The 72,089-nt window shown below is 35.4% G+C and overlaps 3 protein-coding genes and 1 non-coding gene across 4 annotated transcripts; 2 read left to right on the top strand and 2 right to left on the bottom strand.

The window, feature by feature from the left end:
- Positions 1-27,516: 27,516 nt before the first annotated feature.
- On the top strand, positions 27,517-28,542 carry LOC145075921 (uncharacterized). Its single transcript, XM_079021987.1, has 2 exons — positions 27,517-27,757; positions 27,854-28,542. Exons 1-2 carry the CDS (start codon positions 27,517-27,519, stop codon positions 28,540-28,542), a joined length of 930 nt encoding a protein of 309 aa, XP_078878113.1.
- A 2,166-nt stretch (positions 28,543-30,708) lies between these two features.
- TRNAR-CCU (transfer RNA arginine (anticodon CCU)) lies at positions 30,709-30,781 on the bottom strand. The gene has a single exon. It is a non-coding gene; the product is annotated as a tRNA-Arg (tRNA).
- A 484-nt stretch (positions 30,782-31,265) lies between these two features.
- Positions 31,266-33,224, top strand: LOC145073016 (transcription factor DIVARICATA-like). Its single transcript, XM_079019563.1, has 4 exons — positions 31,266-31,473; positions 31,609-31,670; positions 31,764-32,148; positions 32,239-33,224. Exons 3-4 carry the CDS (start codon positions 31,793-31,795, stop codon positions 32,621-32,623), a joined length of 741 nt encoding a protein of 246 aa, XP_078875689.1. The 5' UTR covers positions 31,266-31,473; positions 31,609-31,670; positions 31,764-31,792; the 3' UTR covers positions 32,624-33,224.
- Positions 33,225-46,813: 13,589 nt separating this feature from the next.
- COI1 (RNI-like superfamily protein) lies at positions 46,814-50,388 on the bottom strand. The gene is made up of 3 exons (XM_079018631.1): positions 49,768-50,388; positions 48,562-49,033; positions 46,814-47,855 (listed from the first exon to the last, which is right to left on the bottom strand). Exons 1-3 carry the CDS (start codon positions 50,247-50,249, stop codon positions 47,028-47,030), a joined length of 1,782 nt encoding a protein of 593 aa, XP_078874757.1. The 5' UTR covers positions 50,250-50,388; the 3' UTR covers positions 46,814-47,027.
- Positions 50,389-72,089: the final 21,701 nt, after the last annotated feature.

Consider the following 72,089-nt stretch of genomic DNA (forward strand, 5'->3'; position numbering starts at 1 on the left):
AAAATTAGCCTTAAATTTAACCCAATTATGCCCCAAGGAAATAGCAAATCAACAATTTTTTGCGGGGCGTAACACTGTGGTTGAACACTTTATAGTTTCTCTTTAACGCTTATGTCTAGATTGGTGAAACTTAATTGTAGCAAGGACCTAAGGTAGAGTTTTGAATGAAACTTTGTGTCATGGTGTGGCCAAGGAAAGTCACGACGTGACAATGGTTAAATGGTTCGCATGATATTTTTGGACCGCCACGGCGTGGCAGTTGACCAGGCTCATGCCCATGGCTCTTTTAGGGTTCCATTCATATTTAAGTCTCCCTAACTTGGTTCTAGGGTTCCTTTTCGGCCTCTATTCCCCTTAACCTCAGAAAAACCCTAATACTTTCCCTCTTGGTGGTTTTGGCTAATTTTGGGTGGTTTTGGTGCTTTGTAAGAAACTAAGGAAGAATTGGTGCAAGGATCAAGCAAGCAACACCTTATCATCTTAGTTATCATATTCTGGACCATTTGTAAGGATTCAAGTCTCTATCTTTTGAGTTATTCTCTTAGATCTAGGTTGTTTGGTCCCTTTTTGGTTCATTAAGTTGATTTGAGTGAATGGATGGAATAAAGTTGGCAACTTTACTGCTCCCTAGTGTCCCTTGAGCATTATATCTTATGGATCTGGAGTTTGGTTGTGATTTGTGAATCTTACATCAGTTTTAGTTCATTTTTGCCATTTGACCTAAGTTGAACTAAGGATATGCATGGGTCATGAATGTCCATCAAGTAATCATTTTTATGGATCTTTGGTACCCCCTTTAGCTTTTGGAAGAGTTGGGGTTAAGGAATTTTTCGGATTAAAGGCTTAATGATTAAGACATTATGGATTTTGGCTTTATTTGGACTGGGGTTTGAGATCTTGATCTCTTCGGGTGTATTAATGGATAAAGTTGGAAATCTATTCATTTAGACCATATTTTGGACCAGATCTAAGATTTGGAGCTCTTGGAATCGATGAAGGCAGCTTAATCTATTAAGATGTTGGAAACCCAGTGCTCACAGCGTGGCCATAAGTCGCCACGGCGTGGCGACTGAGAATTTCTCGTAAGTTGGCTGGGTAAAGGCCAAGACGTGGTTGTCAACTAAAGTCAACTATGACCGTTGACTTTGAATGTTGACTTTTGGCATGGGTTGACTTTTTGGTCAATCTCTATTTTTTAGAAGGTAGATTTAGGGTTTGCCTTGTGCGGATTGACAGAAGGTGTTAAACACCCATCATTTGACAGTAGAGCAGTTAGATGCGGTCAAGATGGTTTTGAGCTAAGTGTTGGTCGGCTTTATGATTCAAGTGAGTCTCCTCACAGTACTTGCGGGTCGTAGGCACCAATGTCGGCCACTTGGATTATGTCGTAATATGTGCTTGTAGTCTATGTGACTCGGTATAGCCTTGTGTTGACATGTGACATCCCCATTTTCACGGCCAGAAAAGACCGATTTTGTTTATGCTTTATAAAAATCAGAGTACTTCTTTTCATAAAAATGTTGTGGAATTTGTTCCCAGTAAAACATCGTAAATACGTTATCAAAACATTTTCGAAGAAACGTATTTTATTCATTTTAAAACGTTTGGGATGTCATCGTCAATACAGAAACATAAGCATAAACGGAAATTACATTTATTTACACTAGTGATCTACATCTCTTTAATCTCTCAGTGTAATGTGACTTCATATCAACACCTGTGATGTAAATAAACTGAGTGGGTCTGGTTGGGAAACCTGGTGAGTACATAGGGTCTTCAACCCATAATAATATAATTATTATGTTTAAACAATCAAACAATCAACCCAATTACCCATCCCCATTATCTTCTTTAGTCTTAAGGATCTACCCAAGAATCAGCTATCCCTCGTGTATTTATTCCTAAGGATCATCCTAAGGAATCGGCACGAAGTCCATCGTTACCAAGGCTTATAGGTTATAACTGGTGAATACGTAGTCCAAACATCTGGTAAACACTTAGTTCAAAAGTAACTAGTGAACACACTTAGTTCAAAATACCTAGTAAACACACTCGGTTCAAAGATACCTAGTGAACACACTCAGTTCAAAGATACCTAGTGAACACACTCAGTTCAAAAATACCTAATGAGCACCTAGTTCAAAAACACCTACAGGTTACGAGCCTGCTAGCGTTCCACCGGACTGTCTAGTATCGCCCATGGTCATCATCTATACTCCACTAGATGACTGGATCACTGACAACATTGATGTCTTCCATCGTGTTATCACAAAACAACTATTTCATCTACCCATGTTTTACCCAACACATTTTGTAGATATAATATACATATACAGTTTAAATCATCTAAAACATGTATAAAAATCTTTCACCCAACATAGACAGCAAGTATTCAGACAATATACACACACAACACGTAATTTATATTAAAATATTTCATATCTATGTGTAAGATGAAATGGACTATGCACTCACCTGAAAGGTGATGACTCAGTACTTGGACAACGCTTCGATACTCTCAAAACAATTTTTCCTTCGATAAAACCTAGTACCAATACCACTAGGGTTTAGTCTAACGATAACCGCGACAAATTAATAGCCTGACTATTATTACTATTATATAAGCGTTAAATAACACTCAATATAACTCATAATAATAGCCCAAATAATTATTTTAAAGACCTAATAACTTTACTATAATTATTTGGAAGCTATATTAAAAATTGCCTAAGCGTAGCTCACTTACAGCGAATTTTATCGAAAACCGGAACTTTATTTGGAGCAGCGTTTCGAAACCGAAAGACCCTTTTTCTCGGGACTCCGGGAGCCTCGGGGCTTCCCTCGGGTGCTAGGGAGGTTCCCTAGGGTTTAGGAGTGTTTAGAACACTTAGAGAGAGAAAGAAGTTAGAGAGAGTGAAGAAAGGTGTGGAAAATGCGGAACCCTCGTCCTCCTTTTATACCTAGCGAGGCCTTCGATTACGCTAGGCGTAGTCTTTGGCTACGCTGGGCGTAGTGCTCGGATAAGCATGCCACCTCAGTTCCAGCTGTCTCGCACACCGGTCGGATAGAAGCAAAGGTACGCTGGGCGTACTAATCTCGGACACGGGGCGTAGAGAAGGGCGACGTGTTGCAAATCCGAAGCAATGCGTGATCAGCAAGCAACGGTCCAGATGCCGCCACGTCATCAACTTCGCACCAGATTCGTGATTTTGTACTCCGACTTCTAAAAATCATAACTCTTGCATACGAGCTCTGTTTTTGACATTCTTTATATCCACGCGAAGGTGGGAACGTACTCTACAACTTTCTTTTAGACTCCGTCGGCTAATTTTGAATCGATTTTAAATTTTATATTATTAACAGGCCGGGACAGGATTGGTCCGTTAAATCCTCATAACTTCTTCATCCGACGTCCGTTTTCGCCCATCTTTTTCTCGTTAGGATACTCTTAATGAGATCTTCGATTCTCGCTTAGGTCGTGTCGGCTAAAAATCACTCGATCTAATATTCGAATTTGGGCTGTACACCGCTAATCCGAAACTTCGAAAAATCATAACTTCTTCATACGAAGTCAGATTTGGGCGTTCTTTTTATCGATGTTCTTAGTTCAACATACTCTACGATTTTCATTTATATTGCTAAGGCTAAAACTTGCTCTAACGTAAATTCACTATTTACGCTTCCCGGTACCGTACCGGTTCCGTCGTGAAACTTCGACGGGTCATAACTTCTTCGTTATAACTCGGATTCCGGCGTTCTTTATATGTACGGAAACCTTGTGACATATACTACAACTTGGTTCAAATTATTTATTCTAAATAATCTTTTTTCGAAAAGTCGTTTTCGACACTTATTGCCTTTAATTTGACTAGCCCGGATCTACGGGCGTTACATGACATATGATTTGAAATAGACTTAGGGGTGAAATAGACCCAGTAGTGAAGCGCTACAGCTTTTAGCTGACATATGAGTTGAAATGGATGTGGTGGTGAAATAGACCTGGCACAGCTTTAAGTTGGCATATATGTATGGTATGCGGTATTTTAGGGAACTCACTAAGCTTTGTGCTTACGGTTTGTGTTATGGTTTCAGGTACTTCCAGTTTGAAAGGGAATGGCTCGACGTGACTGCACAGCATCCCCTAGAGTTTTCTGCATTGGCAATTAATGATATTACTATGATGTTTAAATAATATAATTTCTTTGATTGGTTTTGGAACAATTCATTTGTATGATTTATCGTTTTGAAAATGAAAATTTTACTATGAATTTTTGGGACGTTACAAGTTGGTATCAGAGCCTTGGTTTGAGGGATTCGGCCACACTCTCGGGTATGTCTGAACTCAAACTAAGGAATTGGTAATCTTTTGAAAGAAAATAAGTTTCTAAAAAGATTTTCGTAAAGAAAATAAGTTTCTAAAAAGGTTTTCATAAAGAAAATAAGTTTCTCAATAGATTTTTATAAAGAAAAAAGGGGTGTAATGTGTGCAATTAGCCGAGCTCAAGTAAGTAATTCCCTGATTACCCATACATGTTTGTTATGATATATGTTATGAGAATTGCATGCTAGAATAGGGATAAGGATATGCTCAGGATTTCATGATTACGAGAGATGCCTTTATATTCTTATTGTCTGAGCTTCTGGAATTGCATGCTTGTATGGATTTTCAGATGATTGGATGGATTGGCCACATATGTGATGCCTTGTAGCCTAAGAGGAATCGAATGCTATGCTAGAATTGGAATTTGTATTGGTAGAAATAATTGCTAAACATATGCTTTAAAAATTATATACGATTAGGATCACACAACCCTAGAATGACTGATTTTGCTTATTTCATGTTCTTCGTTTGGTTGTGGTCCTAGGGTAGAGTCTTTTATTCGACAACCTATCTAATCCTATATTGTGTATAATTTTCATGCATAAGGATACCAATAGTGAGAATGGAAGTTCCTAGCATGGGTTGTAGTAAGTGAGATTTGGATGTTCTTTGTTTGTTCTATGGCTTGGAGTGTTATTGCACGAATGATGCTTGCTTTGTGCTTTGTGGGACTCTTAGTGATGTGGGTTAACTATTAAGTGAATATGTTAAGTCACATGTTGGAAAGATTAAATAATCTCAGAGTGACGGATTTGACTCTATTGCGCAGTTCTCGTTTGAGTCTAACCATTATAAGGATGAGTCTTTTACTCGAAAGATTATCTAAGTTGTGTTGTATGAGATGGTATTCATGAAGTAGTTAACTGACATTATTAGGAGTTCTTCAGTAGCTGATGGCAGGGTGAGGTCGGGAACCCAGGAGAGCCTAGGAAGTTTTATAACCGGTTTTTATACGTTGTTCAACGGGATTCTGGGGTACCAATTTGAGAACGTAACTTAGAAGATTTGGGGTGATTCTTGATAAAAGTATGGATTGGTATGGAAAGTAGTATTGGGCTCATACTACTGAAAGCACATGGTCCATACTCGAATCGAGGAAAGTCATGGAGAATCTAGGAAGCCTATGGATTGAGGATTCCTGAGTTTGTTCTGGTCATTTGTATGACTGCTTCTCAGGATGGTGATAAGCATGCGTGGAGGAGGTTCAGATTCTAGTTTGGGCTCAGGTGTAGGTATTGGGCCGATTGATGAGCAGATGTAGGGGTTCATCTCGTCAGAGATCAGTTGTGGTATTTTAGAGCAGACTCCTGTGATCTTCGGATTGGTCAAGGAGGGGATTATGGAGATTTTGGATGAGCGTCTGGGCGTGTTCCGAACTGAGATTATGGCTATTGTGGGAGCTCACTCTCTTTCCTTCCGCGATTTTCATGCTTGTGGAGCTCTCGAGCTCTTTGGGAGTAGGACCCTATTTCTAGTAGGAGGTGGTTAGCGGTTATGGTAAATGCTTTCCGGATGAGTTTCTGCACCGAGGGGTTAAAGGTTAGATTTGCTTCCTGTCTTCTGAAAGACAGAGCTCAAGATTGGTGGAAGGAGGTAGATTTTTCTTTGGGAGGTGAATCTCTTGAGACGATGACTCAGGTTGACTTGTGACCCACTTGAGGATAGAGTTTGCACTAGCTATTGAGTTACAGCAGTTGGCGAGAGAGTTTCAGGACCCTCTCCAAATAGTTGAGACTGTGGCGGAGATCACCGCTAAGTTTAGGGAGAGGGATATTTTGGTTCCAAAGATGAGGAGATGACGAAGACAAGGTCCCATGATATGTTGTGAGACGATCTCAGGAAGTTGTGAGCTCTTCAGTATGTCGAAATTTAGAGGACACGATTCCTAGAGCTAAGAGCGGAATATTGATTTAGAAAACCTAGGGAATAGGAAGCCAGTGAAGGTGCAGATAGTTGGGGCTACTACGAAGAGACCCAAGACTTATGATCAGTAAATGAGGGGCCAGCAGGGCCGAGGTCAATACATCGCATGCGGGAAGCAGCGCGATAGGGTTTTTCGATCTAAGGGTATGTGTTGCTACAAGTATGGAAGGATTGGTCATGTCAGCAGAAATTGTCCCCAAGGGACGAATCCATTATATTTTCACTGCAACCAAGTGGGCCACAAGAAGGCCGACTGTCCGGAGCTGATGAGAGGAGCGTTGTAGGCACCTGCTCCAGCCACTCTGAGGATTACTAATGGTCATGAAGGTATAGTAGAGGTTCCTGTGGTGAGGAGCCAAACATTGAAATCATAAGCTAAGGGGATCCGATTCCCATCAGTTGACATCGTAGGAATGTGTTGTATTCTCTTCCTTCATGCTCTTATTAATAATGCTTATGGTAACATGATTATGTGGGAGAAGCTATATGTAGTTTATCTAGTTCTCCACCTAGAAATTAGAGTTTTCTTCATGATGGCGTAGACATTTTATCTTGAGAATCTTATATGCCATTTTGCATTCCTAGAGTCGTGTTTATGGGATTTTAGGTGAGCCAGTTTTGGATTTTGATGTGGGAGGAATCGGTCATCATAGGAACAAGCTTAAGGTAAGATAAGATCGGCATTTGATTTGATCTTTGGTAGTGTTAACAAGAATTCAAGGAGTCTGCGAGGTGGGTATGCTAGGGTCAACTGCAGGATATGTAGGGGTTCTTCATGGTTTCGAGGCAATGATGAATTCATTTGATCGTGAGTGTAATATCGGTAGTTGTTAACATCATACCTTCGTATTGTGGTCAGTTTCAGGTTTGCATGGGAATTGCTCTAAGTGCAAGTAGGTTGTGGAATCGGTTGGGTACCCATTTCGATAGCTGGGATGTTGTTCTTCATCATCTAATAAGTCACGGAGGACTTGTAGTGAAGTTAATGGAAAGTACATGGGATTATTGAGCTTATTGAGATTTCAAGAAGTATTCTTCTGGTTTTGGAATGTGTGTGATCGCTAAGATTGACTAGTAATAGAATGATAGTTCTTGGAAGCTTAGGTTGTGAGATGGATTGGAAATCTATCAATTTCTATGGATTGGAAGAGCGCAGTTGAATCCAAGTGAGGGAGTATCGTTTGGTTTAAGGGTCGCACAAGAATTGATATTTATGTTTCATTGCGCATCAATAGTGATGCATAGTGGGTATATGATCGGGAATAGGTTAAGGGTTGTGTTAGCGCCTCTCTGCCTGTTCTTGTCTAGTTAAGGTTTTGGGGTTCAAAGCATAGCCCAAACACTTGGTTGGGGTATAGTTGGATATGGGTTCAAATCAGGATGCTCATTGTTGGTATGATAAGTGAGCAGTAAGACCATGGCAGTATAAAAGTGTTGTAAGGCTGTGGGGGTGTCCATAGCATTCACCAGGTTGGCAGGTAGCGTGGTAGCATTGTAACACTGCATGGTGGCCAGTAGCATTCACATGGTTCTTGTGCAGTGGTGAGAGCATGGTAAATATATGATTTGGCTCGTAGTTTCCTCTAGGTGGGATTAAACCATGGCAGGATAATATTGTCAGAGGACTTCTCTTTGTGTTGGTATGAGGACCGTTGGATCCAAGGCAAGGTTAAGCCCATTTGGTTATGATAGAGTGGGTGAGACCCGATGGAATTTGGCTTGAGCAAGGTATTGGAACCGGTTTAGAGTAGGATGACTTTGTGGTCAGTGGTTGGTATCCGTGTGATGCTTAGGCTAGGGTAGCCCTTATCAGTTAGACTTTTCGCCGAAGCCTTGTGGTGGGACCAGACATGAGACTGTTAGTCTCTGCGTTTGATTGGGGAGTTTGCATCTCAATTCAGTGAGAGGCCACCATGGATGCAGAAGATCTCGAATATGTCTAATTTTGCGAATTTTTTTTGTTGGTTATCAGGATGTGAGTTTTTAGATTGGTTTGGCACTTAAGCGTGAGACTCGCATTGGTTGACACCCTTGATCTCAGTTGAAGGATTCATCAGTGATGAATGGTTGGCTATGTTATCCTCGGTTGGATCAGGAGGGTTGTTGGAGCCATTATGGCAGGCGAGCTAGGACAGCTCTTTCCATATAGACCCTTGTTGAGCAGTCGCGCAGTGCAATTGTGTGAGGCTATCAACCTCAGCAACCAGTTGGAAATATGGTATTTCGGTAGATTGGTAGGCGATCGTGAGAACAGGGAGGTACCGGTTGCATCAAATTCGTGACTATAAGACAACCAAATGAGCCTGAGATGGTACCCATGACGGAGACTTGTGTTAGGGGTCGCCTTGCTATCAAGTGAAAGATTTTCGGCGACAATAAAGGATAATGGATTCTTCTTCTCAGTGGAAACAAGAAGATAGTTCAGGGATGTAAGGGTTTACGCTCAGATTAGTTTGTGAAGTGAGTCGAATGGGTAGCGATTCTGAATGGTCTGTTTGTTGGGAAGTCAAACAAGGTTTTGGGATTTTAGTTTTTGGGCAGAGAAGTGATGGTTATTCTTCAGTGGTTAAATCTAGTGGGGCAAGTATTCGTTCGTTGTCCGGGTATGAGAGCCCTGTTTTGGTCGGGTTCGACTATAGTTTTGGAAGGTTGTTGTATGTATGGATCAAATATTCAGTCTGTATCGGGGTTGTGGAAGTATCGTCCAGGTTGTTGGGCCTCTAGAAAGTGGTAAGGAGTGATTTCAAGGATGAAATCTAATTTAAGTGGGGGAGAGTTGTAACACCCATCTCCAAATTGGTTCAACTTAATTGTAGCAAGGACCTAAGATGGAGTTTTAAAGGAAACTCTGTGGCATAGTGTGGCCAACGAAGGCCACGACGTGGCAATCGTAAAATGGGTCACATGATATTTTTGGATCGCCACCTCATGACCAAGGAAAACCATGGTGTGGCAGCTGATCAGGCCCAAGCCCATAACTCTTTTAGGGTTCTCCTCGTATTTAAACCTCCCTAACTTGGTTCTAGGGTTCATTTTCGGCCTCTATTCCCATCAACCTCAGAAAAACCCTAATCCTTTCCCTCTTGGTGGTTTTGGTGATTTGGAAGGAAGTAATGAAGAATTAGTGCAAGGATCAAGCAAGCAACAACTTATCATCTTGGTTATCATCTTTTGGACAATTTGTAAGGATTCAAGTCTCTATCTTTTAAGTTATTCTCTTACATCTAGTTTGTTTTGGTCCCTTTTTAGTTTAATGAGTTGATTTGAGAGAATGGATGGAATAAAGTTGGCAACTTTATTACTCTCCGGTGTCCCTTAAGCATCATATCTTAAGGAACTGGAGTTTGGTTGTGAATTATGAATCTTGCATAAGTTTTAGGTCATTTCTTGCCATTTGACCTAAGTTGAGTTAAGGACATACATGGGTCATGAATGCCATCAAGTAATCATTTTTATGGGTCTTTGGTACCCCTTTAGCTTCTGGAAGAGTTAAGGTTAAGGACTTTTTCGGATTAAAGGCTTAATGGTTAAGACGTTATGAAATTTGGCATTATTTGGACTGGGGTTTGAGATCTTGATCTCTTCGGGTGTCTTAATGGATAAATTTGGAAACTTTATTCATTTAGAACATATTTTTGACTAGATCTGAGCTTTGGAGCTCTTGGAATCGAGGAAGGCAGCTTAATCTATTAAGTTGTTGGAAACCAGTGCCCACGGCGTGGCGACTGAGAATTTCCCGCAAGTTGGCTGGGTGAAGGCCACGACATGGTGGTTAGCTAAATTCAAATCTAGTCGTTGACTTTGACTGTTGAGTTTTGGCATGGATTGATTTTTTGGTCAATCTTTATTTTTTTATAAGGTAGACTTAGGGTTTGCCTTGTTCATATTGACAGGAGGTGTTAAGCACCCATCATTTGACATTAGAGCAGTTAGATGTGGTCATCACAGTTTTGAGTTGAGTGTTGGTCAGCTTTGTGATTCAGGTGAGCCTCCTCACAATACTTGCGGGTCGAAGGCACTAATGCCGACCCATTGGATTATGTTGTAGCATGTGCATGTAATCTTTGTGACTCCTGGTGTATGTGTTGTATGCATGTGTACCTGTTTGCTATATGTGACTGGGGTGAAATAGACATGGGGGTAAAATAGACCCGGTACAGCCTTGTGTTGACATATGATTTGAAATGAACTCACGGGTGAAATAGGCCTAATGGTGAAATAGACCTGGTACATCTTTCAACTGACATATGAGTTGAAATAGACTTGGGGGTGAAATAGACCCGTTACAGCCTTATGCTGACATATGAGTTGAAATAGACCTGGGAGTAAATAGACCCGGCATAGCCTTGAGCTGGCATATATGTATGGAATGCAGTATTTTTGGTAACTCACTAAACTTTGTGCTTAATGTTTATGTTATGGTTTCAGGTACTTCTGGTTCGAAAGGGAAGGGTCTGACATGACTGCACAACATCCCCCAGAGCTTTCGGTATTGGCAATTAATGATATTACTTGTAACGCCCGCATTTCCAGGCTAGACATTAACATTGATGTAATAGTCTAGGTTAACCCTTGTAACTCTTTTTGGAGTATTAATGATGAAATATTTGAGTATTATGTGAATTATGTGAATTATGTGTTTATTTTCTTAATTATTATAATTTAATGAATTAAGAATAAAATAAGCGTCAAAATTAAAGTATGAGATAATTCCTATATCTTTGCATAAAGATGTAGTGGTCGAAACAAGGATTCCGAAGATATAAAGAATGCCGAAATCCGAGTTATAACGAAGAAGTTATGACCTGTCGAAGTTTCGCGACAGAATCGACAACGCTGAATGACGTCAAACGTGAAATTTACGTTAGAGAAATATTTAGCCTTAGTGATCTAAACGATAGTCGTAGATTTCGTTAAACCGAGAGCGTGCATAAAAAGAACGCCCAAATCTGACTTCGTATGAGGAAGTTATGATTTTTCGAAGTTTTGACATAGCAATATGCAGCCCGAATACTCGATTTGAGATCGAGCGGTATTTAGCCGAAACAATCTAAACGACAATTGAAGATCTCGTTAATTGTAGTGAAATGATGAAAAGATAGGCGAAAACGAACGTCGGATTAAGAAGTTATGATTTTATAACTGAGTTTTCCTGTCCCTGCCTACTAAAAATAAATAATAAAAATAAAATCAAAATTAGCCAACGGAGTCTAAACGAAAGTTGTAGAGCATAGTCTCACCTACACGTGGATATAAAGAACGTCGAAAACGGAGTTCGTATGAGGAAGATATGAATTTTTGAAGTTTATTAAATATTTTTTATATTTAATTTAAATATAAATTATCCGAAATTATCCAAGGGGGGGGGGGGGGGAGTCAGCGAGCTGATCCTCATTACGCCAAGCATAATTTCATATTACGCCCAGCATAAATCGAAGTTCCGGCCCCTATAAAAGGATGCCGAGGGCAGCCGATTCTTTTGCTCATTTCTTCCCTTTCGCTTGCGTTTTTGCATCGTTTTTCGTGCAAGAATTATCCCGAAGCCCCGGTATCATTCCTAAGCCCCTAAGCAAGTCCCGAGGCACCGAAGATCCCGAGAAGTGCAATTCCCGAGCCGAAGCTCTGCCTGCGAGGAGTCCGGTTTTTGTGAAGATCTTCCAGATCTGCAGAAGAATACTACTTCTATAAGCCGTAGTGTTGTCCGATCATCTTCTGATCAAGTGAGTGTGTAGTTACTTTCTTCTAATGCATAATTATGAAGTATTTTATATAAAATACGTGTTATGTGTATATTTTGTTGTTATATGTGTGAATGTATATTCACTTTCTTCTATCTCATAGATCTGATTTATTCTCTATGAAATACGTGTTATGTGTATGTGTCTCATCTGTTGTTTGGCATATGTATTAAATGAGAATGCTATACAGGTTTTAAACTATGTATAAAAATATATATTTTTATCTACTAATATGTCGGGTAGAACATGGGTAGATAGTTGTGTGATAAACAGATGAGAGGTCTCGATGTTGTTTTGATTCAGTCATCTAGCGGAGTTTAGATGACGACCACAGACTTTTCTAGACAGTCATGTGGAACGCTAGTAGGTTCGCCACCTGTAGGTGTTAATGAACTTGGGTGTTCATTCATTGTACTTCATCCCCCTCATGGTTGCCTTATTTGACATATATTGTCGGGAAACCCCCGAATGCATGTGTTGTCGCCCCGACGAAATATTCTAAGACTAGGTCCCTTGTGTTGGTTGTTTTAGGGACGTAAAGTGAGAATAATGGGAATGGGTAATTGGGTTATTGTTGGTTGGTGGAATTAAATATAATTATTTATTGTGGGTTGAAAACCCTATATGCTCACCAGGTTCCCAAGCCTGACCGACTCAGTTTTATTTGTATTACAGGAAGTGGCGCAAGGGCATAAGATGGATATATCATCAAGTTGTTTTGTTTACAAGTCTGTATATGTATATATTTGTTGATCGACTTGTAATGTTATCGTTTATGCTTTATGGTCTGTATCGGAACATGACATCCCGAGTTTTGATTATATAATGAAAATACATTTCTTTATGAAATGCTTTGGTAAATATTATTTTATCATACTTTGTTTTTGGGAACAAATTCCGCAACTCTTTCAAATCAAAAGGATTTACTCTGAAATTATTTTAAAAGCATAAATGAAAATCGGTCTTTTCTGGCCGTAATTTTGGGGATGTCACAGTTGGTATCAGAGCATTAGTTTAAGCGAACTAGGAATTTGTAGGATTTCTAGACTTAAACTTAAAATGCTAAGTGAAATTTTGAGATGTGTGTATGTTATGTTTTAGACACGAACACTAGTTTATTTTAGGAAAATTGCCTAAAATGCTTTAATGTGCTAAATGTTATATGTTGCCATATATGATATTATTTGTTCGGATCTATGGTCTGTTGCCGACTAGATCTGGAAACCTTATGTGTGTAGAATTCTAAGCGTATGTCTACGATATTAGAACTAGCATGTAAACGTTTCGGAGTGATAAGGATGATTTGAATATCTATCGTGAATGAGGATCTAATTTCACCTTATTCGGTGTATAGATCAAAAATGGTGAGAACACGAAGTGGAGTTGGAAATGTTGATGAAAACAGGAATCAACCACCAGTGATTGAGCAAATACCTGTCGTAGCAGCGACACCTGAGCCGATAACAATGGCCGGTGTACAAATGATGATTCAAATAATGTTGGATCGTCAAATGGAGGAGACTAGGCGGTTGCTTCAACAGAATCATGAAGAACTGTCAATTCATGTGGAAGAGCCTGAATTAAATGAAGGGCACTCTGAAGGTGGAAACTTCAGTGGGTCTGTTGGTCAAGCCAACCCACCGATAGTTAGGCAAAACAATCAGGAGGGAAGAAATGATGGAATGGGATGCAAGTACACGGACTTTCTGACTTGCAAACCATCGACCTTCACTGGAAAGGAGGACCCGATCGGAGTGATGGATTGGATCTCTGAAATGGAGTTAGCCTTCATGACTTGTGGCTGCAGAGGCAAGTTGCAGACTATCTATGCAGTGTGTCAGTTCCGAGGTGGAGCCATTCATTGGTGGAACACTCTAGGGAAGACTTTAAGCCCTAATGAGCCACTGCAGTTGTCATGGGCGGAGTTCTTGGCGCAGTTCAAGCGCAAGTTCTGCTCGGCTCAAAATCTATTGGAGTTGAAGAATAAGTTTTTGACATTGACGAAAGGCAGCATGTCAGTCGATGAATACACTAATAAATTTACAGATAAGATGGAGTTTGCTTTGCGCATCGTTCCAGATGAGCTGACAAAGGTTGACCGGTACGCGAAGGGACTCTCATGGGAGTACACAGTGCCAGTTCGTCAGGCACCTACTCTGGAGGCAGCTATTTGGGCTACCAAGTCTGTTGAGGACATGATCAAGGGAAGGACCGCCAGCAAGGTTGAAGTTGGCGAGAAGAAAAAGTTTGAAGGAACTTCAGGTTCCTATAAGAAAAGCAAATTTTCAAAGTCTGATTCGAAAAAGTTTGGAGGAAAAGGAGGCGAAGCGAAATGGTGTGAGAAGTGCAAGAAAAAGCACTTTGGGAAATGTAGTGAGGATGTAACCTGCTACAAGTGTGGAAAAATTAGGCATTTTGCCAATGAGTGTCCGTCCAACAAAAGGATGTGTTTTGGTTGTAACGAGGAAGGGCACATTTTGAAAGATTGTTCGAAGAAGAAGGAAGCAGCTAAGCCCAACATTCCACCAAAGCCGAAGGCGAGAGCCTTCCATATGACACTTGAGGCTGCAAAAGATGAAGCTGATGTCGCTTCAGGTACCTTTCTCGTAAACGAATTACCTGCTCAAATTTTGTTTGATTCTGGAGCCAACTACTCCTTTATTTCGCATGAGTTTGGTAGAAAACTAGTTTTGCCTATTGATAGACTAGATAATGCTTCATTAGTCGAAGTTGCTAGTGGCAAGTTTGTACTTGTTAGCCATCGTATGAAAAACATCTTAATCGACCTTAACGGGAATAAGTTTCACGAGGAATTATTTCCTATCGAACTAAATGGTTTCGACATCGTTCTGGGAATGGATTGGCTTAGCGCCAATGATGCCGAAATTTTATGCAAGAAGAAGATAGTTAAAGTAAACCCGCCTGGGAAAGATTCGTTTATGGTGTATGGGGACAAACGCAAAGTAAATTATGGAATCATTTCTCTAATGAAAGCCAGAAAGTGTTTGACCAAGGGGTGCACATCATACTTAGCATTCGTGATCGATGCTAAGAAGGAAAAGAAGGTGATGCAGAATATTCCCGTGGTGTGTGATTATTCGGAAGTATTTCCCGAAGATCTTCCTAGATTACCACCTGATAGACAAGTGGAGTTCAAAATAGACTTGTTACCAGGGACCACGTCAATAGCAAAAGCACCTTATCGATTAGCACCGATGGAGATGAAGGAGCTGATGATGCAACTTCATGAGTTATTGGACAAAGGTTTCATTAGACCTAGTTCATCACCCTGGGGAGCTCCGGTGTTATTTGTGAAGAAGAAAGATTGAAGTATGAGAATGTGCATCGATTACAGAGAGCTGAACAAGGCAACAATAAAGAATAGATACCCGTTGCCAAGGATTGATGACCTGTTTGATCAATTGCAAGGTTCGAGCTATTTCTCGAAGATCGATCTAAGGTCAGGATATCATCAACTAAAAGTGAGAGAGCAGGATATCGAGAAGACTGCGTTCAAAACACGATATGGACACTATGATTTCTTGGTTATGTCGTTTGGACTAACCAATGCTCCAGCAGCATTCATGGATTTAATGAATAGGGTTTGTAATCCGTTCCTTGATAAATATGTGATAGTATTCATAGACGACATTCTGATTTACTCGAAAAGACAAGAGGAGCATGGCAGACACTTGCGAGAAGTGTTAGAATTCTTGAAGAAGGAGAAGTTGTATGCAAAGTTCTCCAAATGTGATTTTTGGATTCGAGAAGTCCAATTCTTGGGTCACGTGGTCAACCAGGAAGGGATAATGGTCGATCCAGCAAAGATTGAGGCTGTAATGAAGTGGGAACAACCAAAAAGTCCCACGGAGATCCGAAGCTTTTTAGGATTAGCCGGATATTACCGGAGGTTTATCCAAGGCTTTTCTTCGATCGCTAGTCCATTAACAGCTTTGACCTACAAAGGAGCTACTTATGCTTGGAGTGATAAGCATAAAGAAGCATTCGAGAAGCTAAAGTAGAAGCGATGCGAGGCACCGATTTTATCTCTACCCGATGGAGTTGAAGACTTATCTGTCTATAGCGATGCGTCTGGTGTTGGATTGGGTTGTGTCTTGACCCAAAGAGAAAAGGTGATCGCATATGCGTCTCGACAGTTGAAGGAGCATGAAAAGAACTACCCTACTCATGATTTGGAGTTGGCAGCCGTAGTTTTCGCTCTGAAAATATGGAGGCATTACCTCTATGGCACGAAGTGTAAACTTTTCACTGATCATAAAAGTCTCCAATATCTCTTTAATCAGAAAGAGTTAAATATAAGGCAACGACGCTGGCTAGAGTTACTCAAGGACTACGACTGTGAGATACTTTACCACCCCGGTAAAGCTAATGTTGTTGCTGATGCTCTCAGTCGGAAAGTCAATGTTGAGAGGAAAAGGCCAAGAGCGTTGAGAATAGAAGTTGTCTCGACAATTGTAGAGAGTATAAAGAAATCTCAAGAAGAAGCTTTAGAGAAGAATGACCGAAAGGAGGAACGTTTGGGTAAAATGTTAGTGTTCAGTATAAACAGTCACGGACTGAAGGTGTTCCAAGATCGGACTTAGGTACCTAAGTCCGGAGGAATTAGAGATCTTCTGATGGAAGAAGCTCACAAAACCATGTACTCAATTCATCCTGGCAGTACTAAAATGTATAGGGACCTGAAACCCTACTACTGGTGGCCAACGATGAAGCTTGATGTTGCAAATTATGTGGCCGAGTGTGTGACTTGTGCGAGAGTCAAGACACAACATCAGAAACCATATGGGAGTTTAGAGCCTTTACTTGTGCCTATGGGTAAATGGGAAGACATTGTGATGGATTTTGTCACTAAACTACCCAGAACAAAAAGTGGTCACGACATGATTTGGGTGGTCGTTGATCGATTCACTAAGAGTGCGCATTTCATAGCAGCCAATGAGAAATGGTCTATGGAAAAGCTTGCGAATTCTTACGTGAAGGAAATTGTGAGGCTTCACGGTGTTCCGTTAACGATTGTATCGGATCGTGATAGTCGTTTCCCCTCAAGGTTTTGGAAAAGTCTACAAGAGGAAATGGGTACCAAGTTGTGTTTAAGTACAACTTACCATCCGCAGACTGATGGTCAAAGTGAAAGAACAATACAAACACTTGAAGATATGCTGAGAGCATGTACCCTGGAATTCCTAGGTAATTGGGATGAGCATTTACCTTTGGTAGAATTTTTCTACAATAATAGTTTCCACTCGAGCATAAAGATGGCACCTTATCAAGCTTTGTACGGACAGAAGTGTCGTACGCCGTTGTGTTGGCTTGAGGCTGGGGAAAATCAATTTATGGGTCCCGAGATGGTCCATCAAACTGCTGAAAAGTTGAAAATAATTTGAGAAATAATGTTAGCAGCTCAGGATCGTCAAAAGAGCTATGATGACAAGAAGCGAAGGCCGCTGACTTTTGAAGTTGGAGATTCGGTTTTGCTTAAAGTCTCACCGTGGAAGGGACTTATAAGATTTGGTAAAAGGGGAAAGTTGAGTCCAAGGTTTATTGGACCGTTTAAAGTTCTTCAGAGAATTGGGAACCAAGCTTACAAGCTTGAATTACCCGAAGAACTGAATGGAATTCACAACACTTTTCATGTGTGTTATTTGAGGAAGTTCACGGGAGAAGTTCCCGATATAATTCCAATTTCTGAATTGAGAATTGATAAAAACAAGAGGTTAATTGAAGAACCAGAGGCAATTGTTGACCGAAAGACTAAGAAACTTCGACGCAAGATGGTCGAATTAGTGCTTGTCTGTTGGAAACATTCGAATGGGCCAAATCTCACTTGGGAAACAGAGAGTGACATGCTGAGTCGCTATCCACATTTGTTTGTTGATGTGTGATTCCGGGGATGGAATCATCCTAAGGGGGAGAGAATTGTAACGCCTGCGTTTCCAGGCTAGGCATTATCATTGATGTAATAGTCTAGGTTAACCCTTGTAACTCTTTTTGGAGTATTAATGATGAAATATTTGAGTATTATGTGAATTATGTGTTTATTTTCTTAATTATTATAATTTAATGAATTAAGAATAAAATAAGCGTCAAAATTAAAGTATGAGATAATTCCTATATCTTTGCATAAAGATGTAGTGGTCGAAACAAGGATTCCGAAGATATAAAGAATGCCGAAATCCGAGTTATAACGAAGAAGTTATGACCTGTCGAAGTTTCGCGACAGAATCGACAACGCTGAATGACGTCAAACGTGAAATTTATGTTAGAGAAATATTTAGCCTTAGTGATCTAAACAAAAGTCGTGGATTTCGTTAAACCGAGAGCGTGCATAAAAAGAACGCCCAAATCTGACTTCGTATGAGGAAGTTATGATTTTTCGAAGTTTTGACTTAGCAGTATGCAGCCCGAATACTCGATTTGAGATTGAGCGGTATTTAGCCGAAATAATCTAAACGAGAATTGAAGATCTCGTTAATTGTAGTGAAATGATGAAAAGATAGGCGAAAACGAACGTCGAATTAAGAAGTTATGATTTTATAACTGAGTTTTCCTGTCCCTGCCTACTAAAAATAAATAATAAAAATAAAATCAAAATTAGCCAACGGAGTCTAAACGAAAGTTGTAGAGCATAGTCTCACCTACACGTGGATATAAAGAACGTCGAAAACGGAGTTCGTATGAGGAAGATATGAATTTTTGAAGTTTATTAAATATTTTTTATATTTAATTTAAATATAAATTATCCGAAATTATCCAGGGGGGGGGGGAGTCAGCGAGCTGATCCTCATTACGCCAAGCGTAATTTTAGATTACGCCCAGCGTAAATCGAAGTTCCGGCCCCTATAAAAGGATGCCGAGGGCAGCCGATTCTTTTGCTCATTTCTTCCCTTTCTCTCGCGTTTTTGCCTCGTTTTTCGTGCAAGAATTATCCCGAAGCCCCGATATCATTCCCGAGCCTCGAAGCAAGTCCCGAGGCCCTGAAGATCCCGAGAAGTGCAATTCCCGAGTCGAAGCTCTGGCCGCGAGGAGTCCGGTTTTTGTGAAGATCTTCCAGATCTGCAGAAGAATACTACTTCTATAAGCCGTAGTGCTGTCCGATCATCTTCTGATCAAGTGAGTGTGTAGTTACTTTCTTCTAACGCATAATTATGAAGTATTTTATATAAAATACGTGTTATGTGTATATTTTGTTGTTATATGTGTGAATGTATATTCACTTTCTTCTATCTCATAGATCTGATTTATTCTCTATGAAATACGTGTTATGTGTATGTGTCTCATCTGTTGTTTGGAATATGTATTGAATGAGAATGCTATACAGTTTTTAAACTATGTATAAAAATATATATTTTTATCTACTAATATGTCGGGTAGAACATGGGTAGATAGTTGTGTGATAAACAGATGAGAGGCGTCGATGTTGTTTTGATTCAGTCATCTAGCGGAGTTTAGATGACGACCACAGACTTTTCTAGACAGTCATGTGGAACGCTAGCAGGTTCACCACCTGTAGGTGTTAATGAACTTGGGTGTTCATTCGCTGTACTCCATCCCCCTCATGGTTTCCTTATTTGACATATATTGCCGGGAAACCCCCGAATGCATATGTTGTCGCCCCGACGAAATATTCTAAGACTAGGTCCCTTGTGTTAGTTGTTTTAGGAACGTAAAGTGAGAATAACGGGAATGGGTAATTGGGTTATTGTTGGTTGGTGGAATTAAATATAATTATTTATTGTGGGTTGAAAACCCTATATGCTCACTAGGCTCCCAAGCCTGACCCACTCAGTTTTATTTGTATTACTGGAAGTCGCGCAAGGGCATAAGATGGATATATCATCAAGTTGTTTTGTTTACAAGTCTGTATATGTATATATTTGTTGATCAACTTGTAATGTTATCGTTTATGCTTTATGGTCTGTATCGGAACATGACATCCCGAGTTTTTTGATTATATAATGAAAATACATTTCTTTATGAAATGCTTTGGTAAATATTATTTTATCATACTTTGTTTTTGGGAACAAATTCCACAACTCTTTCAAATCAAAAGGATTTACTCTGAAATTATTTTAAAAGCATAAATGAAAATCGGTATTTTCTGGCCGTGATTTTGGGGATGTCACATTACTCTGATGTTTAAATAATATAATTTCTTTTTATCATTTTTGGAAAAATTCGTTTGTATGATTTATCATTTTGAAAATGAAAATTTTACTATGAATTTTTTGGGACGTTACATTCTCGTCTTCCATAGGATGTAATACTGTGGTTGAACACTTTATTGTTTCTCGTCTTCCAAACACACCACAACACACAGTAAATAATGGCAATAAGTATTTAGGCAATGACCTCAAATAGTTGCAAAGTTAATAAATTTGTCCACCTTCGAAGAAGATTTTGTTGGGATATCACACCACTTTAAAATCCATGTTAAAACTTCACAAGCATACGAATAATCCACCAGAACATGATTGGTAGTCTCATTCAACATTAGTGCATAGGGAACAAGTAATAGAGTTGATCTGGATACCTTTATCTTTCAAAGTCATATTAGAGGGAATACGGCTTAACTGAGCTCTCCAAACAACACACAAAGCTTTCAACAGGATACTACTAACCGAAATCATACAAGAGTTAGAATGAACAATTAACTTTAAGTCAATAATCTTCCTGAAAATATACATATGATAACGCCCGCCAGGAGAGAAGCTAAACCTCCAACTGTCTGGATTAGAAGAATGGGAAAAACTTCTGACTTTCAAGGAAAGTTGAAACAATTATTGTCTCTCCCAAGAACCACTCGACAATCTCTTCCAACTCTACATAAAATTATCATGCACCCATCTCTTTGGAATAAGGCAAAAATTCTTTCTTTTTTCTTACCAAAGAGGAAAGATTTAGTAATAATGATTTAAAAGAGTTACCAGCTATGCAGAATTCTACCCACATGAAAGTGTCATCATGATGATCCACCTGCCAAGATAAAATCTTGGCAGCATCAATCTCATGGCTATAATTGTCTGTCATGGCTTTGGTGATTTTTTTCCAAACACCGAGAAAAGAACCCTTAGCCAAATCTATGATAGGTTTTATGTCAAGATTGTGAATTTATCTTATAACACCACTCCACAATAGTTTTTTTTTCAATTTAAGCCTCAAAACCCATTTGACAACTACGGCAACACTAAGAGATCGAAGAAAGCTGATGTCAAGGTCACCATCTTCTTTAGAGACAATCACCTTTTTTATGAAACCCAATTAGCTTTATGATTCTCATCACACCTTCCCCATATGAATCTTATAAGTAATTTTTCTAGATGGTCAATATCACAAAGAGGAACTTTAAACAACGAAAAATAAAAGATGGGAAGGCTACCAAGGACCGCCTTGACTAAAGTGATGCAACCACCTAAAGAAAGGGAGTTAGATTTGTAATATGAAAACTTGGATTGAACGTGCTAAATATTCGACTTCGGCTTCCAATTTCATTTGAGAGCCATGTTGGAACCGATTGGGACCCTCAAATATTAAATAGGAAAGAGTCACATCACATTCGAGGATTCTAGCACAATTTACAATTCCTTTATCCAACACCTCAATACCGAATACCTTGGATTTGTGAAAGTTTACTTTCAAACCATATGAGACATGAAAGCAAACAATAATACATGCCAAATTCCTTGGGTTTCCTTTATCCCAATCCCCCATGAAAATAGTTTCGTCGACATAAAATAAGTGAGATATTGATACATTATTATTTGGGATTCTAATTTCGTAAAATAATGATAGCTTGCAAGTGGCTATGAAAATAACATTGAGCACCTCCATGGAGATAATGAAGAGAAATGGTGATAAAGGGGTCCCCTTGACGAACACCCTTAGAGATAGAAAATTCCTTATTCGAGGATCCATTTATTATAACTGAAGCTCGAGAAAAAGTAAGATGCCCCATAATCCATGATCTCCATTTAGGCATGAAACCTATTTGTTGCATAAATGAGTCAAGATACCCCTAATTTATTGAGTCGAATGCCTTATCAAAGTCAAATTTGAAAATAAACATCTTCTTCTTGATCTTTTTATCCTCCACACAAATTTCATCAATGATAATTGACCTATCAAGAATATTCCTTCCTTTAACGAATGAAGTTTGAACTTCATCAATAACTCTCCCAATCACCTTCCTCATTCTAGCAGCTAGGGCTTTTGTGATTATCTTGTAGAGGTAGCCAGTTAAATTGATTGGCCTCTACTCATTTAGTGTGAGCGGATGCTTTAATTTTAGGGCTAAAGTGATAAACGATAAGTCGGAACCTTTTGACAATAAACCATTATGTTCAAATAATTTAACGCAATTCATAATATCTCCTTGCAAAAAGCACCAACATATTTTAAGAAATATAAATGTAAAATCTCCCGGTTCCTTCTTGCTACCCTAACTCCAAATGGAATCTTTTATTTCATCAAGACAAAAAGATAGTTCCAAAAAGATGCAATCCTCGAGGGACAATATGCTGAATCTTCTACTAATTATGAGTTCGTGGATTTTATTTTTATAATTTTTGTTTCAAATAACCCCATGGAAAAAAGAGTGTTTTCATCACCATCCACCATCCACTTAGCCCAAGATTTTTGAATAAGATCCATTCGAGCCAATTTCTACAAATCAAAATTCTTCTAATATTCCATTCTTCTTGTACATGTTCTACATAATCGTGAGGGAATTTATTAAGCAATATCATCCAACGAAATCATCTTCTTCTTCAAAACTATAAGTTCCTTTGATTCTTTATCAAACTTCACTCTAACACCAAGCTTTATTTCCATTTTTAACAACCCTTAATTTATTTGCACAATAAGCATCAACAAACCTAAACCTCCACGTAAGACAACTAAGCGCTTGTAATAATATCACTTATCCCATCTTTGTGGAGCCAAGAGTTGAAAAGGTAGAATGAGGGCAAACCAAAATCGACCTCTTTAGATCTTAAGATGACCGCAGAATGATCTGAATATTCACGAGGAGAGCTATATCCAAGGCATAGGGGTGATTTGATAAAAAAAATTATGAAAAATGAGGAAACAATCAAGTTCAGTAAGTGTAACACCATCATCACACATTTAAGTATAATGATGAAGGTCCATATTATGTTCTAAGATCCATGAATCTCGAACAAAGTTGTTGAAGGTCATGGTACTATAAGGGAAAAAGAAAAAGTTAAATTGTTCATCAGGTCTCCTAATAGATTTATAAGATCTCAGTCTTTATAAATCTTGATTATAAATTGATTTTATATGCCACAAATCTTTAGTTTTAAAGTATGTTTCTTAAAATAGAAATGAAATGAATGAAGATTATTTTTCGTTCAATTAAAAATGATAAAATCCAAATCTTTAAATGGGGGCTCTATAGTAGGAAGGAGAGGACACTTCGTGGTTGGTGCTAAAAGATTAAACTAATGGCTTTGGTTTTTATTCAAAGAATTTAGATAAAATCCAATTATTATAATTGGTGCATTGTAGTAGGAACTAGGAAGGCCACTTGGTGTTTTCTTTTTACCCTTCTTGTTCATTTTATGGGGTTGCATCCCATGTAGACTATTTGCGGCTATTTGCAATTTTGTATGTTTATGGGTAATTTTGAATTGTGATTTATGTATTTAGTCTTCATATATCAGGTGTAGACATTTACTTTGGTTTTATTTGTTTCATTGTTTCCTTCATGATTTAGGTTTTTTTTAAATGTAAGTTGAAAACTCTAATATTTTTCATTCCAGGTATTACTATTTGGAACTTAGATATGATTCTTTTAATATACTTTCAATTAAAAAAACATAAAACCTGATTATTTTGAACCGAACAACCTGAAATACATTTTCTTAGGACTTAATGTTTAAAAAGAAACTTATGGGAAATAGTAATCTACTTTACCCTTCTTATCTATAATAGCAAGCTACTTTACTGAATAAATATTTTTTTTTGAATAAAATGACATCAAAGTTGATATAATTAATAATTGTAATCTATCAAATTTTAGAAATTATTTTTTATTTTATTTTAGAAAGTAATTTTTAATATAGTAACATGATTCAATAAGCTATCTTAATTCCTAAGTTTCGATTTTTCTTACTTTTGAACGTTACAAAAGTATTCTTTGGTGTTTGAACATTTTATTGGAAACAAACTATACCTACATGTAAGAATTGTTAACAAACTATAATAAGAGTAATATAGTTGTAAATAGTTAGGCAGAATTTTATATTGACATATCATATGATTTAAAATTATACATTTGAAAGTAGTAATTAACTTTAACAACTCATACAAGTATGGGTGAGCATTTGGACCGTACTAGAACCTATACCAGAACAGTTTTGGGAGGTATGTAAGGATCGTGGTACGTCCAACTGTAATATATCGATGGTTGTTTCCCGGTTCTAGGATCAGTACATCATTCATTGTGTACGATACAACATTCACTATGTAACGACACCCAATTGATTTGTAAAAATTTTCAGCACAATGTCAATGATGTTGAAATAGTTATTGGTCAACAGGTTGGAAAAAGGGTATTTTTCCAAAGATTCCTCTATGTCAGTCTGAAGATGACATATTCTCATTCAAGCTGAAGAGAAAACATTTTCAAATTTGATTATGTTTAGCAATAACAATCAATAAAACTCACGGACAAACAATTCAAAATATAGATATTTATCTTTTAGAATCAGTTTTCTCGTATGACCATTTTTCTGTGCCATTATCAAGAGGATATCATGTGATAATACAAAAGTATTAATGAAGTCGGACAAACAATTCAACAATAGTGAAGTCTATACATCAAATGTGGTGTATAAAGAAGTGTTCAATGGTTAATAATGCACAATCAATCATTAGTTCATGTACATTTGTAAAGAATCCAAGCTTTTCATTTTTAATTCTTACTGACTTTGTTGTGTCTAGCATGACACTTATTGATAATTGTTTAGATGTAGTAACTATTTGCGCAAAAAAAATAATCGTCTCTAGAAACTAATTTCCGAAAAAAAATATTCACACCCGACGCTTGGCACTGGTAAACGGCTAGTGTATGTGTGTGTGTGTATATATATATATATATATATATATATATATATATATATATATATATATATATATATATATATATATATATATATATATATATATATATATATATATATATATATCCATGTTTGATGGGTAACCATTTATGTAATGTTTAAATTGCAAAAAAAAAAATATAATCTCAAAATCAAAAAGGAATTGATACTTTAGTGACTTGTGGACAATTTGGCCACATTGAACCGTAACAATAACTTAGTTATTTTTATCTAATTTATTATTTTTTTTTAGTTTGAAAGCTAAATGTTTTAATATTTAAGCACATGGATGTTGACTCAACCTAGTTTATTTTAAAATATATTCAATTAATATATTTGCAAAACTTCTATTGAACTTGTTTATATTTTAGTTGGGCATTTTATTTATTTATTTATATTTTTTTGCATCACAAAATCATCTGTATTTGATGTGGTACTTAAGGTCATCTACATCACTGCAATGCCACTAATCTTTCAATTGTGCCACGTCAGTTTTGCAATAACACTCATCTTTTAAATGTGGTCCCCACTACTATATCAGCAATTATATATATATATATATATATATATATATATATATATATATATATATATATATATAGTTAATTTATTAAAGAAAATTAAGTATCGTCCACGTATGAATTGCTATTAGGGGTGAGCATCGAAATAGGGTACCCGTTTTTGGAACAGGAACCGCATCGGAACAGCCGGTTTCAGAACCGGAACCGCATTAAATGGTTCTGGTTCCGGTTCCTAAAGTTTTGGAACCGCCTTAAGGGATTCCGGTTCCGGTTCTCGTTTTTTCGGAACCGTTACCCGCCAGGTAACCGCTGGAACCAATTTATATATAAACTAACTCGATTAATCATGGATTTATGTTAAATAATAAATTTAATTTCAATGGGTTATTAACCGGCGGTTCCTGTTCCGGTTCCGGTTCCAGACAATTAGGGCGGGTACCCGCCTACGCTCACCCCTAATTGCTATAACATAAATATAATAAGTTAAAAGATATCATAATATTAAAAACTAATAATAATGAGTAATAAATTAACATGAGAATAAGTATCTATAATTCAAATAAAAATTGTTAACATTATAAAACCTGAAAATCAAAATATTACATATTGATCATATAACATTTTCAAATTGGTTTTATTATTTAAAAATTTTAAGATTATAAAACATGAGATCCAATAAATTACAATATTAATCATACGTATATCTTTAAATTGGTTTTAATATTTAATTAATGCATTTTGATTAAAAAACAATATAAGTCAAGTTGCAAGCCTTGTAGATGGTAAAAATCAAATCATATGTGGCATTTAAAGTGATGAAGTGGAATTACAAGTATGTTTGCAAGTCCTTGATGTGGAAGCTCTTAGTATCCATTTGATGTAATTAAAGTTTATACATTTGTAATGACACGGTATTATATTATGTTCTAATAAAGTAATAATACAAATCGGATGACATAAAATGTATACCTATATAAATGAGTTTGATCCTAAACATGAGAGATGACAGGATGGGGGGTCAAAGATAATACATTTTGCATGATCAAGGGATAATAATTTTTCAGACTATAAGGATAAGGCCGGACGGAGTGGACCACGGGGAAACCGCGGGATCGGTTCACGTATTTATGCACACCGCACCGTGGGTGCGGGAAAGGAGCGGCGGGAAGAGGGTGGGGGGAGAGAGTCCCTCTCTCTCTCTCTCTCTCTCTCTCTCTCTCTCTATTCTAACCATTGCCTGACGCATTTTTTTTTTCTTTTTTACTACAAACGGCTATATAGCCGTTATATATATATATATATATATATATATATATATATATATATATATATATATTCTTTTTTCCTTCCCTTTTCTTAACCTATAAATACTCAAACATTTTATCATTTTTTTAACCCATAACCTATATTTCTCTCTAAAAAATATTATTCAAAATGTCATAATCTTCATCATCCGATTCGACGGCGGTAGAGGAGGCTAAGTTTATCGGTTCCGTCATGGCGAAAACGGATGCATACTATCAAAACCGACTAGGTGAAACATCACATGCACGACCTAACCTAAGAAAGTTGTCGTTACGTAGAAATCACGAAGCCAGACACGATCTCCTTATAGAAGATTATTTTGTAGATGACGCCGTCTACGTTGTAAAGTTTCGACGTCGGTTCCAGATGAAGAAGGAACTATTCTTACGTATTGTTGGCGATTTGGAAGACCGCTTTCCATATTTCCAATGGAAAATGGATGCAAGGGGAAAAAAGGTTTCTCTCCCTTTCAAAAATGCACAGCTTCAACTCGTCAGCTAGTATACAGCATGGGCGTAGACAAATGGGACGAGTATTTTAGGATGTCAGAGCGTATCGTGCGGGAGTCTGTGTACAAGTTCTGCAAAGCGATCTGTTTGGTTTATGGGCAACGATATTTGTGCAAACCAACTATCAACGATATCCATCTATTGTATACGGTGCATGAAGGCAAACATGGATTCCCTGGAATGCTAGGTAGTATTGATTGCATGCATTGGAGTTGGTCATTATGCCCCAACGCATGGCGTGGTCAGTACATGAGAGGCGACCACAAAGAGTCGACAATCATTCTAGAGGCTATCGCATCACATGATTTTTGGATATGACATGCATTCTTTGGTCCAGCTGGTGCAAACAATGACATCAATATGCTAGACCAGTCGCCTATATTCAACGATATCTACCTTGGAAAGTCACACGATGTACCTTTTCAAGCAAATGGGGTAGCATATAAGCGTGGATACTATCTTACTGACGGTATATATCCTCTCTTGTCTGTTTTTGTGAAATCGTTTACATGTCCTAACGACCCGAAAAGGAAAAAGTTTAAAGAGGCGCAAGAGTCAACTAGAAAGGATGTGGAGCGAGCATTTGGTGTACTTAAGAGAAGTTGGCAAGTACTAACGGTCAGGGCAAGGTCATATGAGGTGAAAAGGTTACAACACGTAATGTATGCATGTATCATATTGCATAATATGATTCTTGAAGACGAAGGAATAGCGATATGCCGATACAACGAAAATGAAGTTTTGCCAAATGTCGAAGGAGTAGCTGTTGGTACACAAGAGTATAGGGTGAATAGAAGAGAAGTACACAATCGCGACATTCATCAGGCCCTTCGTGCTGATTTGGAAGAGCACATTTATAGGGCTCATATTCAGCCCCCATACGAGTTATCTCACGATGATTTGTTTGACGAATCAGACGAAGATTCTGATATGTTCGTCGAGAGTGAAGATTTCGACGACGAGAGTGACGCTGGGGAGAATGATGCAGACGATCAAGGCGATGACGAAGACGATAATTCCGAGTGACGTATCTAGGTTTAAATAGAATTAGGATATTAATTAATAATTTTTACTATGTTGTAAGTTGTTTGATTTTTTTTGCGGGTTTTTTTTCTATTTATTTAAATATTAGGGTTAATGTAATTTTTATTTTACTTAATGAAATGATTTTTATTTTTAATTAAATTTTATGTTTGATATTAATTTAAAAATTATAAATAAAAAAATTATTTTACTTAATATATAAAAAAAATGAGGGAATGGCTTCCCACCCATTCCTTGGCTTTTAGGTGAGGGAAATGAGAGTGAGGGAAAGAAGGGTATGACCCACCAAAAGAGAGGGAAGCTTCCCTCCCACTCGTTCCAGTCTAATAGAAAAACATGTTAATAGCCGGTAGATCCTTATGAATGGATGAACTTAGACTAAGGTTAAAATACATGCCTAAGTCATAACTCTTAAGAGCCCTTTGAAAGCCTCTAAAGTGTCTATATATGCAACAAAAGTTCGGTCAAAATCTAAACTTCGATTGAACTTAATATTTTGAAGAAGACACGGTAACCAAAAAAGTTGAGACGACACGGTATGGGTCTCAACGAGAAACGATGTTGCTGAGGTGGAAGGCGGAAACACGGTCATAACGGGAGGAACACCCCCCCCCCCTACTCGTTGCTTCTCGTCATGTTACAACTCATGCTCGTCACCACCGGGTGAAACGGGGCGTTTCTTCTCCAAATCTTCTATGTTTCTTCTTTAATTTTGCCTCACAACGGCGTTGTGAGTTAGGAACACCACCACTGAAATTTGCCTCACAATTCAACGACGTTGTTTTTTGTTACCCGTACCATATAGCCTGATAGAGTAAAAATGTTAAAACTTGTTTGCGCATAATTTTATGATATTTCATAATGGAACCATGAGATAATAAAATAAAGGGATAATTTCGTATATGCCCTTAATAAACATTAAAATATCATATTTGTCCGATCTAATTTTGAAATACCGTATATACCCTCTATAAATTACAAAATATCATATTTATCCAAATATAATTTTTAAATATTTTTATAATCAATTATTATAATTTAAAATCATTATAATTATAAAACAAATCTTGAATACCTATAATACCCTTACTTTTTTTTCTAGGATTACATGAATTAGAATATGAGAAATACAAATGGATCGATCGTAGCGGAGGACGATTCTTCCATTGCCGATGTGTTCTAGATTTATGATGCAATTGGGTTTTTCCCTCTCAAACGTGACTTAGGTGGCTAGGTTTTAAGGACGATGAAGATTTAATTAGGGAATTATGAAATCAAATTCAGGTCTTGCCTTAAATAAGCTTGATGCGATGCACATGGTAAGACACAACCATTTTTCTTAAACTCATCCAACATAAGAACTAATGATCACTCAAAATAATAATTGAAAAACAGGGAATTGCTTTTCCAACCACAGATTGGAGGAATGTCTATGAAAATTGATTGGAGGAATGTGTGTGAAAATTATCTATTAATGGGTTCTGTAAATAGGGAACATTGTTGCTGCAATTAAATTAGTCAAGAACATGGAGAAGAGAAAAACAGAAGTTAGAATGCAGCAACTTAATTGGAATTTCAAGGATGCACCATCAATCCTTTTATACATACTTTAAGTACTATATATAATTTTTTTCATTTAATCTTTATAAACTGAAGGCAAAATATTGATTAAAAGAATAATTATGTTTCGTACATGTAGATGCATAAGAGTATAGGATGGAAAAATAATAATTTTGTTTCAATACCTTTTCTTAAACAATAAGGATAAAAAGTTAATTAAAATTATAATTTAGGTAAATATGATATTTTGAATATTTAGGACGGCTATAGATGATATTTTTAACTTAACCTTATAATAAAGGCATAATAGTCAATTGATTAAAATAATGATTTAAAATGATTATAAAATAAGACTTGGACAAATAAAATATGATATTTTAAAATGTTATAAAAGATATATATATATATATATATATATATATATATATATATATATATATATATATATATATATATATTAAAGATTAGGTCGGATAAATAGATATTTTGATGTTTATTAAGAATATATATGAAATTCTCTCTAAAATAAAACTAAAAACGGGCGAAACTTGTGACTTTCATCAAAATCACACGGACCATAATTTATTTCGCGCCAGGTAGGGGTCGAACCTACGACTTTCTGCTTAGGAAACAGACGCTCTATCCACTGAGCTACAGGCGCTTGATGTTTCACATATTGATATTTAATTAAATAACCTTTACACTATTAGTCGTATAGTGTTGAAAAAATCAAACAAAACTACCCACTGTTTAAAGTTTAAACAAATATCTTCATCCTGTGGCAAGATTCATCCTTCCTAACTGATATTTTGATAAAAGGGTTGTAATTTATGGAACCAAACATATATAGCCCCACTTGTTGGTCACAAAAGAAAAGAGCAACGTTTCTAGTGACACTTTGATGTGAATCGCATGTGTAAAACACAGTAACCAAAAGCCATGCTAAAGATTATAACCTAACTTTTTATGGTTCGTGGTCTAGACCCAAACCTACGTGGACCCTTCAGTTGCTATAATTATTAATAAAAATAAAATAAAAACATTATAATAAAGCTAACATACAATTGTCTTGGCAAATCTTACAAACTTTTTAATGCTATCGTAAAAGGTGTTGTGAGTACTTAAAGTAACATTCGCAATAGCAATAGCAAATACCAATAGCAAATAGCAGCCATGGGGTAACACACACTAAAATCACACACACATAAAACAGACCATTACTCTTTGTATATAAACACCAAAACACACACTCCCAATCACAAGCTGCCACCTTCTTTAATCACGTTGAATGTCTTCCTTCCTATTTCTAATTCTTCTATCTTTTGGTTTCATCCACGATCAGAATTAAACCAGGTTCACTCCTTTTTCAGTTTTAGCGACTATTTATCATCTTTAAACTTGTTTTTCCATCTGGGTATACGATAGTTTCTTGATTAATTAATGAATTAATTAATTCTGTGTTAATTTTGAATTGTATGATTTTGACAGGGTATAACCAGTTTGAGATCAAAGCTTCCATCTTTTTCAAGATTTTCTTGATTCTTGATCAGGCGAGTCTTTTTCAAGATCTTTGAACATATTCTGGTAAATCTCTAAAAGGGTATTCCAATTCTCATTACATGATTCTATATTGCAATTTTCAGATCACGTTGAAGCACTACCAATTAGCTATATGGAGACATTGTCTCTATCTTCCAATACTTTGAGCATGCAAGAAAACAAGAACACAAAATGGACTAACGAACAGAACACATGGTTCGAAAGTGCTCTTGCTATATTCGATACCGATACACCAGACCGGTGGTCAAATGTCGCCGCTTTAGTTCCCGGGAAGTCAGAGATCGATGTCAAGAACCAATACGAGAAATTGAAAGCCGATATCAATGAAATCGAGGCTGATATGGTTCCCGATCCCGGCTATTTCACCTCGTCTTTTGAAGATCACAGCTTCAGTATCTTCGGAAAGAGGCCTCGATCTTGTGATCAGGAGAGACGTAAGGGTGTCCCATGGACCGAAGAAGAACACAGGTTATATATATATATAACTCGCACACCTTCCATGTTCTTGATTTTGTTTTATAATCAGACGTTAATTTGAACTAATCCTGTCATTTTCAGGCGATTCTTGGTGGGTCTTCAAGTTCATGGAAAAGGAGACTGGCGAAGTATTTCACGTAACTTCGTGATGACAAAAACACCGACACAAGTCGCAAGTCATGCGCAGAAATACTACGCGAGACAACATTCAGATGGGAAAGAGAAGAGAAGACCTAGTATTCATGATATCACGATCATCAATCATCCTGACAACAGCGAGAGATCTCCACCGTCGATTAACAAACCCACTGGACTACCAAAGGACATGCTACACTGGAATAACCCGAGTGATGAAACTGTAACATCGATGGCGTATCCATTTGAGATTGCGAAAATGAACAAGAATGTCCGAGTTTACAACTCCGGACTCTGTTTGCAACCTACAAGGTACCAGGTTCAAGGTTGAGGAAGCAAAGATTGTGTTTTTCATTAAAAAAACATGTTAATATGTAGTTATATGTACTTGTACTTTGTTTGTATTTTTCGATAGTTTGTTCTCATGTCTCTATCTTTAGTGATTACTACGCGTATGACAAGGATGCAAGTTTCTAGAAGTAATTAGGAACTCAAGATCTGAGTAACCCAGCAATGGAAATGGAATTGGCTATATACTATTCATGAATCATGATCGGGTTCACACGTATGAAATGTGAAATTCGTAGATTGACATGTGAAACCTAATTTAAGGTGCCTTTCTTTATCAAAGTTATAAAGCAAAGTTGGCCTGTTCTGTTACTAAAGAATTTAGATGAGTCATGTCTTTATGTGTTTGCTAGAGTGCCATGTCAGCGGCTGAGTCAACATCCACTCTTGGGAAATTTTAACGAATATTTAATTTGTAAGCTTTTGTTTTCTATTGGTACTCTTTTCACCATAATGTATAGTATATATGCACAGGAATGTTGGCATGTTGACTGTTGGCTTTAGAATAGAGCTAGCTGAGTCTGCATTCCACAAGCATATTGTGTTATTATGCTTTGAAAATAAATATCTACTTATTTATTTTATATTTAGTGACACCCAAATCTTTATTTATTCGATTCCTAGAGGTCCCCTTTATATTAGTTTTGTTCCTTTCTATCTTCCGGAACTAACATATTATTTGATGAGAAGTATAAAGATGCAAGTTGGTCTTTGAGATTATATATGAAAAGGATCAACTTAATTTTGACTATAATATGGAACCTTGGATACGAATATAAGTCATATATTCTCATAATCATAAAATGATTATTCTCCAACAACTGTTAAGCTCACCAATATTATATTGTTTCAAAAAAACAATCATGTGATATGTAAATGGCATACACAACGTTAGGTGGTTACAATAAACCTATCATCCTAAAAATAACTGTTTTATATGGGGCTAAGACGTGTTTCAAGCATTTTGTTTTAAAAGTGTAATCATGTTTATGGCTTTAGAGGATTTGAATATATTATAATGCATCAACCTTTATTCGGTTTCAGTCAACTCAAGATTTTGACATTTCCTTGACTGTAGGAAAATTACTACATGTATTAATCATGGATTAGCTTTTAAAAGCACTTCACACCAAACAGAATTCTGTTGCCAACAAAAGGTGTGAAGGTATCTCTATTAATGTTTGAACAATATGTACGGAATCGTCGACATCAAATCTAATTTAGTGAAAATTTACAAGTTTGGTTATAATTTTTATTCCAGTTCATAGCACATTTGGTTTAAGGTTTAGTATATATACTTGCAAAAAAAAAAAAAAAAAAAAAAAAAAAAAAAAAAAAAAAAAAAAAAAAAACAACCATGTGAGAATTTCAATTCCAATATAGATTGTGTTCCTTATGGGAATTGGATTTCTATACAAGCCACCTAGCTAGTGAATCCTTGTCTTTTGGGGGTATTTGACTTGTCTTTTTAAGAGACAAAAGTTTTTTTTGGAAAAGTTATAAAAAATCAGGATTTCCTAACTTTTCCAAAAAGTCAGTTTTCCTTCTATCTAAAATCCAAAAGTAGCTTTTAAAATGTTTCTACCAAACATCTTTTACCTTTTATTTTTTTCAAAAAAGATTTTTATCTCTCAAAAAGACAAGTCAAACACCCCCTTTGTACGCCTTATATTGAGTCCTTGAGCACCAAAGACCCCTCACTATTGGTGTAACCACGATAACTCTCCCTCAACCATGAAATCTCATTCTCACCCGACAATAGAGACTATAAATTTTACCCTTATCATGTGATTAGTGATTAATTAGTGAAACATTAGGTGTAGGTACTTTTCAAGAATAAAAGTGTTGGAAAACTTTCCAAGTGATGAAATCGAGGTATGCAACATTTAGTTATTACTATTTCTCTTATTGGACATTTTCGAAACTAGGAGCTCATGTGGTGTAAAGTGTAAAAGTAGAAAAACCATATGTAAGAAATATGCCACTTTGGGTGAAACTAGATAAATTTTAAGTCGAAGGGCCAAATTTGTAAAGAGTGTTCTTTGTGGGTTCTTGAAAGAAAAGGAGAGCAACTCTCAAGTTTTCCGTGTGAAGAAATCCGGATTTGGTCATCATAAACTAATTGATGGTTAATTTGATGATATTATGGTATAAGAACTTAGAAACTAATGCCTTACATCCATTATAGAGAGAAACCATTGCAAATGATTTAGTTATCGAGATTTGACCTTAGGTTATATAATGTTGTTTAATCATTGATTTCATTCATTAATAAGAGTTTTAATGGATTCAATGTAGAGATTCAAGTGTTCAAACAATCTTTGTACGTTTTGTACAATTTGCATGGGGCAATATTTGGACCGTAGGAAGCATCACTTCTAGGAAAAAGAAAGGTTTTTATATATGTAACACTCATAATTTTAACCTAGATGTTTTAGTCTTAAGTGATTAAATAATTCATATTAAATTATGATGGAGGTTAAGATGACCGAATTTATTAAAAGATTGAGGATGACCATTTAGATATTTATTAAATAACTAATGGAAGTAGAAAGGTTTGATTACAAAATAAAAGAGATAGACAAGAACTTTTTAACTTAATTCTATTGTCTAGTATGAGACTTAAACCAATTTCATTATCAATACCATAAAATGAGCCGAATGCAACACTTTGAAAGCAACCAGGGGCGGATCTAGGGGTGGTTCACGGTGGCACCGACAATCCCCAACTTTTCCGGGCACAGTGGAAAATTTCTCAAAAATTTTCGAAATTTCTATTTTTTCTACTCCCGTGCAACCCCTACTGTAAAACCCTACGTCCGCCCCTGAAAGCAACACTTGGAAAAAGTGTTGCTTTTAACTCTAAGGCCGCACTTGTAAAATAAGGGTTGCATTTTCATACCAAGTGCAATCAGTGTTTTAAAAACCGGTTCGAACCGGCTGATTGAACCGGTCAAACCGGAAACCGGAGATGAGGGCGGTTTGATTTGGTTCGGTATTATAATAATTTCCTGACCGGATTGAACCGGCCGGTTTTTGTAAAAAACCGGTTCAACCGGCTGAATTGAACCGGAATGTACCGAGTTGAATCGGACATTTTTAGATTTTTGTGTTTGTTTTGGGCTTATTTTTTTTTTATTTTGACTTCTATAATGATTGTTTTTATATGTTGCATTCTATTTACGTTTGTAATACTAAAAAGATAAAAAGTTTTATAATCAATGTATGCAGGATAATTAAAAACATATAAAAATATAGAACCGGTTTGACCATCCGATTGAACCGGTTGAACCGGAAAACGTCACCCGACCGGTTCAATTAAAAAACCGGTTTTTAAAACATTAAGTGCAACAACATTTTCTTAACTGATGCACTTTTTTATTGAAAAGAGCAGTATTTCTAAAAGTGTTGTATTTTTTAATTTTTAAAGGCAACAGTTATTTGAAAATGCTAGAATCCTAATGTGAAATGCAATACTTATTTTAAAGACAACACTGGTAATACAAATTTACACAAAATTAATTCAAACTAGAAAAGGACACGCAGCTTTGCCGCTTTTGGACTATGTCATAGAAGTTGAAAATCGGCAAACTTTAAAAGATGTGTTGAAAGTATAAATCGTCACAAATAGATGAGAAAGCCGACAACCCCTAAAATTAGATGTCAAAAGTGTACAACCGAAAAAAAGAACACTGATAGAGAAAAACCAAAAATGTTGTGGCTATAGTGTGAAAGCTGTCAAAGTTGGGAAAATATGATGGCGAAAGTCTAAGGAAGGTTTTTTGTGTTTTATGTCAAAATATAAAAGTTTTGACTACAAGGTTGAAAAGTGTCAAAGTCACTAAAAATTTGTTGTAAAAACATCAAAATATAAAACTTTAGACTGTAAGGACGAAAAGTGTCAAAGTCTCTAAAGATTTGTCGCAAAAACCTAAATACACAAAAACTAAATCAAAACTTAAAAATATAAAAGTTTTACTTCGAGGACGAAAAATGTCAAATTCAGAAAACAATTGTGGCAAAAACCTAAAGCCAAAAAAATTATTATTCCTAAGGTCCTTTTGATTTAATATATACTAGAAGGTAATCCGCGCTTCGTGGCGGTTCAAATATTTTTTTTTCATTGTTACATGTTGTGGTGTTTCTTTGATTTTTTTTTTCTTGTTTGTTGTTTCTATCTTGTGTGTATAATGTTATGAAAAAAGTAGGGTTGTGTAGTAGATTATCCAAGATAGCGGGACGAAAAATATCAACTCCATAAACTAATGTGGTAAAAACTTGAAGTGTCATATTTGGTAAATGTCATTGACTAAAAATGACAAATTCTTGAAACCTTTATGGCTAAAACTGTCAAACTCCGATCTAGAGACAAAAACTGTCAAACCCCAAAATTATTGTGGCTAAAACCTAAAGGGTCTAAACTTTGGACTAAAATTGTCAACATTTAAAACTATTGTGGCCAAAAACTAAAGTCTCTAAAGTTAACTATTCCTAAGAATGTTGTGGATTAATATAGTATATTAATTTAAGTTTGAAATTAATTATAATATTAAATAAATTTTATTAAAATACAATATTAAAATACATATGATTATAAATATATAATTGATTACAAATTAAAATATATCTTACATGTTAAATATGATTGAATAATAAAAATTATATCATAAAACGTTTTTTCATTTAATAATAATTAAAAGAATCATAATATTAGTAAAAATAGAACAAGATATATTAGTATCACATTTCTAAAACCAAAAGTTAATATTAATAAAAATAATGTAAGAACAAAATTTATGTAAATATTTTTAAGATAGGTGCTTATTTTCCCAAAAAAAATTTGAGTCACCCAACCCCACCACCAAAAAAAATCTCAAATCAATATGCAAATCCTCTTAAGTATCATTATGTCTTTGCTCCTCCAAACTATCACAAATCCACCATGTTTTGCGATAACCATCTCCAACGGTTGCTTCCCTCTTCATCGGTCAAGATTTCGTTTTACCAATGACCCAATTTATTGTCAGATTCTTCTACATATCCCTTATTTGTTGGTCGTATTCCCCTCGTCAGTCTACATTAGGCTTTGTCCTCTCATTGATGCTACAACACAACCTTCTAGCATTTTCACTATATTCTTTCTCTCCCACCACACCCTAATCGGTCTATACCTTACCGCCCCTATATACCTATTGTTACAAACTCGCTTCCCCAACCCGTTGATGTTGCCACTAATTGCCACCGCGCTCCGCCTTGTCACGAGCATCTCCAACTCATAAAGATCACAAAAATATCGATTTCAGTCAATAACAATCAAAAATTAGGTATCAAATGTTATTATCTTTCCTTTTCTTATACAAAAATCACCAAACATCCAACTCCTGGTTTAACTTAATAACTTATGTGTTGATCTTATTTATGGTTCTTCTCTTTTGTTTTGTTATTAGTTGTTATAAATTTTTAATTGTGTGGGTTATTGATTGTTTCAAACTTGCAATTCTCTTTAATGTGTTTAGTCTTTATCGATAATGTTAAAATCCTTGAGGATTTACATCAAGATTCCTTCCCTACTCAGTTTCATGTTGATGATTAGGCATGTTCAATCTAACTATCGAAACCAAGCAATAAATCAATCACACTTTCTCCAATTCTGATGGTTTTGTTTTTTTTACATCCAACAGTATTATTGTACACCAGTTTATTCAGGTACATTTCTTATATTATTTGAAGCCTTTATTTTATTTTTGGGAAATTTGATCTTACACGGGGCGTAGGTAGTCACCTATGCATGGCATAGATCAACAAGTCATTACGGGGACTTAATGCCCTAGGTCAATAAGTCATTACAAGGACTTAATGCCCTATGTAGGGGATACCAAAGGCTACACATAACATAGGAGCATTGGATCCAAAAACCCTAATTAGGGTTTTATGAGCCCTATTTAAAGGCTCTAATCCCTTGAGAGTCTTCTGATGCTCAGCCTCTACCCTCTCATATTGTAACCTCAAAACCATATTCTCTTTCTTTAAGTTTGGAGCCTTAAGTGTGGTTTTGGTGTGAATTTAGTGAAGAATGAGTCCATTGGTGAACCTCAAGCTTGTAGATCTAGACTTTCATCTTCTTCAACATTCTCCAGGAGGTATAAAGCCTAACCTTTGATGATTTATTTGATAGATCTAGTTAGTTATAGGTGTTATGAGTTTTTTTTCCCTTGACTTTGGTCTTAGTGCTTGAGTGTTATAATCTATCATTTCTGAGGTTGTAGAGTGATAAAAATGGGAGTTAGGTTGCTCCAATCCTTTCATGCATGAGTTCTTGAGCTTTGAAGTGTGTTTTAGACTTAGGTCTTGGTATTATGCTCCATTAAGCCATTCAAAGGCATAAAGTTGAAGACTTTATAACTTAGGATGTTATTTGGGACCAGATCTGGGAGTTGGACGTTTGGTCCTTGTGAATTAAAGACTTAATAAGAAGTTGGCAAAATAGATTTTTTACACGGGGTGTAATATCGGCTACACAGAGCGTAGCCTAATTTTGTCTTGATTCCATTCAAAGGCTCCACGTTGGGAGAGCATGGGACAAATGGCATAGCCCAAAAGAGGAATTTCGGTCAAAATGGGTATTAGGTCAAGTTGGGTGGATTATGGCCATGGAAGGGTAAAATGATCTTTTATCGAGATAGAGAGAGGGGGAGTGATTGTAGTCTATGACGCTTGGGTGTGAATTATTGCTTTGATTTCTAATTAGGTTCTTGTAGTATATTGATTATCGTGGGGAGTTCCAATTTCGGCAGCTCGAGTGTGAGATTTATTTATCTTCAGATTGAGGTGAGTATTCTCACTATACTCTTAGGTCGAATGTACCAATGTCGACCCAATGGACTGTGCTAGTTGTCTTTGTGACTCTTGCATGTTTATGTTGGGTTGGGCCCATTATTATTTATGTTGGGCTGGGCCAATTATTATTTATGTTAGGATGGGCCCATTTATATGTTGGGCTGGACCCATTTATTTATATGTTGGGTTGGGCCCATTTATATGGTTTATGGTATTTTGGGGAACTCGCTAAGCTTTGTGATTATGGTTTTGTCGTTTAACAATTTCAGGTACTTCAGTTCAAAAGGGAAAGGCCCAACATGATCCCACAACACGCCCCTCGAATTTATTTCGCATTGACTTTTGATTTCACTCTAACGTTGAGAATACTTTGTAATATGGTTGTATGGGACAAAATGATGTATTTGGGGTGTTCGTAAAATAAAAAAAAATTACCACTACTTTTGGGATGTTGCAAGTTGGTATCAGAGCCTTGGTTTGAGGGATTCAGGCACACTCTCGGGTGTATCTGGACTCAAACTGAGGGTTTGATAATATTTTGACAAGAAATCACTAGAACATATTGTTCATAGTTCGAATATATTTAATTAATTATGTGTTCACTAATTGCATGATCATTGTGTTAGTTGTTCATTAATTATTAGTAGTAGGAAATCCGATCAAGATAACCAGTCGTATTACAATTCGTTAATCAATTCATTAATTCATTGCATTTCTAATAAATCAAACATAAAAACTTGGGGGATTCGTATTCTAGTGGAAGTACTTCTTATTTATTGTTTCCATTTAGTTCTTTAGTTTCATTTGATTAATAGAGAATTAAAACTAGCTTAAATTAGTTTACACAAAAACCCCATCTTAATTTTCATAGTTATTAATTTAATTAGCATTTAAATCATTTGATCTAAACCCTCACATTCCCTGTCTTCGACACCTTTTTTTACCTTAAAATATATTACTTCACGACTAGGTACACTGCCTATTTTTGTTTATGACTAGTTGAGATTAGATAGGACTTTATAAATAAAAAACTAGTATGAATAAATAACACACCAACAATCACACTTTCTCCTTTCCCCCGATCCCCTGAAGTACTTGGAACATTTAAATCCACAACTGTCAACCAAAACTTAGTGACTTGCCCTAAATACCCCACACAATAATACACATACAAAGCATGCACACACGAGCCTATAGTCTAACTGGACTGTCTCGCAAGGCCTACAATACACGTGGACCGCTTCACAAGGCCTACATTACACTTGGACCGCCTGGGTACCTTGGTCTATAGCACAAAGCAGGACCGCCTCAACCCAACCACAATATGTCAACATATGCACATAAACAATAACCAAAAAACACATGTAACCATAACAGATCTACCAATCTAACAGATCACTACGACATAACAGCATCCTACAGACAAGGATACATAATGCATTACAAAGTATAGTAAGAAAACTTACCTCGTAGGCTGACAAACTATCAACATCGCTCACACGAAACAAAGACTAGTGCTAAGAGTCACTTACACAACAATCAGAGGTACATTCTCAATCTATAGCCCAAAAACTCTCAAGTTAACCAAAAGTAAATCGTGGTTAAAAAGTCAACGGTCAACAACCGAAAGTCAATTCTGCTGGTCACCACGTCGTGGCCAAGCATCTGCCACGATGTGCCAACCTCAAGAAAAATCAGTCAGGAGAACCCCAATCGCCACGACGTGGTGAGCATATCATCACGTCGTGGGAACTCTTCCTAGACAACTTAAAGGATTAACTCCTTAATCCATTAAGTCACACATTCATCTCTTCTAGAAAGCTTTCTTACACCCAAAGACCTCATAAAAATCTTTTCTTATGGACATGCATTTCCAATGCATGTCTTAAACTCTAGTTAGGTAAAAAAATGGTGAAAATAAGGTCAAAACCTCTTGCATGGAATCAAAACTCAATAAAGTTGCCAACTTTATGGAATCCATCCACTCAAACTATTTCAAACACAAAGAAAAGTTCATAAGAATCTAGATCTAGAAGTATAACACATAAAGATTTGAAGTTGTGGACTTACAATGGTCCAGAATATGTATAATAAGGTTGTGGGGGAAGTTGCTTGCTAGATCTATTCTCGAAGGACACCTTCTTCTCCTTCAATGTCACCAAAAACCACCAAGAAACTTCAAGAACTCAAAAATGGAGGCTAGGGCAAACTTACGTTGAAAGGGAGGTGATGGAGGTTGAGGGTGAGCAAACGATAGCCATCACATCTCTTAAATAGTGCTTAAGGCCCAAAAAAAATAAGGTTTTGCATGTAGGCCTCCACCACGCCGTGGCCAACACCATGCCACATCGTGGTGCCTTAAATGAAGGTGTGATTCCATTAGGTGATGTCATGTCGTGGCGACTACACCGCCAAGTCGTGACCACCAAAAAACTTATATTTTCAAGTCTTAAATTCCAAAATCACAAAAGCAATTACACCTGGAATTTGGTGTTGAATATGGGGTGCGTCTTGACTCAAACTGAGGATTAATAAAATCTTTTTGCAATAAAATCTTTTTTCCAAAAAAGGTTTTAAAAAGAAAAGGATGTGATGCATGTAATCGACCGTGGCTTAAGTAAGTTTTCCCAAAATACCCATACATAAATGTGAGGTATGCTATTATATGAATTGCATGCTAGAAGTTAGGCTAGGGATCTTATCAGGTTGCATGCTAGGATGCATGCTTAGGAGAGATGCATTTATGCATGTTATGTGTTTATGTTGATAATTGCTATGTTGTTAATTGCTTAGGGTCTATGTTGATAATGAAAGATTATTTGATAAATGCATTAGGGTCGTACATAGTTAAAACTAAATAGTCATAGAATGTTTGATTCAAGCTTATTGTCTCTTCTTGTTTGATGAAGACCTTAGGGCAAAGACATCTATTCAAACGTCTATTTTATTTTAAGTATATACGACCTGCATTCATGAGGTAATTTTCCGACATTAGCAATGACCATTTGACACGTGTAGGAAGAGGAATCCTAGGAAAGCATAGTATGATACCAAAACTATTGCAAAATCACTTGAAGCCAAAATTTGGAAACACGTCGTTGGTATCTGATTGGGTGATTTAAAATCGAGATGCCTAAGAAGATCTCTCATAAAGTTGTTTGTAGAAAATAAGACATGCTTAAAAACTATTATAAACCACCATCTTAGCAATTGAAGCATGATTGTTTGGGATTTCAATGCCATCTACACGATGCAAACCAATTCATTTGATGGCATCGTCTAACATCTGACAACAATCATTGTTTTATAAAAACTCCCTTACACGATCTTTCATGCTGATGGTCACAACCTAGAATGAACTAGGAAGACAAAAAAAACCGACCACAAAAGAAGATGATGAGCAGGAAGAAGATGTTGCAGACAATAAAAAAATAAGCCAAGCTAGAAGGGCAAGTTACGATTCTAAAAACATACACCAATATCAAATCATGTTAAATGTGAAGTGACAAAGAACGATGTCGTCATAGAAGTATTTGGCTTGATAAGCACTCAATGCACCCAGAGGCATGCCATCTTTCAAACTTTGTAAATACGATCGAAGTTAAGAGCCATGATTGTGATCAATTAAATATTAAGAGTTCAGACTCCCAAAAGTGTGTCCCCTAATTCCTTCTAAAATTAGCTACAATTCAGAAATTCATATCCGGTGACGACATTGTTCCCCCTTTTACCAGATAAGGCCAATAGCCCAAAATACCATTCCGTTCCACTACCCTAACAAAAGCTCGTAAAAAGCTACACTTTTGTACGAAGAACAGAGAGGCCGAGCAGCCTAAATGGTCTCCTACAAAACATATCAAACCTCCCACGAAAAGATAAGATCAAAAAAAAAAAAAAACAAAGAATAGTTTTTAGAGCATTGGGTGTGGGAAACAAGGTGCAACACCAAGTTGTGTCACCTCACATGTCACATAAGCAAATGGTGTTATAACACCAAGTGGAGAAATGGGCAACAAGATGCAACATCAACTTTTTTGAAAATAAATATGTTTTATTTTTGATTTTTTTTTCGAAATTGGGTTTTTTTTTACTTTTTTTTCTTTTTCGTTTTTTTTTCCTTTTTGCATTTTTTTTAAATCACTAACATGAATACATTTTTTTATAAAACATAAAATTTTAAAAACAAAAAAAAAAGACATACTATTTAAAATCTAAAATTACGATTACAATTAAAAAAAATATAATTTTAAATCTAATATTATAATTAAAATATCATTCAAATTACTACTAAAACCACATAACAATCCTAATTAACCCAAATATTTATTCCTAATTTGTTCATTCATCGCTTGTAGCACTACTAGATCAGCAGGCGGCAAACCCTCCTCGCTCGTCCGAAGAATTGACAACTGATGTGTCATTAGTTCCCTCTCTTTTTACTCCTGCTTCTCCCGTGCCTGTCTTTCCAGGAACTCCAAATGAAGACGTTTCAACTTATTTTTTCTTTTATTAATAAATTTTGTTCATCGAATTTTGCTCTCATTTCCGCCGCCTCTTTTGCTCTCGTCTCCACATCCTCCGCATGTCTTGCAGCGCGCCTCGCTTTGTCACGTCCGGGTGGTCGTCGTGGTGGTGATATCTCTTGGATATCATTCGGGATCTCATCGTCGTCGGCGTTTAGGTCGATGTTAGTCCGTGCGTCCGACACGTCAACCGAGCTAGAATTGCGAGACCTTTTGGATTGAACCTCCGACGATGTAGGCGTTTTATTCCACTTTGGATCCTCTCGCAACAATTCCCATGATTTTTCAAAGTCGAAAACATAACCCATTTCAACCTGATATTGTTCCTTAGTAGATTTGAACAATTCGAAGTCGTTGGTTCCGCTTTGTTGTTGCGCCTCAAGCTGGTTGTAAATACCGTTGAATTTGTTGTACCGCTTAGTTATTTGACCCCATTTGCTGCTCAACATGTCATTGTTGCGATACAGATTTTTCTTTAAAATAGCGTGAAACTTGTCGAGCACCTCCCCCCAATAATCTCCTTTTGTCATTCCATTTCCGCAAAGTTCGTTTTTAAAGTACCACACCAAGCCACCGTCAAAGCGTATTCCTCTTCCGGTGTCCACCATTGTGGAACGTCTGCATTTTCTGTTTCTACCGCTATTGATTTCCTTTTCGATTTTCCTTTTCCTTTCCCTTTCCCTCTCCTACTACCTCCCGCTTCCACTTCACCGGATTGTTGTGTCGTAGGCGATGGTTGGTTGGTTGTTTGTTGCATCGAAGCAAAAGAAGGGAAAAGGTTTTGTTGTAAATTTGGGTTTTGACCAAATTGATTTTGTTGAAGGTAATGTGAGTTAGGAAACTATAATGGCGGTGAAGCGGGATTGAAAGTGACGTCTTGGTATGTGATTTGTGGTGAGCCTTGAGACAATAAAAGGTTGAAATAACCTTCATAACCCACAAATCGGAGAGGCGAGGTTGTGTTTGGTTGTGTGTTTGGGTTTGATGATGGGGAGATGTTTGGGTTTTGCTCCATTTTTTTAAGTAAGAAAGTCTATAAAAGTATAGATAGAATGTTAAAAGAGATGTAAAATTTGAAATAAAATGAGTATATGTATATATATAGGTAAAAAGGTAAAAAAAAAAATAATAAAAAAAAAATTGTTTGAATGTGACCGTTTGCAAACGGTCATAAGAGCCACAACGGTAATTTTTCCTGTTTCACTTCGTTTCGATGGCCACGAGAACTGAAGGACGAGATGCAACGAGTTGGGGGGGGGGGGTTCCCCCGTTAAGACGGTGTTGCGCACCGCCACGTCACCCGCGTCATTTCTCGTTTTGGCCCATACCGATTGCTCTTATACATTTCTCTTATACTCTTTACCCCACAGTACCATTACAAATTTGATCATTAAGAACGTATCTTCATGATCATACCCAAGATACTTCTAACGATTTAATCATTTTCTTTTGTAAATTTGAAATTCAAATAACGTAAGGTGAGGAATCCAAGTTCATGGCATCATCAATATCAACACTAATGCATCAGTCCCATCAAGAGCTCTTTAGAGAAATATATAATATGGTGTATTTAGTGCAATAAACGTTGTCAAGAAAAGTGTTGCTTCTAAAGACGAAGCAAAGAGTTTGTATCCCATAAAGAAGATCACTATTGGTTTCCTAATGGGTACTAAACTAGTAAGTGGTTGATACTATAATACAAAGATCATCCACAGAAAAGCCAACCTTAAGTGCCCATACACATAAATGTCCACTTCATTTATTTCACACATAAGCCACACGTATATGCAATAAAAAAAAAAGTATATTATGTACTATATGGTTTAATTCAACTTTTATTTGGAGTATGACAAAGGCCCTCACTATCATAAAACAAATTTTTAATTGGAGAAACCTTTCTGCAAGTTGCATGAGAAAGCACTTGCATCCACCACTTTATTCTATTTTTGATCAATATTTATTAGTGGGGATGTCCCACAACATATGGTACAACCTTATACTCATAAGATACACTAACTAACAAATGAGTTTTGATCCATTGATATCAGGTGTATTTTTAATATGTCATAAGTGGTTAAGGGTTCAAGTCTCCCGATAGATAAATGTTTAGTTTAGAAATAAAATTTAGAATATTTGTAAGTTAGCTGTTCAAAAATAAATAAATAAAGATTCAACCATTGTTCTTCATGCCCTTGGTTCATATTATTCTTAATCAAAAATGTTCTTGTTATCCGATATTATAAGGAATATAAATATAAAACAATTGACACCTACAAATCATGATAGTCAATTGAGAAGTTCCTAAAGTAAATTTATTCGTCCCCAACTTTACCACACTTGATTCTAGAGTGTTATACTTGGAAAAAAAAAAAAAAGGTCAACAAGTCAAGTCTCATTAATAGTGTTGGAGTTCTAATTTTAATACAGATTCGGCTTCTTAAATTGGCTATCTAGCAAACCATTAGGTGTCAGATTTACATCTCATATGATATCTTAGAACATGAACATGTCGGCAGAATCATGAGTTATTGAAAGGATAACTCTTTTGTAGAAAGGTAAAATTCACTTACAAATCTGATAAGAGGATCTACACAACCTTTAAAGAATATCATCTTTAATATTTGTGTCGTGAATGTCACTTTTCAGTTAAAACCAATGATACTATGAAAGCGACTACTTCTCTTGATATTTTGGTTCCCACAAGCATAAAAAGTATCCATTATGCATCCATGACTCTCTTAATTTATTAAATCCTTATCCTCTTCAAACAAAAACTACTCAAAAATCTAGAAAAGAAATTAAATACCAAGACATAAAAACATATGTACAATCTTTATTACACTTTCTTGAATATCACCCTTGATAATCTTGTTAACATGTATGGAGGTTCACTAAAAATGGCTCATTATTCATTAACATAAAAAAAAACCTTCAAGATTTCAAATACATCAAGCTTAATGAGAATATAACATGAAACAGAAGACTATGTCTAGAGCTTGTGGAATGAAAGATCTATACACATCTCTTCTATTCATCTATCACCGGAATGGAATCAAGAACAGGAATGGAATCAAGTGAGATAACAGAAGGTGGGAAATCCGTTCTAGGTCCAGCAAGAGAGTAATAAGCAAGTATATGAGCAGGTTGTTCATCCTCTTTATCTTCCCCAACAACAACGACTCTTCTAGAAGGAATTATTTCAATATTCCAAAAAGGTCGCGCCATTGTTAACAAATCACATCCAGTAGATGACCCTCTATACCCTTGAACCCATAAATACCTCAAACATCTCAATTGTAAAACAGCAATCGCAAGTGCTTGTTCGCTAAAACAACACCCTCTCACTTCCAATTTTTGTAAACTCGGACACCCTTTTGAAAACCCTAAAAGCCCTTCATCAGATTCGCCAACATAACCTAATAGCATCCATCGTACATTTTGACTGTATTGACCGATATAAGTCAAACCCACATCGGTCAAACCTCCAGGTCGAAGATACAGAGCGAATCGTTTAAGCTTATGGCAACCGTTGAGTAAAGCTCGGACTCCATTGTCGAGGGGTAAATCGGTAATTATCTCTTCTCTGTCTAGCAACACCATGCGGAAATCGCAGAGGTTTTTTAGGTGTATTCCCATGGATTCGAGAGCTGCGTTTGTGATGTCTGATACGTATACAGCAATGTATTGTAATTGGATACAACCTTGTGATAAAGCTGTTAAGCCTCTTTGAGAAACGATTCCTTCTTCGTCTTCCATTTCTTGTTCATCTGCACCTCGTTCGATTCGTAATCGTTTTAATTTTTTGCAACAATTAGCAAGAACTTCCATTCCGCGATCTCCGATTACGTTTCTTGTCTGTTCATAAGTAAAATATTATCTTTAAAATGCAAGAAATAGCAATGTAAATTTGGTTATTTGTTTATTATGCCAATTTTAGATTAATATTTGAAGAAATCATATCACGTTAGAATCTTGAAATAACCCAATCATGAGTAGAGTAAAAAATGCGCATCTTTTCTTTATGTGGTGAGAATCATAAGTTTAACATAACCTTTATACCAGTTTTTAGACGAATATTTTAAGAACTCATATCAAGTTTGAATCTTGAAATAGCCCGATTAAGAGTAGAGTCAAAATTTATGTCTTTTCTTAATGGGGAGAGAGTATGTGACGATAATTGCATGTATAACATAATCTTTACACAAGTTTTAGACTAATATTTGAAGAACTCATATCAAAGTTTGAATCTTGAAATAACCCAATTAAAAGTAGAGTCAAAATGCAATCTTTTCTTTGTGGGGAGAGAGTATGTGACAAGAATCATACGTATAACATAATCTTTAAACAATTTTTAGACTAATATTTCAAGAACTTGTCTCAAGAAAGAATCTTGAATAAACCCAATTAACTATATAGTCAAAAAGCATATCTTTTTTTGGTCCATAAGTATAATAAGCTAATCTTGATACCAGTTTCTTACTAATTTTCCAAGAACTCATATCATGTTTGAATCTTGAAACAACCCAAATCAAGAATAAGAGGAAAAAAATGAGATTTTTACCTCAAGAACTTCAAGATTGGGACACATTGGAAGCAATCGGCAATGATCCTCTGTATCAAGAAGCGCATAAAGAAGATCCAACTTTTTAAGCCTTGATGCAAATGGAAACACAATGGGCATCTCATTTGTACTCATGTAATTTAAACCTAAAAGACACAATCTTGGAGGATAAGACATTGAAGCATATTGTTCTGCTTGATCATTAAAACAACCTCCACCAAATTCTTCAAGTGAAACAGCAGCACGAAAGAAATCAACAAGATCCAAGATTTCACAATCACCTATTTTGACTGAAACTAAATTCCTGCAATTTTTGGCTATAAGTTCAAGATCTTTGATATTAACACAAGAAAGATCTGTCATGTAAAAGTTCAATGTTTCAAGAACAGTGTTGTTTAATGCAAGTTCATGTAGCCACTCTCCATCTTTCTCTATTACTTGACTCTCTTCTAGAAATAATGTATTCAGATTCCTGCAATGTCATGAAAACACCAATGATTACAATTTACAACTCTTCACCTAATAAGACAAAATCTTGACATTTGAGTTCAAACATGTAGACAATTAAAGATATGATGGTATTTTTCAAGGGTTTTGATTATTGCATTGACTTTATAAAGTTAAAGATTGAAAATTGTGTATCAAGGTTCTCATGTTGTGTGAATTTGAAATGAAACTATTTCAAACCTTGGAAGAATAAAAAGTTTACTCTTTTTCCATAATATAAAGGTAAAAAAAGGAACCCAAGAATATTATGCACAATCTTTAATTCGTTATATGATATAGATTACGACAATCATATAAACAAAGCTCTCAAAGCAATTACATTTTAACTATCCAAAAATTTAAGTCATATTTTTCATCCGCTCTAAAATAATGGAATAAATGAAAAGAAATAAAGTGTATTTGATCGAGTCACTTTACACCAAAATTTAGACTTTACACCAAAATTTAGACTTTATAGGCACTTTATAGGGTATGCAACCCTGTCCACCTTTTAAATTCTACAAATGTTGTACAAATTCCTTATTTCATATTATCCAACAAATCGCAACAAAGCCAAAGAGTAGGGTAATTAAACAAATAATAATTAAGAAGATAATACCATATCATAGTTTATTGTTTATCGAATGAATCAAGGACCAAATAATGGAAGATTCAGCAATTAACAAATGTTAAATAGGGTAAAAAAGATGGAGATAATACCTGCAAGATCGACATATATGCAATAAACCATCGGTGGAAAAACCAGAGCACTTATCAAGCTTAAGAACCTGAAGAACATGGCCACGTGAACGTGCAAGTAGCTCAAGATCATCATCTTTAACAATCATCCTTCTAAAGTGAACAGCTTTTAAGCAAACGAAAGATCTCGCAATCTCCTCCACCCACGGCGTCACAAACCCACCCCAATCCTCCGGGATCAAGTTATACATGGCAGCTCGCGGTTTCCCTTTCAGTTTCAGTGACTCAAGGTAGGGGAACCTCCGCCATAGCTGCTTCGGTGTCGCCGTATAACACAACGCAATCATCACCTGTTTACGTGTCTGGGCTTCCAGTTCGTACCATCTCCGGCAGACCAAGGATACCGATTGACGGTCGCGTGAGTCGTGTATGTATGGAATCACACACTCGAAAACCACATCCGACATGTGTACACGGTGGTGGTTGTAGCTCCGACCATCCATGGATGAATCCAATAGATGGTGGATCGTGGAAGCGAACTCGAATTAAAATACCCAGAACGAATTTTGGTGGATAGAAACAGCGAATTTGATCAGAAGATTGGAAAGGGGGATTGGATTGCGAAACCCCAGATGGAGAAGAGAGATTACAGGGAAAGAGTTATGGATTGAGGGGATCCAAGAATGAAAACCCGGAAAGAGAGGACGTGAGAGTTAGTGAGAGTGGAAGGGATTGAAGATGGTAAAGAATTGGGGGAGGGGAGAGTGGAGATAGAGATCGGACGGCGACAGTTGGAAGGGTTTGTGTGGGAAGATAAAAATGGAAAGTTGAAGAAAAGGCAAAAGGTTTCAGAGTGTCGAGAGGTAATTGGGGAAATCGGTAAAAGATTCTGTGACATGCCCACAAGATGCTTTCTTAGTTTCATGGTAAATCCTCGTGGACTTAAACGAACCTTGTTTCAAGTTTCTTCACACAATAATAATAAATAATAAGAATAATAATAGAATTTGTTTTTGCGATTTGATTTTTTGTTATTATTTTTCTTTTTTTTTTATTTAGAAAATATTTTTTTTATGTATAATTGTATCTTTATTTTATGTTATTTTTTTTGTTTAAACTCCATATGTTATTTTTCTTTTCGTCCGGACTATCAATATGTTATTTTTTCGTCCGGACTATTATTGGGTTATTTTTCCGTTTGGACTAGCATTGTGTTATTTTTTTCAGTCGAATTATCCCTACGTTATTTTTTGTTCGGATTATCCATGTGTTGTTTTTTGTTCGAACTATCTCTTTGTTATTTTCTCGTCCCATCTATTCTTGTGTTATATTTTTATTTTTGTATAAAAAAAATAAACGAACAATTATATGTATGTTTGTGTGTGAATTTTATTTAATGGCTACGAAAATCGTAACAAAATAATAACATCAAAAAGTTCAAACAAAAAAATAACATGCTGATAGTCCGAACGAAAACAAAATAACACATGGATAGTCTGAATGAAAAAAAAAATAACATAAGGATAGTTTAAATGAAAAATAAGGCAGTGATAGTTGAAACAAACAAAACACAGAGATAGTTACAACAAAAAAAAATCACACAAAAATAATCCGAACAAAAAAATAACATAATGATAATCTGACCGAAGAAAAAACAACATAAGGATAGTTGGAACAAAAATAACATAATGATAGTCGAAACGAAAAAAAATAATGCATAGATAGTCTGAATGAAAAAATAACAGAAAAATAACATTAAGATAGTCGGAATGAAAAAATATCATATGAATAGTCCAAAATAGAAAAAAATAACACTGAGATAGTCGGAACAAAAAAATAACATATGGGTAATCTAAACGAACAAAAATAAATAAATAAATAACAACTAAAATATGAAAAACATGTCAATAGGTTAAATAATAATAATAATACATAATTTATGAATGGTCCCTATGGTTTTTCAAAATCTAGGTTTTAGTCTCTAACTTTAAAAAACTCCATGGAAGGTCCTTGTGATTTTCAATTTCTATTATGGTTGGTCTCTCACCCGTATAAAAAAACTTTTATGCCCTTATAATTTCTATTATCTTTTTTTCTATGTTTACATATAAAAGAAAAAAAAAATAGCATCCCTTTATACTTCTTCCTTCCTCTCAGACTCACTATCCCCCCCCCTCCCCCCCCCCCCCCCCCCCGTTCCACCACCACTATCCAACACCCACCCCTCCTTACCCTGTTTTTGAAGGTTTGTATAGAAGATGAATAAGAAGCATAAAAAAAAAGTTCCATATTTGATTAACAAAAATCACACATGGATGATCAGGAGACAGATTACAATTTACAAGTCAAATTACAAATTATCAACCAAAATAACGCTCAACGGGCCAAAAATACTACCAATAACCAAATGAAAATCATATTCCATTCACAAGAGAGAAAATAATGATGGGTTTTACATGTAATAATGTGGAAAATCCTTATACTTTTAAGGCTACATGCAACCTACTTTGATCTATGTCATAACACTATTGAAGCAACATACTATTGAACAACAAAAGTTCTAAACCCTAATGGAAATCGAAATTCACAAAAGAATCACACACCCTTAATTTGTTATTGTAAACAAACCATTGAATCCAACAAGATCAATCAACAAGTCTCTTTGAAATCAAGCTCTAATTGTGTGTGAGCCTCCAATGGTTTACACCCACAACACAAGAACCCTATAAAGATTAGGAGATAGGAGAGAGGACCAATTTTCGGATCTAGTATGGAGGAATAGAGTGGCTGAAAATTCCATGGTATAAGGCTATATTTATAGCTGACTAGGAGACATCTAAAAACCCTAATTTGATCATAAAATAATACTATCTCAAATAAGATAGTTATTTGGTTCCTTGATTGTCTAAATGGAGGATTCTAACAACCCTTTTAGGGTCTCCAAAACCATCCATTGGAGGAAGGTTCTGGAATCTCTCATCTGCTCAATTTTTTAATAATTACAAATTTAGTCTTTCAACCTTTAATTAATTCTAATTAACCTAAAATTAATTCCAAATTAATTATAAATTAATTATAACTATTTATAATTAATCTGTTAATCATATAATATATTAATAAATCATTTTATCTCTCTCTAATAATCAATCTAATCAATTTCTTAGTTATAAGGGCAACCCAAAAGGACTTTACTTTTTATTTATCAATATTATACCAATTTAGCTAGGTCCTTAGACATCTTAATCCAACAAATAGAAGCTTCAAAAAGCCATGGTGATTCTAATTTCATGGCCATTTTAGGTTTAACCTAATTTCATTACCTTGATCGTCAGTGATTGAGAAGCAAGATGGTGATGGAGTAAGTCGGTGGTTAAGGAGATCTCTGGTGGTTGAGGTGCTCTCGGGTGGTTGAGAAGCAAATAGTTGTGATGATTCTACTTCCACAACCAAATCAACACCCAACCATTGTAATCCCTTGCTCTCATAAGATGGAAATGAATTCAAATCCTAACAAACGCAATACCTTCATCATTAGGGGGATGGAGAGTCAATTAAATCCTAATTTATCGGATCTATAGAAGGATTTGAAGAAGAAACGCCCAACTTTATCGCATCCATGCGAGATGAAGTCCCAACATTTGGAAATCAAAACCAACCCTCCAAATCTCATATTACCCAGACAAAGAACAACTGAAATCCGTTCTGAAAACACTAGAATATTACCCTCCAATCATGTTCATCAACGAGGCTCGGTAATTAGAGGAGCGTGTAACACCATAATTTTTTCAAAGTTAAAAATGATATAGTTATAAAACCATTTCAGTAATCAACCCGCATTTAACAAAAACTTGGTCCCACAAAAACATTTACGATTAAAACATTAAGTGTTACCATTAAGCATTATACAAACCATAGCAAGCAAATACAAATTATATCAATACCATTAATAAGGAACATAAAAAGGTCCACTCCATTCACCATCTCTTAACTTCTAACCTCCATCTATCATCCTTTCTCCTTAAGTGTAACCTGAGATATATGACATTAAAAAGAAATGCATAAGACAATAATGTCTCGTGAGATATGCGGGTTTGTGACCCAAAACATTTATCACATTTTTATTGAAACATTTCAAAGAATTTACATGAAAATCATTTCATACATAACATAACATATCATATCATATTATATCATTTGATCCCCTCCCAAATCAAGTGTCAAGGTGAAAAGAACAAAATCAGTCCACCAAGGTATCATTTAATTTGATCACTTTTCAAGTCAAGTTCCAATTTGAAAAGAACAATATCAGTACACCAAGGTATCATGCTATATTAGGATATCTACTTCCAAAGAGAATGTAACATCCTAGTTGATTCCTCTAGTGCCTCTTTTGAGGTATCATGGTCCGGACAGTTTTCATTGTGCCTTTTTTACTTTCTTTCGAGCTTTTACTTTCAAACATTATCAATACTCATATCACCATTTATAATAAAATATATTACTAGAAAAATATACTTTGAAAAGACACATTTCACATATCAAAACATATGTTCTTCCAAAACATTCTTTTCTTTCAAAAAGTTCTTGATTTCAAGGCGCTATTTGAAAACATTCTTTTCAAAAGTATGTAACACTTTTATTTCAAAACATTTCATATATCAAAGCATCAGTATTTCATTATCATAAAATCATTTTCCATGTACCTCAAAGTAGGAAAATGCCAAAATGTACTCACCTCAATCATAAGAAGGTTAGCTAGTCCTCTTCTTGTTCATTTGCTTAAACCAACACTCTTAAACGCCACCTATATAACATGTAGGTGAAGGTCAACCAAATGACCACAATACCCTTAAGGATCATAAAAATTATAAACTCTTCTAAACATCATTTTTCAACCATTCCTAACTAATGCAATTGGAATTAGGTCAAACCGATGAGACAAACACAATTTAGGGAAAACAAATGGAAATTTCTCAGAATGAAACACGGCATGCGCTTTGCCAAGGCTTAGTGAAACACAACCCACGCTTTCATGGCTGCACACTTTTTACTTTTGTTTTTTTCTCAAAATAACACTTTACTTTGCATAGTTCTTGAAGGTCCTTTCCAACTAACTTTATACCATTTATATAGGTTCTCACACATGATTAGGAGGTGTATTATCATCCGAAACACTCCAATTAATTCATTAAATGATCAGTGGAACCTTTAAGAACGTAATTATTGTTAGATGCATTTTATGCATCATTTTGGTTACATTTAATCTTATTTTGTATCGTATTTTCGGAATTTTATAACCATGTTTTTAATATAATTCCAAGCATGTTCGGTTTCCATAAGAATGCCCATATTGCTTATATTTTAGTGTATTTTTCAGGATTTTGATGCGGAGTTGGACTTTGGACGTAATATCACACCCCCAAACCAGACGGCGGAAACGTTCGGGGGTGGAGGAATTCATTTGTAGTATCAAAACATATGCATCATAGTAATCAAAGTACAAACAACCATTGTATTTAAAAGTATAAGTATTTACATGTGTTCAATCATTGTATATTGAAACCAAAATAGTTATACAAAAAAAGAGGATATGACTCATAATGGCTCCATCTTCTCAAAAAGCTCGGGGAGTACCTGTTATTATTTCCCTGAGAATACAAGTAATTTAAAAAGAGAGTATCAACAATAAGTTGAGTGAGTACATAAGTCTTTATGTTTGAATGGGTGTCTTTGTATTTTGAATATGAAAACTGTTCTAGAAAATCCCATATTTTCTGTGGTATATGAAAAGTAGTTTTATTCCCATAAAACCGTCCTATTTGTAAACCAATGTATTTGTAAAACTTGTAACTGAGAGTGTACATGGCTTCACCAGCTGTTATTGAAAACTGTAGTATACCATTGTACTTTGTATTTTGTAAACTGGTACTTTGAAGATGTACTTACGTTTAGTTGTTTATACACTAACGTGTTGTTAATATCTTTTTAATGAGTTATTATAACCATACTAAGACGAAAACGCCTGAAACAAACGCCTTGTGAGCGTTTAAATTGTTGATAACAATTGCCACTCATTGGCGTGTATGCCTGACTGTAGCTAGCAGCTTGAGTGCGGGGTTGTCAATCCCGATATAGATCTACACACAACTTGTTTCGATCCCCGGACTGGAGATTCTGGTTATAATGTCAGGGCTTTACTTTGGTTGTCTAAAATGAATTAAACAACCTGAATTGAATGTCTCGTAAAAAGCATATAAACGTTACATGTATATCAGTTATGAAAACCCAATCATTCTGAAATAAATGATTGACAGTATGTTCTTGAATTTGTATTCCGAACATGTGTTTGAAAAATGTAAACCCTTGATTTGTTTTGTATCAAAACCCTTGTTGCATGTAAAACAGCGTATTCTTGTATACTTAAATCATGAATTATTGTTCTATGAATCATAAATTATACCTATTATAATTTATATGTACTTTATGAATTGGTAAATAACTATTTTTGCATGTAATCCTTTGCTCAACATGTTACAAAGGGTAATTAAACTTAATGAAATAACTTTTATATTTATATACATATACAATTTTATATATAAGTAAAAGTTAAACGACCTTCGGACAAATAACCGGTACTATAAGTCCACATCCAAACAAGGAAAAGAACCTAGAATGAGTTATTAGTCCTAAGCCTTTTAAATCTTATTTATATTAATATATATATATATATATATATATATATATATATATGCAAATATGAATATTTGGGAAAAATATAAGTTTATAAAAGAGTTCAATATTTGGAGTATTTTTTATGCTTTAAAATCGTTTTATCGTGATTTGAAATCATTTATTTAAAACACAAGGTTATTGTGTTATACTTGTATCCCCCCCCCCCCCTTAAAATAGTAGAAATTATGAAAATACGAGGGTATGAACTCACTTGATAGGTGGTAATTCGGGCAACGTTTCGTTTCCCAGAAAATAGTTTGTTTGACGAAAAACCGGCTTAAATCGGGCAGAGTTTCGACAAGAGAGAGGATGAATTCTTGACGAAAAACCGGCTTAAAACCGGCTTAAATCGGGCAGAGCTTCGAGCTTTAGACGTGATACCGGGGCCTTGGGGGGTCATGAGAAAGTCTAGGGGTGAAAAGGTGAAAGATGGTGAAATTTAGTGTGAAAAACCTCACAAATCCGAGAAGTCTCGCACCCTTTATATAGGGGTGCGAGGGTGCGGTCCGAAGAAGACAGCTACCGAGGGCAAGGAGTAAGGAGCCACGCGTCGGTCATGCGAAGTGTACACGTGCGAGGGTCAGATAGATAGAGGCTTCGGATTTGACGAACCTTTGGTCCAATGGGAGGATGCCACGATGCGAGGGGGTGTCCGAGGGGCATCTCCGGGGTGTCTCTTGTGAGTGTTGTCCGAAGCTTAGTGGACCGTGGAGTTGGTCCAATCAGAAGACGACACGCAAGGCTTCGGTCCAATCAGTAGCTGACACGTGGAGGCTCGCATGCGAGGGTGACATGGTAGTTACTGTTCATGCGAAATTTCCCGTTTTTTTTCTTTATTTTTGTGCCAAAAACTTGTAAAATTCATAACTTTTGCATACGAACTCCGCTTTTGACGTTCTTTATATGCACGCGTAGGTAAAATTATACTCTATGACTTTCGTTTAGACATCATCGGCTAATTTTGATTTATTTTTAATATTATTATTTTAAACAGACCGGGACGGGAAAATCCGTTAAAAATTCATAACTTCTTCATCCGACGTCCGTTTTTGTCTGTCTTTTTACCGTTGTACTACTAATGACGAGACCTTCAATTCTCATTTAGGTTGTGTCGGCTAAAAACCACTCGATCTTTATTTCGAGTTTTTAGCTGTACACTGCTATACTGAAACTTAGAAAAATCATAACTTCCTCATACGAAGTCAGAATTTGACGTTCTTTTTATGAAAGTTCTCGGTTTAACATAAACTAAAACTTTCATTTAGATTGTTAAGGCTAAAAAGCCTTTTATTGAAAATTCAGTTTTTACACTGAACAACGTTTTGTCGGCTTTGTCGCGGATTTTCGATTGACATAACTTCTTTGTTATAACTCGGATTTTAGTGTTCTTTATATTTTTGGAAACCTGGTTACAATCTCTATCACTTGGTTCATACCAATTGAGATTATTTAATAACTTATTTTTGAGGGTCAATTATGTAAATATACACAGTATGCCAAAATTTCTCTTTATTAATTTAAAAAGAAGTACAAATTGACCTACACTATTACATAGGTTTGAAATAACGATTTGTTACATGTAAGAGTGGAGAATTGGAGCTTAAATGGAGTTAAACGTACCTACGGATGCTAGAGAATGGAATAAAGTAGCTTAGAACTAAGTTTTGATCCTAAAATGGGACACAATGTCAAGCACGAGATGTGCTCATCAAGCACAGTCCATGCTCCCTACATAAACTCAGGCTGTTAATTTATGAGTGGTATTTTCTGAAGGCAGACTTATGATGACCTAGCACGGGGCATGCTTACTCCCTGATGACATTTTTATGATTTTTCAAGATTTCAAGGGTTATTCTTATGCGTCTGAAGAGCACGACCTGGACACCTAAGCATGCTTGTGCCTCTAAAAAAAGTCTCGTTTTAGTAATGTACTTCATTTAAATGCATATGGACTCGACCTACCTCCAAACACGGGTCGTGTTCCCCCATAATGGGTTGTACTTCTTGCAAGAACCCTTATTTTTCCCCGTGTTTGTTATATAATATGAGATTTCTTCTCAGTCCAACCCGTGACTGCTGCAGATGATTTTTCTAGCGATTTTCTAAAGTTTTCCGAAGAATTTTTGGATCTGAAGATTGTAGTTTGACTCGTTCATATAATTTAGTAAGATTTATCGTTTGGACTTTATTTTTATAGTTTGTAATTCTTTTTTAGCCATGGCATGCTAAAAATTCTAGATTTCAGTTTCACATCCACTCGGCTTTTTATGCAAGTTATCATTAGGCTTAATTTGTGGTTGTGATTTATGTCTAGTTTGATTAGTTTCATGTTTAAATGGATGTTTGATTTTGACTTAGTTTTTATTGTTCACTTGATTTGATAATAAATCATTCCAGTTAACTGGTTATTAGAATCTGTAATCAATTTAATTAACCGGTAATAAGTAACGAATATTATATTGGTTCTATGCTAGGATTTAATTCTAATATGAACTTATCGAACGAGTTTTTACGCTTCCGAGCCTATGAGAAGTATTGGACTTTAGTGAGAATTTTATACTATGATTAATGTTACTTTTCTAAATTAGTTAAGAGCTAGTTTGATTAATTTATTAAAAAGTAAGATATAATTCAAAGAGTATATTTTGGTTAAATAATTTGGAAAAAGAAGATTGTTAGAGCTTATTAATGATGTTCGATACCAGTTTAGATAGTACACAACCTAAACAATCAAGTTGTAGGTTATTTGCATAATTAGGAGAGTTACCACAGAACTGAAATTGCTTTTAACCATTTGAATGTTCATAAGTTATTAGTTGCATTTTTATGTTTTTGTTTAATATTAATTATAATCATCAACCCCCACCCCCTATTTAATTTATTGTCAAACTAGTGTGTGCCTTACACAAAAAGGGCATACACTGTAGGACGTGTCCCTGTGGATTCGAACCTGCTTTCCTATGTTATCCCCTAGTGAAATTGAGCAGTACTTTTTATACCTATTTATTATTTGTTTAGGCGCTTATGACAACGCTTTAACATTGATCTTCAAGTTTTAAATAAAAGGTCAACTAGTCTATTTTGCAATTAAACATTCTGAAACTCATGTAGCTTGTCTTTAACTTATTGAACACTCATATGAATGTTTTCAAGTACATAAAATACAACCAATCTCATTGTAATTACTTAATTTAACTATGGAATCCTCAATGTTATTCCATATTCCCAAATTGCCCTTTTAGCTAGAAATCCCTTAAACTCAACTAAAGTCAATTCAAGTCTTCATGTTTTTGCATTCAAATCATATTATTAGTATCAACTCCTATTTATGAGTATCATATACTCATCAAATGATCACATACAAAGGATTTTATCATTTCCACTATAATTTCCCCAAACCACCTAAAATCCATGTTTAGGAAACATTCTACCATCATGGATGTGTTTGAGCATTCCAATTGAATTCATTGTCATGAAACATCATCCAGTTCATTGAATCTATTACATAATAGCTTATAGACACAAAATCCCCAAATTAGATTTCTAGGGTTCATGGAGATTTTTACCCAAATCATCAAATCCATCAATGGGATGATTGGATGAGATGATTGGAATGAGATTAGAACCACGGAAATCACTCAATGAGATGTTATAAAAACAAACCCTAATCATCAACTTAAACCAAAATCAACATTGGGGTTCAACCCCAATAATGAACTCGAAAAATAGAGTTAGAGAAGAAGGATTTACACATTATTAGCATTTGATTGCTTCCCTTTTTTCATGGATGCTTCAAAACTTGCTTGATTCAAACCCTATATGTAAAAATGGAAGAAAGTATCCATGAGAGAGATCCTTAGCTTCTTCTCTATGTTTTTCATAAATGAGAATAAATGGATGCATCTTATTTCCCCAACATTTTCACATTTAATCCCTCAAGTTTACTTGTTTTTGCTAAAACCTACCAAACCTCAATATTTGTGATTTTAAATTAAGCTTTGACATAATAAGTCATACCTTATACATTTTATAAACTTGGTAGTCATTTCCATTATTTGATTCAACCCTTTGGTCAACCCACTTTCTCAACTTGACACTTTTGGCCCTTTAACTTTTAAAATGTTATTATTTTCAATTCTAACTTTCTAAAATTCATATCAACTAATGATCTATTTATTCCTTTATGATTTAACTATATAAATCATCTTTAATATATTTAATTAATAAGTTTAAGAACTTGGTCTTAACTTTTAGGATGTTACAGAGTGGTTAGGTGAAGCCACTCTTGGCGATGATTTCTTAATTCAAGGCGGTGATTGTGCATAGAGTTTCAAATAATTAAAAGCTGATAACATCATAGATACTTTCTAATAATAATGAGGTAGGCGTCAAGATGGATGAAGGGGAAGCATGCCGACAATAGTGAAGATGGCGTAGGGGAATAATGAGTTTGAGAGGAAGAATCGTAAGGGGATGTTATATATATATATATATATATATATATATATATATATATATATATATATATATATATATATATATTTCAAATGTAAAGCTAGTCAAAAGAAAAAAAAATAAATGTAACATTCGCAAATTGGGCTAGTTAATTAAGAAATAATAAACGTTAAAAATGACTTTTTGATAAAAGTTTATTTAGAAAAATAATCTTAAAAAAGTTATATTGTATGTGACAAGGATTTTGTACATATAAAGAATGCTAAAATCCGACTTCGTATGAAGATGTTATGCTTTTTCGAAGTTTTGCAATTAAATCGACACAGCTTTGCGAACCGTAAAAAGTGAATTTTTTATAACTTTTTAACCTTAGTGATCTAAAGGAAAGTCGTAGTAGTCATTAAACCGAGAGCGTGCAGATAAAGAATGTCCAAATCTAACTTCGTGAGAGGAAGTAATGATTTTTCGAAGTTTCAGCGCAACAGTGTGGGCACAAAAATCGAAATTCAAATCGGTTCATTCTTAGCCGAAACAATATAAACGATAATTGAAGATCTCGTGAATATGAACTCGTCGATATAAATACAGTCGAGAACTGATTCCGTATGAAGGAGTTATAAATTTCGCATGAACTTTAACAGTCTAAACCGATCTAAATATGATTTTTTGTTAGAGCCAGAATTAGGTGTTGGGATCTTAATGAAGGTTGTAGAGCTTGTTGAGAGGATTTTGGGAATATAAAGAACGTCGAAACCAGAGCTCATGTGCAAAATTTATGGCCGTCTAAAGGTATGTGAAAAATGCATTGTGTCGATGACGTGGTAGCACCGGAGTGCGCCACGTGGCCTAGTCTGCGACTGAATCTCCACCAAAGACATGTTAATGTGGCCTAAGGAAAACGCGACATGTGGAACCACGAAATGGTGACACGTGGCAGATTATAGAAGAAGGAGGTGTGGACGGACCAACGCACGACACGTGACAAAAGCTGAGAGGAGCCAACATGACAAGAGGGAGCGACATGCCTATTTTCTATGCGTGGGGCGCCTACCAATAATCTATCTATATATATATATATATATATATATATATATATATATATCCTTTCGTTTTTCACTTCATTTCACACCAAATCTTCCCCAACACACTCTCCAACCTCCATATTACTCTAGATCCAATTTTTGGGGTTTCCCTAGGGTATCTAGCAAGGTTTTGAGGGGTCTAAGAGTCCGAAAAATATAATCTTTCGGTTTTGAAGTTTTGTAAAACCTCAGTAAGTTAAGCTACACTCTTTTTATTTAGTGTAACTTATATTTATGGTCATAAGTATGGTTGTAGAACTCGCTACTCGGTACCTGTTCGACCGACTACCAAGTAGCGAGTACCCGGGAGTACTCGGGGAGTACTCAGATTTGGTAATTCATGTAGAAATATTTTTAGTGAATTATATATGTTAAAATCATAGGCTAAAACCATAAGTTGATTGAAATATATAACAAAATTAGATACATGTGAATACACAAAAAACTGAAAAACACACAATGGTCTCACTTCATGAATAGTTAGTGGAAATTTAAGATATATATGTAGTAATAATCACATGTGTGTGTGTTAAATAATAAGTCATTAAGCATATTATACACATTAATCACCAAGTTGGCTAAGTTTTGCAACACTGTTCGCTTAGGTAAGGGGTCGATTGGGGAGTACTCAGATTCTATAACTCGCCTCAGTAAGGGGCCGAGTAGCGAGTACTCGGCCGAGTAATCGGCCAACTCGGCAAATTTTACAACATTTGTCATAAGTTGTTATTATGAACCTATAAATAAGATTTATCAGTAATTAAAAGTCGTTATACTGATCGATCCTTATGGTAGATATGTCTAGAATGGTCACTTTGGCTTGGTTATTAGATTTCAGAGAGGCTATATGCCTAAATGATCTTGCCTCCCAACTGTCCTGCCTAATTGATCCTTATTTCATAGAACTATCAGAACATATTAGGATTATTGAGGAATCTAGACCATTATTTAAATAGTCACCAGGATTATGAAACTATGCTAAGACTTAGTGTTATATGTTTAGGTCTTTGAAAAGTGTAAAGACGAAGTGTTGCCCTAACTTTAAGTCACATACTTATGTCAGGTGAGTGCATAGTTACTTTCAGCTTACATGTAGATACAAGTATTCTAAATGCTTAAATTCTATGTGCGCTATTTTTGTTGTGTCTAATATATTTGTACAATATGATATGATTGTTACTTGATCAAATCGTATGTTACACTTAATAATATGGTTGGGTAGTAATGATTTGTGTAAAATAATAAATGAGAGGTCATGATAGGGTTGTGTAAGATAATGGTTTTGATAGGTTAGTGAGAGTTGTGTGAAACAATAAGCCGAGACTCGTTGTGTTTATCCAAAAGTACTATCTTACTATCGTGCATGTCCAAAACACCATTGTACTGTCATGGTTATCCAAGGAGTACTATTCGTATTGTCATTCCATGACTAAAGTATTGACATATTGTCGAGCATATTCATTTAGGGAAATATAGATGATTGTTGTCAAATATCCTTTACAAAAGATCTCTCGAAATCATCAATCTAGGACTAGGAAGAGAGAATATTGGGAATAGGGTAACTAGGATATTTAAATGTTAAAGATTATATAATTATAAGAATATAATATTGTGGATTGAAAACCCTATGTGCTCACCAGGTTTCCCAACATGACCCACTCAGTTTCTTTGTATCACAGGTAGTAATATGAAGGCACTAACAAATAGTGAAATTATCTGCTAAAAGATTTAAGGAGTTCATAGACTGCTAGAATATTGATGTAAGACCTGTTTATGCTTATGTTTCTATATCAGTTATGACATCTAAAGTTTTAAGAATCAATGAAAAACATTTTCTTCGAAAATACTTTTAATGGGGCAAATTTAGCATTTTTAAAGATCACTCTGATTTAATATAAGCATAAATAAAACGTTTTAAAATGGCCGCAAATTTTGGGATGTCACAATAAAAGAAATGAAAAGGGTATACAAGTCTTTTTATATAGGTAAGGGACCAAACACGATAGAAATTAAAAATCACATAAACCTTCCATGATGTTTTTTGAAGTTAAAGACTAAAACCCAGATTCTAGGACACCATAATGACCATTGTGTAATTTTTTGTCTAATAATAATAATAATAATAATAATAATAATAATAATAATAATAATGTGTCGACAAAAAATTACAGTAGAAATAAAAAATGAAACCTCTTTTTTTGGTTATTAACGAATTAACCACTGAGTCAAGAATATCTGATATTAGATAATACTAAATTTTTTATGTATTGTAGGTGGGTTGACATAATATAATGTATAGCAGTTCAAAATCTGACATTCCAAACTTATTTTTTAGAGAGTGCATACGGATGTACTTTTACTTAAATAAAATTGAAGTATATTGTTGGGTTTATGTTCGGGACAAGCATTCTAAACTTTTATTTTGTAGTTTGCAAGCATAGATGAATATATCATTATTGAGACTTAAGAGTTAGATATCTATTCCACCAACCATAAAGATTACCTTGCTATAAATGAGTTCTTCCTATAGAAACTATGAAGAAATTTTTGACACCCTTTCTCTATATTGTGTCAATATGGAAAAAAATCAATTCGGGTACAGTTACCCATATCAAAAAAGAATTTGTCGGTCGGTTTGAGTTTTTATTTCTCACCCCAAGTTGCATGGTAAGATTTAGTTTTAATACGATACTAATTTTTTGTAATTCCTATTTCATCAAATATTATTAATATTGATGGTTCAAAAATTTGTATCAGTTGTTTCTAATTTGCATGTGACCACTAATTTTCATAGTCAACACCCATTTAAGGAAACTACTTAGGTTAGGCACCACGTTTTTAATAGTTTCCATTGATGGAAACAACCAACTCTTGCCCTTGGCCAACATAGTGTAGGCAACACATTGTGTGAAATTGTAGTCCTTGTTTTTAATGAGGCTGGAGGAATGCCTTGGGTAGGTACGAATTTAGCCATCATATAAGATATGGCCAATTTTGTTAGCATTGCTCGTAAACATGTTTTCCCAAATGCGTATAATGGTTTTTTTTTTCAAAATTTATTTAAAAATTTGTGATATAGGCGTGCAGTCAATCAAGTTGTGGAAGTTCCGTTCGGTAGGTTACAACATGAAATTATGAGACGAGATAACTAACTTGACAATGTTGGTCATCATAAACTAAATGATAGGCATGGTTCCTAATATGAGTTTCAATATACTAATGTAGACATATATTATCGTTCATTCGTATTTTTCTTGGCACGATAGAATGATGGTTTTCTTAATATACTAATGACGGAGGTAAATGTATAAATATTAAAAGTGTCTAAGTTCACATCTATACCATGATCCATAGTTCAACTATCATGTACAATATGATGAACGGTGTTATCAATATAGAATATCATACTTGCACATGTAGGAATTGGAACAGTCGGGTATACTATGTGGTTACGTGATATCGACAGTGCAATCATTAGGCTTTAAGGAGTCTCACCATTTTGCTTGTCTTTGTTTAAACTCTACAAAGTATCAATCAAGATATTGAATAGAATATCATGCTTCCTCAACCAATACCCTCTGACCAGGAAAATTCTCAATGATGATTGTTAAACCACCTCTAACGGAGTAGCGTCCACTAACCATTTAATTTACCTATTTATAATTGAATATTATCTCCAATAATATTTATTTATTTGATTTAAAGTTTAATTTATAGAATTTTATGTTGATAATGTTATTGTACTTTAAAGTTGGTAAATATTGAATAAATTTTATATATAACAATATACAATACAAAATGCAACACAAACCCAAAACTCAAAACCCAATTATGGGTCTTAGACCAAGTTTATAAAGTTTATGATGGAGAGGGACCATATGTGATTTATTGGAATTAGTTAATTTGGATCCCTTTTGAAGGAATTGTTTCTAAGGAGAGACTAAGGTTACCTTAGTGACCATAGTTGGGTGACTTGGGTCTATTTGAAAGCTATTCTTCCTCATTCATTCTTCCTCGCAATTTCAACCAAATATTTCCCTCTCTTGAACGATTTTCATCTAAATCCATTGTGTAATTATGCTTGAAGTCCATGCTCGAAGCCTTGGTCAAATCTGCTTTTGAAAATTTTTTGGCATCCTATTTGTGCATACATACGAGGATGAGCGACTTGTCTGGTCATGTCTTAGATCTATTACATGTTGAATTGTTATGAATAGATTTTCAATTAACCCTCATGTGTGTATGATGGTTGTTACCCCTTATGTGGGTCTAGGGATAACGGCTACCTAGTTGCTAGATCGATAGTGGAGACCTACATAACTGAACATAGAAGACCGTTCTTCCTAGAAATCTAGAAATGGGAGACCCATCTTCTCTAGTAACTTGAGAAGATACCTCTAAAGTGTCCACCACCATTTTTGGGAGTTTCAACTTATCGAGATTGACATGGGCTAGGATAGTTGCATACATTATATATATATATATATATATATATATATATATATATATATATATATATATATATATATTAAATGTTATCCCTAATTACCCATTTTGGAAAAGTATAAAGTGTTTGTAAATTGGTTCGTTTATCGTATTATCGAATCCATGAGTTTGAACTCATATGAGTAATTATTGATCCATATGATCTTGTTTGAATCGTTATTATTGAAATATGTCTTATTATGGTATAACTATTTTCATAATTTTCTTTATTTATAAATTTATATAATATTTGACAATCAGGTGTTCATTTATTTGCCAACCTTATAATGTCTAACCCTAAGATTGTATTTATTAGGCTCCTCATAGCTACATCCAATCGTTGATCAAATTTTTGCAAGTTAGAAGATGATGTTAGAAGCTTTTAGGATTTAACAACTTTGGGAATTTTAAAATACCTTTGGGTTTTATGTAATGACCTACTAAAACCTGGTTTTGATATATGTTGAGACACTCTCACATATTTTGATTTTCCAAACTTAAACTTATTTTGGAATTCATGTTTTGGGGTTGTTATCCGCACTTGAAATTTGAAAAATATTTTGAATTAAATTTTAGGAGCGATTTCCTGCAAATTTAAAAACTAAAAATATTTTTAAAGGATTTTATTAAAGGCTATTTCAAATGGTCCTATGCGAGGGGTGTTTCAGTTTGGTATCAAAGATTTTAGTTTTAGTAAACTAGGTGATTAGATTAGTTCTTAGAATTGAACTGTAAGCTCTAGTAGTTATTCGGGATAATGATTTGCGTGCTTGTAGACTATAGCCTTAGCATCCCTTTTGTTCTGCTAGATATCTAATCAAAGCACCTAGTTCACTGAAACTAAAATATTTATGAAAATTTTAAAATATTATTTCCTTGAGTAGTCACCATTATGAAAATTTCCATAAGAAGGACAACCAGTGAATGCAACTTTGATAATTGGAAAGAAGACAGATGAGGATGATACACATAAGAGAGCAAGGCTAGCTATGTTAGGAATTCAAACTCATGTTAAAAGGAGTAATAAGACAACAAGAATAACAACTAGTCTAAGATTTAGAGAAATGCTTGAATAAAAAGAAAACGAAATCATGAAAGTGATGAAGATATAATCTGGAAAAGGTGAAAATGCCACAATGAAACCTAGGAAAGTAGATGTACCTGCAACTTCGGACGCATTAGAATAAGGGTGAGATGGAAGCTAGGTTACATCTTCAAGGGAATTTCTATATGATAAGGTTACAACAAGAAGAACGGTATATCAAGACGCAAGAAGATTTATGACATTAATTGTAACACCCGCAGATTCGGGCTAATCAATTTAAAGACAACAAGCGTCAAATAATGAGTTTTTGATAGAATATTATTTAGAATAAATAATCTTAACTAAGTTATAGTATATGTCACAAGGGTTTTGTACATATAAAGAACGATGAAATCCAAGTTGTAACGAATAAGTTATGACCTGTCGAAGTTTTATGGCTAAACCGGCACGGAACCGCGTAACATAAAAAGTGAATTTTTGATAAATTACTTTTTAGCCTTAGCGATATAAACGAAAGTCGTAGTAGACATTAAACCGTGAGCGTGCATCAAAAGAACGTCAAAATCTGACTTCGTATAAGGAAATTATGATTTTTCTAAGATTTCGCATAACAGTACACAGCCCGGAAATCGAATTTTAGATCGATCGATTTTTAGCCGACTCAACCTAAATGAGAATTGAAGATCTCATTAATAGGAGTTCAACGATAAAAAGACAGTAAAAAACGGAGTCCGTATGTAGAAGTTATGAATTTTACACGGTCGTTAACTATGTAATCTTCGCATACTGTTAAATTTAAAATCGGTAGAGAATTAGCCAATGGAGTCAAAGGAGAGTTGTCGATCTTGTCAATACCTACGCGTGGATATAAATAACATCAAAAATGGAGCTCGTATTAAAAAGTTACAGATTTTAGAATATAATTAGTTATTGGAATAACCAGGAGGTGACACGTGGCGTGATCTAAGCCACTGCTTCCTCAACACGACTTGGCACCAAATGTGACACCTGTCCATGAACGCCCAGTGTTCATCAAGGGAACGCCCCGCATTCACACCGAACTCAACCTATAAATGGAGGCGCAAATCACCCCAAAAACTCACACCTTACCCATTCGTTCTCTCTCAACACTCCCATTCTCTCCCTCCCAATCCATAGCAACTTCCAAGTGCTAGAGGCGAGTCCCAGAGCGCCAGAAGGCTCCGAGAAAAAGCAATTTCTGCTTGGAAGTTCTGCCCCCACGGATCCTGGTTCCTAGCCAAACATCCTAGTAAGTGAGTTATGATTACCCTACTTTAAGTATAGCTTATGTTCACATTCAATATCGTTATTATGAACCTATACGCACTATATGTAAGTATTATAAATTATAAAAGTGTTATTATAATACATTTTAACTGCTTGTGTTACGGGGAATTCGGTTTGAATGGCCGCATAGGGTTGTTGGATTTCAGAAGTGCTATAATACCAATATGGTCCTGCCCTCCGGTGTTTCATGTTTGTCCCCTGTCAGTACATTGTGGTTGAAAAGTATTTTTTAACACTTATAACACAATTTCGCTCATAAAAGTCGCTATAAATATTAGACTAAAATTTAGTGGTAATAATACAAGGTTCGTCGAAGGAAAAGACGATTGTTAGAAGCGAAGCATTGTCCGAATTTCGAGTCATCACTTTAACAAGTGAGTGCATAGTTACTTTCATCTTGCACACACACACACACACACACACACACATATATATATATATATATATATATGTATATATATATATATATATATATATTATATATATATATATATGAAGTATTTGCTATAAATCACGTGCTATGTGTGCATATTGTCTGTGTTCTTGATATCTATGCTGGATGAACAAAATATACATGTTTTTTTTATTTAAATTGTATATGTATTTTATACCTATAAAAATATTGGGTAAAGATGGGTAGATGAATGATGACGGGTAAAAAATGATATAAATGAACATGGACTTAGTGCACTATAGATGAACATTGACAGCTGCGCCACAACCTGTAGGTGTGTTTGAACTACGATGTACGCTAAACATCCTAGCAGTCGCGCCTAAAGGATAATATCGGCAGATGCGCCTAGAGAACATCATAATCCTGGCAGTTTCACCTAAATGATAATATTAGTAGTTGTACCTAATAGATAACATTGGGAGTTATTCCATTAGCAGCGATGGATTTCGTACCTATTCCTTAGGACAATCCTTAGGAATGAATAAATGAAGAATAGGATGATTCTTAGGGTAGATACTTAAGAATAAAGAAGATAATGGGAATGGGTAATTGGGTTAATTGTTTGATGATGAAACAAAATAACTTTATTATTGTGGGTTGAAAACCCTATGTACTCACCATGTTTCCCAACCTGACCCACTCAGTTTATTTGTATCACAGGTGTCGATACGAAGCTACATTACACTAAGAGATTAAAGGAGATGTAAATTACTAGTGTAAACGAATGTAATGTCTGTTTATGCTTATGTTTATGTATTGACGATGAGATCCCAAGGTTTTAATGTAAACAAAATACATTTCTTCAGAAATGATTTGATAATATATTTATCATGTTTTCTAGGAACAAATTCCGCAATATTATTCTTTAAAATGAATACTCTGATTTTCAAATAAGCATCAATTTTTTTTTAAAACGACTATGAATTTGGGGATGTCACAGTTGGTATCAGAGCATTAGTTTAAGCAAACTAGGAATAAGGATTTATTTCTAGACTTAAACTTAGAATGTTAAGCGATGATTGTGAGATGAATGTCTGCTATATTTTAGACACAAGCACTAGCTTATTTTAGAAAAGATGCCTAAAATGCTTTTATGTGGTAAATGATTTTTGTTATAGCTATAAAAATGCCTTATGTGCTATGATTTGATCGAATATATGGTCTATTGCCGACCGGATCTGGAAATTTTATGTGTTCAGATTTCCAAATGTTTAATTATGGTATTAGAACTGACATGTAACTTTTCGGAGTAATAAGGAGAATTATGTGTCTAAACCTTCTCTATCTTAAATTTCTCGTCTTGAACAACTATTATGGTGTATGGAACGTCATGGTGAGGACTCGTTGCAAATTGAGTAAATGGAGGAAATGAGAAGGCTTACGATAACGAATGATACCTATTTAGAATACAGTTGGTATAGAGGAGTACGGTACATCCAAATGTACACATTTTATTAGTGGGCTGATAGAACGATTGGTGTAATCCGTGAAGTTATCCCATCGTCTGGCATTTCCTCCACCAACCGAGTTGAAGCAGAATTGATGAATGAAAACACGCATGGAAGAAGTCCTAGTAGAGTCTAGAGAAATTTTTGTGATTATTTGGACATATTCGTATATGTTAAATCATTTTTTGATTTTAAGAAATAAGAACTTAAGGACTGCGAGACAATACTTGGGACAAGTATGAGTAGGTATGAAAGGTAGTAGAGGCCTATACTACCAGAAGCACAGGACTCACACTTGAATCAGGGAAATTCACAAGGTTACCAAGAAGCTAGTAATTGATCCCGTTTTGTTCATGTATGTCGTTACCATCGTTTCGATAATGAATAAGAAGATGATTGTTATTCCAACCCTAGTGGTCATATTAAATCGAGTCTAACTAAGGTGAGTATGACATATGATTTAGAGAACCAATATCGATGTAGCATCTGACTTATGCCAAAAGAACGAAATGAAAGATAATCGAAGTGATCAGTAGAATTATTGCGATCGTTGTTAAAGTAAGAAGCTTGTAGATAGAATTTTTGCATGCTAGAATTTGATTATATCACATTAGAACATGAAGGAATGTATACTCCATTCTGGAATTTGACTCTAAGAGACCAGCGTCTAAGTGTTGCATCATACGATGAGAGGTCTTTAGAACATGACCCATCGACCTGTTACGGTAATCAAAGTAAAGAATTTAACTTAATTTAAGTCTGTTTAAGAAGGATAAGGAGTCTCTAATAAGGATAAAATTTGTAACGTGAAGGTTATGACTAAAAGTCTAATATAGTATGAAGAGCAGGTGCAAGATGGAGCACCGCCTGCAGTCAAGAAGTCCAAGAGTTAGATACTCATTCGAAGGAACATATGAGTTACGGTTATTACCTAGGATGAAAAGATAACGTATGGAGTCATTTTAAAAGCCCTGTTTTGTTGATGATTCCGGGACGTAATCATCCTAAGGGGGAGAAAATTATAACGACCGCAGATTCGGGCTAGTCAATTTAGAGACAATAAGCGTAAAAAAATGACTTTTTATAGAATATTATTTAGAATAAATAATCTTAACTAAGTTATAGTATATTTCACAAGGGTTCCATACATATAAAGAACGCTGAAATCCGAGTTATAACAAAGAAGTTATGACTCGTCGAAATTTTACGGCTAAACCGATATGGAACCGCGTAACGTAAAAAGAGAATTTTTGATAAATTACTTTTTATTCTTAGCGATATAAACTAAATTCATAGTATACGTTAAACCGAGAGCGTTCATAAAAAGAGCATCA

Source organism: Lactuca serriola, chromosome 9 (assembly GCF_051521515.1).
Source record: "Lactuca serriola cultivar US96UC23 chromosome 9, Lser_US96UC23_V15, whole genome shotgun sequence".
Classification (NCBI taxonomy): Eukaryota; Viridiplantae; Streptophyta; class Magnoliopsida; order Asterales; family Asteraceae; genus Lactuca; species Lactuca serriola.

Excerpts from the sequence above, each read along its gene's own strand:
- LOC145075921 (XM_079021987.1), top strand. The coding sequence starts at position 27,517 with ATGGGCGTAGACAAATGGGACGAGTATTTTAGGATGTCAGAGCGTATC. Across the intron at positions 27,758-27,853 it reads ATGCCCCAACGCATGGCGTG|CTGGTGCAAACAATGACATC; the intron begins GTCAGTACATGA and ends TCTTTGGTCCAG.
- LOC145073016 (XM_079019563.1), top strand. The coding sequence starts at position 31,793 with ATGGAGACATTGTCTCTATCTTCCAATACTTTGAGCATGCAAGAAAAC. Across the intron at positions 32,149-32,238 it reads TGGACCGAAGAAGAACACAG|GCGATTCTTGGTGGGTCTTC; the intron begins GTTATATATATA and ends TGTCATTTTCAG.
- COI1 (XM_079018631.1), bottom strand. The coding sequence starts at position 50,249 with ATGGATGGTCGGAGCTACAACCACCACCGTGTACACATGTCGGATGTG. Across the intron at positions 49,034-49,767 it reads CATATATGTCGATCTTGCAG|GAATCTGAATACATTATTTC; the intron begins GTATTATCTCCA and ends ATGACATTGCAG. Across the intron at positions 47,856-48,561 it reads CCAATCTTGAAGTTCTTGAG|ACAAGAAACGTAATCGGAGA; the intron begins GTAAAAATCTCA and ends ACTTATGAACAG.